Source organism: Scatophagus argus, chromosome 20, assembly GCF_020382885.2.
Source record: "Scatophagus argus isolate fScaArg1 chromosome 20, fScaArg1.pri, whole genome shotgun sequence".
NCBI classification, from domain to species: Eukaryota; Metazoa; Chordata; class Actinopteri; family Scatophagidae; genus Scatophagus; species Scatophagus argus.
In genome coordinates, this window is record NC_058512.1 from 11,659,951 (window position 1) to 11,732,039 (window position 72,089).

Consider the following 72,089-nt stretch of genomic DNA (forward strand, 5'->3'; position numbering starts at 1 on the left):
TACCTTTACGAACATTTAATCCCTTATGAGCTTATAATAGTCTACTAACAATTACTGTGCGCTAGTTTATCAGTACACTGAGTCACAAGTGCCATCTCAGCCACAACAGCAGACACCCAAAGGATAACGGGCAATCAAAAGTAATGTGTGTGGTTTATCAGCAGTGCTGCTGTGGCACTTACCAGTTAATCGAAGTAAAGGTTCGGGAGCAGTAAACATAATTTCTTCCATCATATCATCTGCCTGGCACACACGCACACACACACACACACACACACACACACACACACACACACACACACACACACACACACACACACACACACACAAACCAAACCAAAAGGTAAAAAAGGAGAAAAGGAGTAAGGGCCACAAGTAAATCATAATTGCAACTTTATTGACAGTTTGGATTACAAAGTTGTTCTGCATTAAATTTATTACAGTACAAATCAGGAACAGAAATAGAAGGCCACACACTAGAGCTGAAGGAGAAAAAAATCAAAAAAATTAAAATGGCTTCTCAAGAAGAAGCATGAGGGACTGGAGACCAAAAAAAAAAAAAAAACATTGGGGGAGAGGGAAAACAACAGCAGAATAGTAGCCGAGGATGGAGAGAACTGAAATTATCAAACACAATCCTTCATAGAAGGAGAGAATACAGACCTTCAGTATCTTCAGGTAATTCTGCAAAGAATAACTGTCACATCATGGGAGGAGGGGAGGAGAGTAGAGTGTTGTAAAGCAGGATAACCAAAACATTTCATCTACTGACATGATCTCCCAACTGACGAGGGGTCTTCTCAGGTCAGGTGTGAAACCAGTTATTTCAGCTCAGTGACTGCCGTTATTTAGGTCTTAACAATGCTGCAGAAGACATAATGTGGCCAAACTGAATCTGCCAACGCTCAAATCAAGACAAAATAATAAATCGAAGGTTAATGCGTGGAGATGAAACAGACCCAGAAATAAATCTCCAGGAATAAATCTCTAGGAATTGGGGGGTTGAAAGGTTTTGGAGGTGGCAAGCATAGCTCGCACTTTGGCCATCAGATCCTGAAAACAGAAAGAAAGACAAAGGGAGAAAGAGAGATAAGTTTAATGTACTACGTATCTGCACACATATATTTGGACAAATAAAAATGAACTTGAAAGACGCTGCCAAGAATGTGGGCGAGTTGTTAAACACCTGTGGGAATGGTAACACCACTGAATGGGGTGTAAGAGCAACTACATACACAGTGAGGTCTTGAAGAGTATTTACATCAGAGTGGGTGTGCTGGCTCTAAAGCCTGCACCAACTGATTATCAAGTTATTGCCAATAAACTTCTTCATTCTTTGTTTTGGTTTGACTTAAATCCATCTATTCATTCCACTCCAACATCAATAAAGAGCTGCTTTCAAGAAATCCAAACGAAAATCAGCAACTGAGCTGTGGACCAACACAGCACACTGAAAGTACTGAAGCAAAAAACACAGAAAATCTTATTTCGAAGCAAGTGACAAATCATATTACAACTCCTATATTAATATACATTACTTAATTATTACTGTCAATAAACTACTTCCTGCAGTGAAAAAGCGCTGCTTGTAATGTTGCTCCCATTGGTTATCAGCTCCCCAGTGTGCAGCTTTCAGAAGTGTTTAACTCATTGTTATGTTTGCCTCTGCCTGTATGGCTGTGCCCCCCCTCCCTCCCCTCAAAGAACAAGTGTGGCAGACAGAGACCCAGATGCTTCGCCCAAGAGTTCACATCTCCACCACCTCATGTTTAAGGTCCTGCCCTCAATCCATCAGGAATTCCTCAATGCATATTTAAACATAAGGTGTACTTTAAGCAGTTAGAATTGACCCCCACCTCAAAACCACACATCTACAGGCACCTATCTGCTCAGTGGCAAACAGTAAATGCATTATTTCAGTACATCCATCACAGTAAACCCAAAATTACTGGCTCATGGTTGTTTGCAAATCAAATTACAGTTTACATCCAGCTCTGTCCAGACTTATATATAAGCTTGTGGTGGACTACAATGATTCACATATGGATGTTGTTGCAAAGAAGCTAAAAATTCTAAAATGTGGATGATTCAGTATTTGACCAAATGTGAAATATGGTCACAGTATGCCCTTAGTTTTATGGTGCTGAATAATAATCACTATAACATGTTTTGTGACATCACAGAGACCTTTTGACCACTAAAATCTAACTGGTTCATCCACCGGTTAGAGTCGTCGTTGGTGGCCAATCTGAAGGAATCTGAAGTGCTCCTGGGATATTGCGTTCATGACGATGCCCCTGAAAACATAATGCCCCTGGCCATGGCCATCGCCAGCACGAGGGCTTAAAAAAAACACTATAATTTTCAGAAAGCTGCATTTGCAAAAAATGAGCATAGAGCCACACAGGGAACTATACAGTGAAATGCAGGAAATGCATGAAATTGAGATCTGCCAGACTGCAAAATAGCATTTGTTCCCTCTTCAGGTAAAAATGGAAATTTTGCTGACCAGGGGGCAAATGCTTGTATTGCTGAATAGGAAGTGTTAATTTGCATCCCAAGAGTGACTCATACACGCATGGACAAATACCCACCCTTGAGCTCTCCTGACAGATGAGACAAATTAACAGCTGTAATCACAGAGGGAAGGAGCTGTCACATCAAATCACTCAAAAGGCTGTTTCTCTCTAAACCCTGGTGTATCGGAATACACACAGACACACAAACACAACCACACACAAAGGAAGCATTCACAGGATTTGACAAACAAACAATGCGCCAACTTATTATCAGCTGAGTAGAAAGTTAGTCAGACTACTGTTGAATGCTTGTTGTCTGCAAGTGGCAAATTAAAGTGTGGGGGGAAAAAATTGTACTGCATGAACAAACCATCCCAAGTTACAACTGGCTACATAGTACTGCAAAGAAGCCCCCCCCCCACAAACACAGCAGCAATAAACAATACACAGGATGTTAACCTAAATATTCCTTATATGATTTGATGTTTTATAAAACATACAGCAAATGAAAAGACTGCATCTGAAAACACTTTAATGATCCCAACCCACTACTGGCTGTGAAACAATGTACTCCACACCGATCTGTTATCGCAACACAGTCAGTCAGCAGCGGGATATTAAAATCTGATGAGGTATATTTTACCCTTGGAGGTCCTGTAATTGGACGTTCTCTTATTATGTCATTAATTCAAGGGGAGATTTAAATTATCAGCCCTGTCTTGGAAGTAAACACACTGTGCAGACCGAGTGCTGGATGTAAAAGGCCTGTGGTAACAGGCAACAGACGGCCAACCTGATTATTCTCTGCAGCTTTTAGCCTTTTGCAGCCTTAAGTCTGCAATCGCGTCACTTAAAGAATGCTGATTTTTACAATTACATATATATTGTATTTTCTTTAATATGGCTTTCCCACATAAAAAAAGATTTAAACAAGTCTATAAAGGGCTGGAAGCGCAGATTTATTGGAATGGTAAGAGTAGTTAACACATGTTGATAGCCAGCCAAGTTTGTGACGCAACAGATCTAGCTCGCCAGGTATATATTTGAATGTCAAATCTTTGGGAAGTGCAAAGACATCTCCCCTTTTCAAAAGAGAAAGGTGAAAACACCTCTTTGGAGATGAACATTGGACATAGACAGAGAAACATTTCAGTGGAGATGATTTGATACTATAGCATTCACAGGGAAGGATGCAGTGTGTAATGTCACTTCACCTATATATCCTTGAGTGAATTTACATGCGCAGCAGTAACCTGGTTACTTTAAATCAGAGTATACATGCTACAGACGTGTAAGCAGATTTGTCCCTTACCCCTGAGATGAATCTGCTTACGAACACAGGAAGAAAATAAAGAACTATAAGTGACTGTAAACAAATAGTCACGCATCAACGCATATGAGAGCTGCTTTACATCAACAGTCAAAGAAAATGAATGTGCCGTTATGTTACATTACATGAAAAGATGTTTATATTACTGCAACAATTTCACAACAAAGTTCCATGATTTTTCCAGAACTTGGAAGAATTGTAATAATTCCATTCCTTTTCCAAACCTGGAAAACAAGATTTGGAAAATTCCAAGCTTTTCATGACTGTGGGAGCAGTAAAAAAGAGAAAGAGAAGATAAGGAGACAGACAACAGGAGAGCAACGACAAACAGGAGGAAAAGGAGAGACAGGATGAGGCGAATAGCAACCAGGCACCCTCAGGGAAGAAGAGACCATTAGGCAGATGAGGATGTGCTGAATTATTCAAGATGTGTTTGTAAAACATCACAGATGGGGTCTAAGCAGTTAGTGGTTGTGAATCTGCGCATGTTGCAACAGCAGCGAGTTTTCATTTGCCATCTTATGCTGGCATGTTGAGATGAAGGCAGGAGAAGAAACTGTGACACAATGAGAAAAAGATAAAATGTTGAGAAAGAAGAGATATGAAATGTGTGGTTTTGTATCTGTGGCGCATCTGGTGAATAAACACCTGACACACACTCTGTCACTCTATCCGACCCACCCACACCCACACACATGGCCCATGGCGAGAAGGACTACATTCCAAATTCTGCCTAAGTTGTATGAATGTCCACAGAATAGCTGGTGTTGCATCTCCATTCGCACTCTATTGGCCTCAGTTAGAGGGAATCCCAAAGCTCCTTACATTCTGCACTGCAGCCTCTCTGAGTTCAGCGCAACTGGTTTTCTTGTAGCATAACTGTTCCTGTGCTGTGTTTTATACTTTTAGTGTTACATATTTTATTTACAAAATGTTACTGAAGCTACAGTTCACATTTACTGTCAGCACCGACCCAAGGGGCCCTATTCTCCATGATTAATACATTTAGTTGCACACTGGTTGCGTGAGAATCAATACATCAAAATATTTCAACACTTCATGCAACGCAATGACAAGCAGAAATGAAATTACTGATATTTCAGGATCTAATCAAATCTAGGCTAACATAAGCTGAAAATGCAAAAGAAGTGCATGAAATTTAAATAATGAGAAGATTCCAGAAATGTCTTTAAACTTGGAACTGATTTAAGGCTTTTAACAAATCAAGGGAATTGACTTTGAAGTTTTGTCTTGAGGGATATTTCTCCATGTTTCCACAGCAGTCAAAGTATCACAATTTTGCATGAAAGGTCTGGAGAAGAGAGGCGAGACAAGAAGACTTCAGCAAACTGCAGAGACAACCATGTGAGTGTTTTGTCTCAACGCTAACTGATTGAGATGAACATTGGCTTGCTGCTCACATCAATATTGATAGCACTTTGGGGCCTTTTTGCTCAAGAGTACAGAGACACAAACGTCCCACCCGGCGACGTAAAGAGAAATAATTCTACGACTTCTTTTAAAGAAAAAACGAGTCTGCTATTATCTGTCCTGCTTATAGCATTTGGACAATCACACAACACATTTGTCTTCCGGTGCTGATACGTGTGCATGCATCTGATTGAGGTGAATTTCTGAAGGCGGCGTGGCAGCAGCAGTAATTTGAACATTTTAATTTTAAACAGGGAGAAGAGCAGGGAGAATGCACACCAGGGTCAGAGTTTATTGCCGAGGTGGTTGTGAGGGTACACTGTCAGTGATGCGTGTAACACTTATTCAGACAAGGCATCCATTTTATCAAGAGCTCTCACATTCAAATGAGCAACAAAACATTCCACAGTTTAAGTAAACACAGTGCATTCATTAGCTACATTTAATATGTACGCAGAACCCAGTCCTTCAGCTATAGTATAGTTTCTGTGCACTCCTGGTTCCAAAAAAACTCAACAGCAACAAAATATCCTCCTTTTGTTTATGTTCTGGACTGACATCATGCTGCTGCCCTTTTCTGCACATGTGCGGTAAATTTAAGTCAAAGAATCATAAACTGTATCAACAACAAGCACGGTCATGCCATGTTCAGCACCTGAGTCCTCCGGCAACACATCTGTCTTTTTCTGTATTTGCAGCATGTTTGACTTCTGTGTGCTGTGTTTTTCGAGTTGTTTATTTTTCTGTATTTGGTTGGGTTATGGGTATTCACAGCATGTTTCTGTATTTGGTCTTGTTGCATGTGTTTTCAGAACGTAACGTTGGACATTTTCAGAATCTGTCTCTAATGGTTCTTGTTAGACACCTTGGTTCCAATTAAGGGAAATCTTACTGCTACAGGATATAATGATTTTTTTTTTTTTTTTTTTTTTTTTTTAGACAAAAGCGTATGACCAATTTTTTGACTAACAGTTTGGAAAAGACCCAGCCTAATAATGTTTAAACATAATGTCCCCATGCACATGGCAAGGCCTATAAAGAAATGATTTTGGTGTGGAAGAAGCAGACTGGCCCGCAAAAAACCCTGTCCTCAAGTCTGTTCCAACACCTTTAGAATGAATTTTGGAAAGCTGACCGCAAGCCAGGCTTTGTCACCAAACATAAGTAGCAGCCCTCTCTCATGCTCTTGCAGTTCAATGGGATCAAGTCCCTACAGCCAGGCTCCAAAATCTTGTGGAAGCCTTCCCAGAAGAGTGGGGGCTGATGGTTGATGCTCACAGTTTATAGCACTGTTTGGTGCTCATACACTGCTTGTCATGTAGTGGTTTTGTCATTCACAAAACGACTGGATGAGCTACTAGTGTAACAGAAATTCTTGCTGGTGGTGTCCTGTGTAGAAAACCGCAGGACACCAGTTGTGTTCTAAGTCAGTGCCGACAAAAGTCCAGCTGTGTCAGAAACACTTTTATGCAAGCGTTACATTGAATTACTGTTACATCCATCCGTGTGCAACCCACCAGTGCAAAACACAAAGCACCGTCACTCTGAGCAAGTGGCTGCATGCAGAGCCTAGTGTGTGATTGCTGTGTTTAAGACCCAACAGGAGGCCGCGACCACTGCCAGCTCCTTACAACAGCGGAACTGATCCAGTGAAAAACACATCACCACATGCTCTTCTGCAATCTGCAATGACTGAGCTCATGGTCACCTTGGTGGCAGCGGACACTTGTGAACACAAAATTGACCATCTCAGTATGACCAGTTTCTAAGATAATCAGGTGATAATTTTCTCAAGGTTCCTCACTACAAGTGACTCCTTTCAGATATTTTCCACATTGTCGTTGATTATTATAAAAATATTAATAATCACTGTTTTGAGGTTGGATTGGAAAAAAAAATAACCTACTCACAGCCAGCAGCAAAAATACAATACAAAATATTGAAACCTTTGTACAGCTGGTGTCTCACAGAAGGTTTCTGTGAAGAGGAGAGCTTGACTGAGACATTTCAACTTTGGGAAGAACATCTGATTTAATAGGCGCTTTCCACTCATCAGCTAATATTTAACCTCTCTTCCCAAATTATTGGCTATGCCCCCAAAAGGTATGCTTAGTATGCTAAAGTTATAGCATATGGCTACTGGTGGCTTAGAGATATAAAAAAAACAGCTTAAGGAAGCCACTCAGCAGATTGGGCTGCAAACTTCATGGGATAAAGTGAATCTTATTACCTCTCAATCTCGACAACATGTGGTATGAGCTATATTATATTAAGCAGAATATCTTGATAGAATAACAAATGACTTCAACGTAACATTTACCAAGATGGTGCAAGTCAGAAAATAGAGTATATTTTTGCCTGTGAAAATGAACAGCACTTTCCATCTTTCGTCTTTGCACAACGGAAACACAGAACACTCAGTACTCTCAGCATATGATAGGCTGTAGAGTTCAGTAGAGGACAAATTTTGGGATAAAAGCAAAGAACAATACCTGAGTTATTTTGGACTGAACCGAAGATACTATGGATGAGGACACCGCCTTCTCTTTCTCCAGAGAACCACCCCTGTAGAGAGAAGTGATGGAGAGAGGGAGACAAAAAAAAAAGTCAGGATGAGGGGAGCAAGAAGGAGAAAGCCAATCATGTTAACAGGAGAAGCTATACAATATTCATGATATCTTTTTAAATGTTCAAAGTTGGACAGGCATTGAGAGCTGTATAACGGAGAGAAGAGGAAACACACAGATAGGTACGAGAGGGATGGCATGTTATGTACAAAAACTAACCACCACATCAACAATGTCAAACGCATCCAAGTATATAATCGAGCAGACAAACAGCAAAAGCTAGAAAGTCACAGGCCTCAAACTCAACTTCATGGCTCTGTCCAAAGCTTTTAATCTCTCTACCGCCTAACACTTCATAATTCATCAAGGGATTTTTTAAAATAGATAAAAATCATGCGAGTCAAGTCGATTGAACACAACAGGTGACAAGAAACTCCAAAGAAACAGACTGCTGCTGTGTTTTCTGGCTTCCGTCCACTGAAAAAGTGGGACAATGTGCAATATGTGTATCTGGGTATGTTACTAAAGCTTGTGTACTGACCCCCTACATATTTAACTGTTACGGCATGCTTCTCTGGTTCCATCCCTTGCAGGAAGTAAACTACAAAGCTCAAACACACAGAAAGCAGCTCTATTCATCCACAGTTCCTTGGAATGGTTCTGCTCTCTAATAATTGCCTCTCTGAAAAGACAGACCAATTACCACATCAGCAGACGAAAAGAAAAAAAGAATTAAAGACATTAAAGCATTCTTGCCTTATCAAAGGGCATCGCCTGGCTGATACGCAGGTGAGCTTGGATGTTGATGGATAAAAACAATACTTTTAAAAGTATGAAATAGGTTTTTATAAAATATCCGAACTCGAAGCGACGTGCCCCTGAACAAACAAGATTTTGTTTCTTTTTCTCTCTCGTACAAGCAAAAAATGTTTACACAATATGTAATCATTGAAAATGTTTTTGTAGAAAATATGAGACATTTAAAACTTACACTGTTCCACAACTCAAAGATTCACAAACACAAGTTTTATTGCTAAACGCTTTGCTGAATCATTTGGACTGAAAGAAACTGGTATCGATTTACCAGCTATATAGAATGGCTCCTGCAAATCTAACAGCTTATATTTGGAAAATTTCAAAGAGAATTGTGAATAAACAGAGGCGGGATTCAGCACATCATTTATCTGTGATAAGCAGGTTTCATTTTTTAACATCTGCAGTATTAAACTCAAATTGCAGATTTTTTTCCACATTGTGTGCTTTTATTCATGAGCCTTCCAGAGTTATTGCTCTCTTGCAGACAGTAATGTGTGATAACTGATGGGAATCTGACAACTATGGTTCTTCTAAGTCCAAGCATAGAAAAGAGCAAAATTTTCCAAATATAAAAAGGCAAGGCTCAGGCATACCATTGCATTTGGACTGAAGTGTTTCTGTTTTTGTGGTCACGCAGTGTATGTACATGATTTACAAAAGCTAACATGATATGAAGTGGAAAAATGAGATCAGGAGCATGAGGTTATAAATATGTGTGTTTAATTAGGTGCAGTAAATAGCATTTACTGAGGACATTCTAAATGACTGGCATGGATCAAAAAAAGAATCACAACAACGTTCTACCAGGTCCAACGCACACAGGAATCCAAACTTCCAGTGCTAGTGAAATGACTAGTGATGCTGAGATGGCTCTTCTTATTTTCCAATTTCAGGCTCGCAGGAACAGCCTTGAGAAGCCATTGCCCCCTCATAAGCTTGCCTTGTAATGTTTATGGGTTTATGGGTAGAAAAATTCATGGCTTTGGTTAAGAGATAATTTGATGATAATCTGATCTTGAATTTTCTGGAGAGGCGGCACTCAAAAATTGCTGGATTTTCTTTGAGACTTGACCATTTTACAACAGATGCCTTGTCATGAATTACAATGCAAATAAAAAAAAAAAGACGACTCTTAAGATCTCATGATTTAGGACAAAGGAGCACAAAACTTCAAAATAAGGTCTAATTATTATTATTTTTTTTCTTTCCAAATGTCTGCTGTCCAAATGGACATCACCTCCCCCTGCTGGTTTTTAATTGGTTTGGTCACTGTGCTCCACTAATGCAAAAAGTTTGTGTCCCGAGGCACAGCGGTGAAATTCAAAACCCAGTCATTTATACAGCAAACCGAGATGTCCCTGTGCGCTCAGCATATGTCGACCAAACTAAACGAGATTTCAGAGGATATGACTAATATTCACACTACGTGTACAATGGCACCTCATTATGTGAACGCAAATCGTCAATCTGCCTCTACTCTGAAATTCTAGGATATTAAAAGCTTCCCTCATCCCTTAAGGGAAGGGAAAGCTAATGGTTTTATATACTGAACACAACTGATAGACATCAATTTGCTTTTTTTATGAATGAGGAATGAATCCACTGTGTATTTTATTTTTATATATGCTGTGACAATTGCATTGGCTATAACCTGTCTGTCCCGTGAGAGAGAGAAGTGATTTAAAAAAGTCTACACTTTCACTGTCTCTTCTGACAGCACTGAAGAGCTGCATGATGATGAATATAGTTGCTGCATTGTATTTAAAGCTCTTACTACAACGGTGTGCTCCCAACTCAGTTGTGCTCGTTTATGATGATTACACATAGATGAAAGTTAGAATGGCAACAGTCACTGTTTGTTTTTTTTGAGTACTTAAGCTAATGTAAGTTCCATGATATAGTTGAAAAAGCTGTCTCTGCTTCTCTGGATGACTTTTTTTTTTTTTTTTTTTTTTTTTTAGATATATCAGAATCAGAATTCCTTTATTTATCCCTGAAGGGAAATTCTTTTTCGTACAGACATTGCACTTGCAGGATTATATATTATATTGTATTCTATAGTATATAGTACATGCTTTGTTGTTCATATTTCCACTTGAAGGATTTTAGGATGTGTTTGATGAACATAACATTATCTTGACCAAAAAACTTTGGCTGGAAACCCAATAAAGAGCAGAACAAAGTGGCAACATAACTTAGACTATAGGTAGCTCCCACACAGTGAAGAAACTCTGCGCAGTGAATTATCAATGTGACCATTATGAATGAGTGACCCCACAATACTGGGTAAGACTGCATCAAATTAGTACTGCGGGTAACCTGTATGATACAGACTTCATTTTGAATGATATTTTTTCATTCTGAGTATTGCTCTTAGTACAGCCCGATGCACACCACTTCACCATAAGGAGAGATATAAAGTTTGGCAGGACTGCCGTGCCTAGTTAGGGCTGCTAAACTATGATAGGACAATTGTTGTTCAGGTGAAAGGGTTTGAACAAAGTCAGTGCTTTAGACTCCATCACAAAAGTAATAGTAAAAACATGCTTCAAGCAAAGAGTGTTTGTAGTGCTTGTCAAAAGGCTTCAAAGACAGGAAATTAATTGAAAATCATCTTCAGTTTGGCCTTCGACAGGATGTATCAGCACAGTTTTGACAGCTTGCTATAATAACCAACTGCTGAGGTGCTGAACTATTTGATTTGCCTGTTTATTTATGATTCTGTTTGTTTCATGAGAAGACAGAAACTTCTCATGCCTCAAGGCAACAATTTATTGGTCTAAATGAAGCCCACTTTAAAGGAAAAGGAGTGTAAATTGTAAAAATCTTCACAGTTGTCAGCATTAAACTGAAGTCCTCCCAAAAACCTTTGGTTCCTTTTGTGAACAGACTTTCAGTTACACCTGGGAAAGCAATCTAAACGCTTAGCTGGATGACTGACAGGCTTGTAGAGGCTTACCTGCTGTGGGTCAGGCTGGAGGCGGGGCTAGCTGATGGGGACAAAACCCTGCTGGGTGAGGAATATGGGGAGAGAGAGGAACCCACAGTTAGCATCTGTCCTGAGGATGACAAGGAGCTCCTCCTTTTTTCAGAAGGGGACCTGGTAGACAAAAGCAAGTGGAGAACTGCAGGAGCTGAAACATTTCAGATTCAGGCACTAACATCACAGAATACACAATGTATCAAGGGCGGAGAATACTTTCTGAAGGTGGTGCTTGTGTATTCAGCAAAGTCTTACTTGAAATTCATGCAAGTACACACCGACCAGCAGTTTCAGTCGGTGGTTATCTGAGGATTAAGTGTTGTTACGCTAGCTACAGAGACACATCTAAAACGTTGCTCAGTGTATATAGTAGTAAATATATATATACACACACACACACGTCAGTTTGTCACATTAAAGTTCTGCATTGCGACAACCAAATGAATTTACCAAACATTTCAGATTGAGCAAATTATTGTGGCAGTGTTATTGCCCCTCTCTGCTTTGACAGGTATAAAAATCAATGTTTTCAGTATCCAAATAAACCCAGCTGTGTGGAGACCCATGACTCTTCCTCTCACCACAGGCTGATGACACCTGCTATTGAGTTTACCTGGATCTCGAATGCCCCCTGGGCAGACTGGAGCTGCTGCTGGCATGATGGCGCTCTCGCTCTCTTTCCTCACGTCTCCTTTCTGACGAGGGTCCCGTCCTGTCCCTTCTCCCTGGGGAGTGTGAGCGGGATCTGGCCAGACAGGATGACAAAGAAAGTGTAAGATGGAGAAGGCAATAAATTACGGAAGATGGAGCGTGGTAGATGAGGTGATGCATTTGAGATGAAGAACAAGAACAGAAGACGGCGAAATGGGTGTGATAAGACAATGACACAGGTAATGTGCATGAGAAAGAAAGAAAGTCAATCAGAATGGTTTTCCAGGGAATTTAAAAACAAGAAAGTGGATATGAGCAACGTTTGTACTGATTCTATTAGTATATCTGAAGGCCTTAATGTGGCACAATTTACATAATTTAGTTCAGGACCACAGCACAAACACATAGCATCATTCTGTGAGTTATTTTAATTAACATTACATTCCGTGGACTTTAAATGAGTAAACATTGATTTTCTAAATTACCCTGAAAAGAAAACAGAATTAAAAACTTATAGATAATGTAAGAAATTAATTCACTTCTTAGATTTCTTTCCATAAAGGTGCAGGACTACATTGGTGGTCTCCCGTTGGTGAGACAGCACAGACCAGCAGAGTTAATGTCAGCCTGCTCTGGAGTGGCAAAACAAAGCCGTCTGGTCAATATCGTTCACTTAACCCTGACATATAAACAACACAAACAAAGCAGTCCAATCTACCTTTCATCACTTCCTCTCAACCCTTTAACTTTAAGGTGAATTCTCTCTTCAGATGTTCTTCCTCACACATTCTCTTATTCCTCCATCTTATCCCTCTCATTCCTTCCATCCTTTCCTGTCATTCTTCCTCTTTTACCCCTGCAACTGTTTCATTAAACCACTCTTCCTCACTCCTCTTTCAAGAAGAGTGGGAAAAAAAAACAGTAGACAAGAAAGTGTTATTTTCTGATGATATTTTTCTTCATATGGGTGATGTGTGTGCAGTTAAGGTTTAACTGAAGTGGAATATAAAACATAAGTAACAGAAGTAATTTCTATATTGTTAGCAGAGATATTAAAGCCACAGTCATGATGACTTAGATATGTAATGATGTGAAATATTGGAAATTTGAAACACAATTATGTCAGGTTATTGAGTCAATCCCCCAAAATAATGTTGCTTAAATAATTACCACCAGAACAATGTGTTCTTCTGAAGATGACTGTTTCTTTACTCACATCTGTGAAGTTTCACCTAAACACCAGATCATTACTGAAATACAAGAACACTAAAGAACATGGACTGCATGTGTTGGTCTTTGTCATGTTAAAAATAAGGTGAATCTGTTCACAGAAGCCAGTTTAGTTCAAATCTGTAATGTTCTACAAAAGTAGAATACATGAGAAGTGCTTCCTCTGATGTACTCCGTTTGCAGCGACCAACAGCTGAGGCCAGTAAAACCCTGAACTGGAGGGCAGAGCACTGCAAGGACAAAACACTCATTTTCCCTCACTAAAACAGAAAACATGAAATATTTTAGCAAGAAAAATATGGAAATCATAAATTGAGCTGCATCACAAATCAATGTGTAATCAACTCACAGCACCTCAAATCAAACTGAAGAAGCTGAAAGATAAAACTGAATTGAGATTCCCAGCGCTACCACCGACAGTTGAGAGTGACGGCTGTGTCCAAGGTGTCTTACCGGGACCTGCGGGCTCTCCTGTAGGCACTGGGAAGGGAGTGTCTGCTCTTCGACTTCGACTTTGACCTTGATCTGGATCTTGACCTCCGCTTGTGTTTTTTCTTTTTTTTGTCTTTGTCCCTCCCTTTGTTCCTGTCTCTCTCTCCACCTCGATCTCTATCTCTGTCTCTATCTCTATCTCTATCTTTGTGTCGCTCTCTATCTCTGGCTCCTCCTCTGGAGGTGGTGTAGGAGGACGAGGAGGACGGGGCCTCCCGGCTGCGATGGGCTCCTTGTTTCTCCACAGTGGATCTTTGTTCCTGAGGATATGCAGGTGGTGCAGAAGACACTTGAGGAGGTGCAGGATCAGACAGAACAGAGAAAGCTTCTTGCATCTAGAGACAAAAGAGGACAGAATAGGACAGAAAGCAAAAAATATCAATGAAGGCATTGGTCTGACACATTTGGATCTTCTCTATTTAATTGATTTGAGATAAAAGGAAAACAAACAATCTATTGTCAGTCTAACAGTCAGTCGCCCTCTTTTTAAGGGCATGCAATGAATTCCCAAATGGCTGATACCTCTGTACATCTGTGAACAGTCAATACAGGGCCTCATCCACTTACACATGCACAAGGCTGGTTTGTTCACAGAGATTAGAAATCATTTATACAACATCCAGTCTTGTCAATGAGTAATACAACTTGGATGGTAATGAAGAATTAGAAAAAATAACATCGAGTTCAACTAATGTGAGTCGTAGGACAACCAGTCAATACTTTTTCTCAGCTCTCCTGTAGAGAATATAACACTTGCTTTATCAGCTCATCATTTGATTTTTGGTCATTCAGGTTCTTCTTCTAATTCAGTATTTGCAATGTAGGTAAATATTTGTCACATATTTAGGTTAGAAAAATTATACATCAGGAGATTTTAAAAAAAAAAAGGAAAAAGAAAAGTACTATAAGTAACCGTATGTGCATTAAGAAGGGGGATGGGATCATAACCAGCTAGCTTAACCAGCTGATTAAATGCTATGGGCTAAACAACACATTGCAGTCATCTGGTTACACACTGAGTTGCAACTGTCATCTACAAAGCTCCTCTAATTACTCTAACATAGGCCTGACTGCTCATATTAAATTGGCCTAGAGCTGGATTCACACTGAAAGAAGGTTTCAGTCCATCAGTGGATTAAACATGACAATAAATCTTCCAAGGTTGGACTTTATCTTCGAGGGTTAGGTCTTAGATTGCTCCAAGGGTCACCCGCATTACACATATATCTATTCCTGGTACTAATAAGGACATTTGGAGATCAATTGGAATAATTTATATGCTAACATTAACTTAAATGATATGACCGCCCAAAAGATAAGTAATGAATATGGAAGACAGAAAGGAAATTAATGTGTGGTGTGAATCTCCAGTTCAATCACTCTACAGCTTATCCATCTGTTAAAATTTAAAATGAATGGAGCACAAAAAAGAGAGAGAGAGGGGAGGGGCAGAAATAAACAGTGGGGAAGGATGATGATGAAAGAAGGAGGCAAGTAAGGCAAAGGCAGCATGGGCAGGACAGAAAAACAAGAAAGTGTTCATGATATAAGACAATCAATAAGTATCTAAAAACAGGCCTGGAAGTGGAGAGAGGAAGAATATTTATTACTCCTTCCTGTTTGCAGATTATCTGGTGTCTGGGCTAAAAGAGAGATAATGAAATAATAGAGGCTAAGTTTGGCTTAAAATTAGGACTGACACTGGGAAGCTTATCCCAACACTAGGCCAAGAAAATGTCTGCCCTCTCACACCTGCTCTGGCAAGATACAGAAATGTGGACAGGAAGAAAAGAAAAAGTTGGACTGCAGGGAAGAGGAGATGGAAAACTGAGCAGAAGAGATGAGAGGAAGGACACACATTCTGCCAATATATCAAACAGACCAGGACTGATTAGTGAGAAGGCTCCTTTGAGTCTTGGTGACTTTCTTTATACTGAAACAACCTTACATATAATCAGTTTGAAAAATAAACCATTTATTTGGTTAAAAGATAAAGCTTAAAATACCAACAACTGTGTCATGTAGCAAATAACTACTCTTAAAAATATACTACAACTACTAGTCTCATACTATCTTTGGACAGAGTAGAATTTCAACAAGGCTCAAGTCTGTGCTGAGTGCTGTCAGGTTAAAATAAAATCTACAGCAGCACATGAAACATTCAGAGAGAGATTAAACACATATATTGGATTGATTATAATCACTGTGATAAACGTAACAATTATTATCTCTCATCCTCAAAGATAATAAAATCAATTTAATTAGCTGTGAAACACTGTGAATTAGACAGCTTTACACAGTTAATGAGATTCTTCTTATGTCAGATTAGTCTAACAACAAACAAAACAGCTCATATAGTCACAATAATAATCAGAGTATATTCTGTTTCCATACATTGAGATTAAATAAGAATTTAAAAAAAGTCCTAATTTAACTTACATTATAAATTAGGCTAGGCAGCAGAAATAAGGAAATTAAAGAGAAAATATATCAGGAGTTTGACTGTGAGAAGCAGGCAGGCCCCCCTCATGCTCACAATGGCCATTAGCTAAAGCTACGACTGCAAAATCAGTTTGAAAATCCAACACTGATGGCAGCCTGTGAGAGAACCGAGAACAATCCGCTTCATATCATTACTCTCCAGTTCATCGCTGTTCTCAGCAGTGCCGCTGCTTCCCCTCCTGAGCTTTAGGGCTTTCTGTAACTGTCCTGTCATGTCTAAATGAACTTGCAAGACACATTCACATTAGTCACCCAATCTGACTGACAGAACAACGTTGCTTTAATGGAGAGATGAGGCCAGCAATGTTCTTCCTTAATGTTAGAGTGAATCTTCAACTCCATTTCGATCTTCAATTTGACATTGCCTTCACTCTAACATATTTCCGTGGGGGGAACACATCGTACACAAGTTCTGTATACAAAAGTTCTGCAACATTACTGTCATGTTTAGAAATACATTTTAATCTTCACTGTTGCTACCCGATCGGTACATCCTGCTTAATCCGTGTTGCGTACAAGCAATTGTGCACACACATTTGACATGAGAAGGAGTTGAGATGGCTCACTCACTTGCTACTTCCAACATCTGATCTGATCTGATCAAATGAAAGGTCATTTGTTCAAAATTACAGTTTTTACAATTAAAGTTTCTTTTTGACATGGTATGTTCAATGTCGACCAACCAATGTTGATTATACTGAAATCAAGCATACAGTACTCTATAGACTGAGCACCAAACAGTGCTGAGATAACAACCTCTAACTAGGCATACATTCAACTACAACATCCATTTAGTCATTAGTAAGCCAATGACCTGAATGTTGGTAGTTCCTTCAGGATATGTACACTCAGATGGCCACTGCAGAAGTCACAGAACATCTGGAGAAGAGTGATGGACCTGGCGCAATAGTGACAGGAGCACACCCACTGCCACCTGGCCCAATAGGCAATAGGCCAGTTTACCACGCATCAGTCGGGCTCACATGAGGAGCTGACATACAACATCCATCAAATAGACAGGCAATCTACACATCAAATGACCACCACTGAGTCTTATTTACACTATAAAGTATTCTTGCCTTTTGAGACCATGTTTAATATGACAGACAAAAGGCATTTATAATTTGCATTATCGCACCACTCATATGAAACTTAACGAAAGAGAATTTTAAAAAAGAGATAGTGTGCATCATCTCTGGGGCACCAAACAGAGAAAAAAGTTGGTGGATAGAAGAAAGACAGCTTTCTATTATTCAGTTTTCATCTTTCCACAAGGCTTGATTTTTCACCTCTGTCTCTTCTGTAGAGATACTCAAAATTTGCAAATTATCTTGCAGCCATCGTTGCGTATTGTCAGATGCCCTTCCAATAATGCAAAACAACAAACAGGTGCAAACAAGAGTTCTGAGCACATGCTGCTTTAATTATGATAATATATAATTTTATGGTATATTTACATTTGCTGAAGTTATCTTGCCACCTGGCAAGATAATACAGTATTACACAGTATTTTCTACTTGACTACCACAATAGATAGTTACTGTAATGTTATTCTTGTCATTTAACAGTTAATTATACTTTTTTTTTTACCTTTGTTTTGTTTTTTAGACCTTGGGAAAGACTCAAGCCTTTGCCTCCAGGTCTTCGGTCTGTCTTTGTTTAAAACAGTACATTATAAGAAATTGTAATTTAGAAATGACTGAATTGCTGTCAAAAGCCAAGCTTAAGGCTGGTTATACATGGAGAGCAGTCTAAGCTCAGCTTGCTGCTAAGTTAACCACAGACTCAGTTCAACAATAACAGCTGAATGACAATGTGCTATATCTGATGTTTTCAGGAGACCTTTAAATCTCTGCCGTTAATATTCACGCACTATGACCGATGTACATCAATATTGCCTCAGCAATCACGTATTCATCTCTTAATTTAATATTGCACGGGTACTTAAACTGAAAACTGCTATCAATTCAGTCACACACATAATTATGTCATCTCTTATCTACATGTTTAAAATCTTCCTAGGACATGAAGATCAGGACTGTTAACTTCAAATTACACTTCAGAAAAACTTGCACTTATTATTTAGAATCAGTTGCTTGGGATTTAGTTATGATTTGAACACAACTTCTAGTTAAAAATAAATAGGAGCGTAAACACATAAAAAATACAGAACCACCTTTATCAACCATTCACACACCTCAATCTGTGCAGATGAGTCCAGCTCAGCTCTCTTGGCCTCAGGCTCCCCAGCAAAGGGGCTGCGGAGGGTCTGTAGGAAGAGTGCTGCCTTCCTCTTCCTCTCAGCCTGTAGCTGTTTCTCCTTGGACTCCTTAGATGCCTGGGCCAGCTTCTCTCTGGCTGCAGCTGCGAGACGATCCTCCAGTTTCTGCTTGGCTAAGGGCAGGGAGATGAGAGGGTAAAAACAGAGGTGGTTGGATGAAGATGAAAAAAAAAACTGTGTTGGTTGTGAATTTGTTGTTTTCACAGAAGCTACATACAGTATACCTCTACAAAAATGGGAGGAGAAAGATGATGAGGGAGGAGAAGATGATTGAAAACATGGAGGAAAGCAGGGGAAGGAGTACTTATACTGTATGTCTATATACTATACTATACCATATGAAAAAACTTTCAGAAAGAGGTGAAAGACAAGAAAAGAAAGGATGTTATGAGTTATTTTCCATTCATATTGTCGTATCTAACTAAGGTGATATCTGGCAACTTCTCTGAATTTCCAAATGCTGTGGACTGACAAAGTTCCTGCTCTAAATGATAAGGCCTGACTAAGCCTCAGGTGATAATTTCGTGCAATTCAAGGTTTGTACAGAAAAAGCCAAGTAAGAAGGAAAATGTGGGTGGAGAAGAGGAGGCAGACATCTGAGTCAAATTGGGGGTGGAAAATGAGATGAAGTGACAGAGACGGGTAGGGGATAGATAGGTAAGGAGAGCAAAAGAATGAGATGGGGCACAGAGAGCAACTGGATGAGTGAGACGAAACAAACAAGACAAGACAGTGAAGTATAAAGCAAATGCTTCTGGAAAACATGTTTAAGTTATGCAACCGCTGGGGCTACTGTTTTCTCTTCAGGATTAAAAATAGGCTGGCTGCTGAGGCAAATCATATTTGAGTGTAGTGTGAACAATAGCCAAGTGGAGCACAATCCATCTGTACCCCAGTCAGTGACACAATACAGAGCGCAGGACAGGCTGAGTGCAACACCTATTTTTATGTGATATATCGCCATATATTTACCACCTCTGTCAACAATTAAGTCCACAAAGGAAAACTTTATCAGCCTCTGTTAAGATAACGAAGATAAATTCTCAAGTCGGTTCACCTCACTTCAATCATTTTCATAGCAAGAAAACAGGATTGTCAAGCACACAGAGTGTCCAACGCATGACTTGTCAAAAATGCTGCATGCACCCAAAAAAAGGAACACTTTACATTATAGTATACTCCTACTTCACTGAATGCACACCTGTGTGGACTACTGTACTAATACGATGCCAAGTATTTTAAACCATTTAACTTTAAAAAAAAAAAAAAATGTTATGCAACCCCTTTAGCAACAGTAGATTTTGAAGGTTAAAGCAATTGATTTTAGCTTTCTTGTACCAAAAAGTTTCATTTTTATTTGCAATATTACAAATTTATATTATAAAAGATCAATACTTGGCATCTGTCTGTCGATACAATATTCCCAAGAAAATGATCACAATATTACACTGTATTGATTTTTTTTCCTCCCCACCCCTAATTTACTAATTTAAAATATACTGGTATTTTAAGTCTTCTACCACCATGATTAAACATACATATCCACTGGGAAACGTTTGCAGCAGCGCAAAGGACTCATGTACTTACCACTTAAAACCGCATTTAGTCTGTGTGGCTGTTTTCCAGCGCATCAATACAGATTAGCGTTCTGCTGTCTGCTACCGATTCTCCTGCTATCTGATCAAGTTAGGCCTGCTGACTGACAGCCACTTTGCCACACAGCAAAGCCAATTCAGTCAGCTATTTATTAGGCTTTTCCAGGTTCTTTCTCTGGCCATCCGTCAGCTGAGAGAGAGAACATTACACTCTGAGACTGTCTCACTGAACCTGTACGGGACCTGCCAGCCCCCTCAATGCTGAAAAGTAGCACAATTGTACTGAGTGTCCATCTGTCCTGCTTTTCTGGCTCTATTTTGAAACTGTCTTTGTGGTCTAAGGGAGATATTTCACTCTGTCCTTTAAGATCTCATGAAACACTGAAATCAACCTACACTCTACAACAACAGCCGACCAGAGGAATGGCAACCCCAGTCGTGTGTCTCAACCATGAAGCATTACGCTATTGCATCAGAATACAGTATGGTAAGTTTTGTAGGAATTTTTCCTTATCTCAAGGAAAAACAAGGAAACAGACCTTTAGTAAGTAAAGCTATTACAGGTCATTCTATGGTCTATACTTCTGAATACACCATCTTAATCACCACTCAGTCCTTAGAGAGGCTTTTTTCAGAGCCACAACACAACCTACAACTTAATTGCACCAAATATTTGTGTACCACTACTTCTGTGTGTACAACTTCCGCCCAGTTTATTTGCTTATTGTAACCTTGAAATTAAAATTGGTAACTTTCTTTTCTCTTTCCCTGAGTTAGACTTGTTTAATTATACATAAATGGTGTAGGTCCAAAAAATCCATACCAGAGCAACCAGAGTCTACAACCTCTTGCAGGGCGAAGAAAGATTTTTGTGAGTGTATGCATTCTGGAGGAGATGAATATGCCTGTTTAACTGTATGTGCTTCCCTTTGTGCAAAGTCTCAGACATATTACTCCATCTTAGGAAAGACTAGTAATGTAATGAAAGGGCCTGACTGAACAAAAGAGAGAGGGACGGAAATAGAGAGAATACATCTCTATCAGACCTTTGGAGAGATCTATAACTGTTGTTTGCTATACTACACTGTTTGTCTCTTACTGCAGGCTACACCCTATTGAGAGAATGTATAAACAAGATTCAGTGGAGTTATCCATCAACTCTCTTCCTCTTTTGTTTTCCCTATAATTCCAAACCTTGCAGAAAGTACCAGGATGGGCTGTGAAAAGAGAAATCTTGTAAGCAACCATATAGCACACTTGCACTTTAAATGGCCATGGAGCTGAGAAAAAGGAGCTTTGTCATAACCATCATCAGATGCTTTATAAACATGCTGTCTATTGCAGAATTAGGCAGACAACGGTCTGAATTACCCGTTTCTGACACACAGAAACAGGTAAGAGCTCTAACAAAACATGTTTTCAACTTGAATGTAATTATTACACACCTAAAATAAAGATTCATAGTGATGTCTATATTAGGGCTGCCAAATAAATGAGTGTAAAGAAGTACAGTGCCGCGAGCAATGCAGGATACACACTTCTTTATATATATTTTACTGAGAACATTTTTAATAATGCTACCTTGTTTTGCCTCCAACTCCTCCAAAGTGAGGGAGGGTTTCTTCTCTTCTGGTGCACTGATAGGAGGAAGCTCCCTGTCAGCCATATCATCCCCGCCCATCACAGCTTCCAGTCTGTGCTCTTCCAGCATCTTCAAAATACATGTGTGATTATTTATTGTTAATTTCAATGCACTAAAATATATATTTTCAAGGATCATTCATAGCAAATCAGCTCAGATCTACTTGTATTGAATAGAACAAGGTGAACCACACCTTCTCCTCATCTGAATCATCATCATCGTCCAATCGAACTCTGTTCTTTTCCAGCGGCAGCATGTCATTTTCCTTTGCTTTGATGGCAAAACAGATGGGGGCAAAAGAGGCTGTAATGGCACAGAAAGATGTTAAGAAAAATTTGATTTTGACAGATCACTAAGCATTGTAAGAGTACATGTTCATAACAGGTACACAAGTGCAGTCTGGACAAAAGAAAAGTGATGGACAGACAGAGAGGGAGAATGAGATGAAGAAGCAGCAGGGGAAAAAGGGAAAACAAAGAAAATCAAGAAAACAAGAAACAGACATGCACACACAGACAGGCAAACAAACAGGACAGGAGCCAGTATAGAAAGCAGAAAGGGAAACGGTTGAGAAGGAGAGAAATATCCCCAAAGCAAATGTTTAGATATTTAGCAACAATGGTGCCACACTGATTTCTATTTTGCAAACCAAATGTGTCAGCTCTTGTAGAGACTAAAGAGTAGATAGTGAGCCTCATTCCCTACAGAAATAACCTTAATTTCTATAGGACCTTGGCTGGGGAGTTTGCTTGTGCACTACTTGGACTAGTTATTAGTTTTCCCTGACTTGTTGCCTCCCAATACTTTGTGCAATTCCATGCCTTAATTTGCATATATGTGCATGTTTATGGGTCCTGCCAACGTTGTGGTAGCAGACTCTTTCATCTCTGCATAGGCATTTCCGGTCTGATATCATCAAATGAAACTGTTAGCATAAATACCAACAGACTCACAGGCAGCTGTTCATACAAACAGAAGAGACACATACACACAGACACACACACACTGCAGTACATATGGGCATGCATACTTATGTAGACTTTGCATCTCAATTAGTTAACCAATAAACTAAAGAAGAGAAAAGTAGTACAATGTTTTGTGTGTTTTTTGTGTGTGTTAGTGTCCTACCTTTTGTGAGCTTGGACTCTTTGACTGACGTGTCTGATTGAAGATTATCATCATCTACTGTCTCCTTCTGGATGAGGGAAAAGAGATTACACAGAAAAAATATACACTGTTAACTTATCTGAAGCAATTTCCTACATTCAGTGTACACTGTTAGAAAGTAAACAAATAACAAGTTGTGGGGGGAATACAATTTCTACATCAAATCCAAACTTGTATTTTCTTTTTACATTTCTTAACACCTATTTCAATAGAGACAAGAAATTTTTCAATCAGAGGGGTTGGTTGTCTGCATTTCTGTTTTTTTGTCAAAAAAAAAAAAATAATAATAGAAGAATTCCATGATGTGAATGCTTCTTTATATATATTTTTTCTTTGAGTATTTGTATATTACTGCCTCAACAGTTTTCATTGAAACTGTCATATTTCACTGGTGTAATTACTCATTAGCATGGTTGCATCCACAGTTAAGTTTTACACCCCTGACATCTTCCTACTGTGTGGCAGTAAACGTTGTGGCGCAGAATCTGTCATCTAATGAATATCCTACAACACTTTTACATTTCTGCAGAGGAAGCCTGTGAAGGTGCTGCACAGAACAGAAAAGGTTTAGATTCGAGCCAATCATAAAAGATGAAAAATAAGATTCTACACAGAACTACTGTAACTGCACAGTAATGGAAAGTAAGGAATAAAAATGAAAATGGAAGTTATTATTTCAGATTTTGAGACTACTGTTGCCCCTATTTTGCCCCTCCTAATGTGTATTTCAGATCTGCTGTGCAACACAGGACTGACGGGCCTCTCCTTCATCAACATCAAGTCCTCTAACACACCATTCAATACAGGTAAAAAAAAATCTAGCAAACCATTCACGATATTTTAAGCAAAAGAAAAATTTAAGTAAAATGAAATAAAATAAATGATAAATAAATGTTTTTTTTCTCAAAGTCCAGAATCTACAGATATTTAAGCATTTTTCAATTTATAAGCTGGACACAAAATGTCCAGCTTCAAAAAAAAAAAAAAAAAAAACCTGAAAAATGCCCATGACAAATGACATATTCAAACTGCTTCTTTTGTCCAACCAACAGTTCAAAGCTCAAAGACAACAAAAAGCAACAAAATCATTAAATTTAAGAAGCGGGAAACAAGAAAGAGTTTGATGTTTGTGCTTAAAAAATGACTGAAATTGTCAGCTCTGTCTCCTACTTCACTATAGTCCAAGTCAATTCTAAGTGTATGTGCACTGGAGGCTTCAAATTTGCACATCACACCTGTGCTCGCTCAATATCGGACCAGGATTGGCTTCCAAGCTATTTGTGATGTCATAAATTATGCTTGTAGGCCCACCTCTTAAAATCAAATGATTTATTCAAAACATTCAGTGAGAGTGAGTAAGACTCATGACTGAGGGAAGACTTGAATTTATAAATATATTCATCTTTCAGTGTGAAGTACTTGGGTGCAAAATCAGTAGCCAATTTGTATTTTTCAACCATTTCATGTGGGACAAGAATTTTCTCACTTCTCATTTTAACTCATTGAAATGGGACATTTCTATATTTTAAACCGTGAAAACCAACTTTTGGGTGCACAGGACATAATGTCTATGTGAATCTCTTTCAAATATAACGCAAACCTGTCAGCTCCTTTCAAACATGTCTATTTCCTCGGAAAATCTCTAAAATCCTATAACCTTAAGCCTTAGTGTCAAGAAATGTCATTATGGAAATCATCTCACTGAATGGTCCATATCTGATCAGGAACAACTCACGTAAGTATTAGTTGTCTGATTTAACTTAATTTCCTGTCTTTTTTCTGCTGTTTCCCAATTCAGCAGTATATTTAGTTGCTAAATGGCTTTCAGAAAACTTTAAATGGCTCTCTACTATCCAACTGTATAGTCTGTCACTCCTCATATCAACAAAGTACCATCACAAAAAAGACCTCATAGCTGCCTTGTGTGCACAGGACAGATAAGAAGAAACACTCTGTAGTAATACCTGTGGAGCAATGGCCCTTAGATGCTTTTCCCAAATATAAACTCAGAATGGTATGAAAGGGAAAAGTGGCGATGCTACAAGAGGATAAAAAACTAACCTCATGAGGTACATTTTACCATGTCTAAAGAATGCTTCAAAAAGCAGCTTCCTACTATTCAGCTGTAATTGAACAGTGCTTTCAACAGTGAAAGCACTTTACCGTAGCCCCAGAGAATATAACTCCTAAAAAAAAAAAAAAAAAAAATCAAAGCTCATAGGGGAAGAAGCAGGAGGAAGCTAACTCCAAACATTTCTGGGAAGACCGCGGTTGGAAGCTCATCATGCTCACATACACCTTTAGAATCTTTTGATAGCTTGACTCACAAGTGCTGCTGTAACACTCAGACACATGACAGTTCAGGAGGCATTCATCTTTCACTCTTTCAAAACCCACACTGGTTAGACGTCACGATCTCACTGGTCAGATTTAACCGGGATTTAAAACGAAAGCCGCTTGCTGAAAATGAAAAATGTCTATGACAAATAACTGACCCAAGAGCAGCTCTACATTTTCACGTGACCTGCATTTGACCCATCCCTGACTGACTTCTACTGTTGTAGAAGTTCAAAATTAGTTCTAAAATGACTCGGCTCCCATCACTTGGAAATTCCACAATATTCAACGATGAAAAACTCAATCAATTCACTTCGTAAGACAAACTGGCAGATTATAGCAATACATTCAGCCAAAAATAGAGCATCTGGGATAATCTGACAGCAGACAAATTCAATTGTCTTGTGGAGACTTCACATAGTCTGACTTTACATAAAAATTAGTTATTATTGACTGACTGAAATCCAAACCTTTTTTCGGGCTTTCATTCAGATCTTAGCCAGACACACTGTCCAAGCCACATGGGTGCTTCTGAATGCTAACAAAACAATAGATGGTAAAAGTTTCGAAAATGACAATATGTTCCCAGAAGACGAGCGGGGCTTTAGTTGTCTATTAGAAGCCAGGACACATTGATAGCATCATTCTAACTATGAAAATTATGTGTTTGATACCTGAAGCTGAGAATTTGGGAGGAGTATCACATTAAAGATCAACACCAAAGCTTTCAAGAAAGAAAGCAGACAGACTGTTTACAAAAAGTTCCTTTTCAGATTTATTCATCCTCCCCAAACGTGACCCATTTGGAAGATGTTAAAAATGTTATTGATACTTATGCAAATGTACAGCAGCCCCACATCCTCCTGCTGTCTGCTTTGACTGATTTTAGCCCTTTCTCACTTTTTTCATTAACTGTGAAACAATAAATAACAGCACTGAATGAAAGTGATATCAGCATCCCATTATCCGCAGCACCATTTACAAACACAAGACAGAGGTTTCTTGATTGAAAAGCTGAGCAGCTGCTTGTTGGAGCTGTCATAATGGGCCACACTCCTCTGCACTCTGACAAGCTAATTGATTTCATTTGTCAGAAGACAAATTGCTCCTTACAAAACTTTTCACTCACTTTTAGCTCTCTTCTTTCTCACTCTGATACAAACCAGACTTGACAAACCTTGAATATATATATAATTATACAAATGCATAAATACACATGTACATATACAGGAAACATTTATTCCTCTATCTACACATCCAGCCATATAATTTCCTTGTCTGCAAGGGATAATGGCTTCATCCTGTGAACTCACAAACACTCCTACAGATGACTGAACATCAGAGCTCTGCTATGAGACTTGAAAAACACTTGAGCTGACAAACGCAGCCTGGCTAATCTTGTTAAAAAAAGGTAGAATTTGCCCTCAGAAAGTGAACCATTAAAATGGTGTAATTACTCTTAATTGCATGCTGAAAACATGAGGCTTATTTGCATGAACTATGCTGGAGAACTTTACAATATATAATTAATGTTGTATTTGTGCAGTATGTAAGACTTAATAACAAAGAAAGTATGTGATGTAGCCCTAGTCCTACCTATCCATTCATAAGCTTAATTAAATAAATGAACAAAATTATTTTACATGTAAATAACTGTCAAAAAACAACTGTAAACTACAAATTAGTGAGCATAAGTTCAAAAACTGAGAGGAAATCATAATAATCATAATAATAATAATAATAAGTGGCTAATCACTACACCGTATAACATTTAAGATGTGCCACTGGGGTGCCAGACCAGCCAGAAGAGCTGGTAAGATTACTACATGTGAGTTGGCAAACTGACTAATTGGGTGGGACACCTCATTAAGGTCCTGATAAATCCCAATGAACTGGTTGCACCGCAGACATTTTGACTTGTCGCATGAAAAACACTGGTGGACTTCATAATACTAACGATGGCCCTGTTCCATTAAGTGTCTAATTAACAGTGACAGTGAACCAGCATATACAAAAGCATGATCTGTTCTAAATGGAATACCGTTATCATTAACACATCTATGTCATGTCTTCAATGCAACCAGTACACTAGATGCAGATGTACAGACAGTGATAGAATCTAAGTATAAAAGCTCTGCAGCACAGACAAGGCTGGAAAAGAACACAAATGATGAATGGAAAGTCAGTCAAAAGCAATCAATCAATCAATCACTTTCATTCAGTAATTAGATTTTGACAGTGATGCTGCAAGCTGACTTCTTTGAAGATAGTGAAACTTGATTGCATAAAATTCTCAAAAGAAGGGAGACTGCAAGGGGAGCAGCTGCAATTGCCTAACAGGTGGAATTTTGAGCCTTGAAGGTATAAAACAAGACTGGATGGCTTGTTAAGAAAGAGGGTCTTTAAGAGCGCTCGATCTACCTTTAGACAACAATCTGTCAATTAATCTCTTACCTTTTCTCGGGATCACTCTCATATTTCATTTCAATATTTTGGATCAGGGTACCTCTAATTTTAGCATGGGAGGTCATAGCTTATCAGCAACAAAAAGCAGCTAATTTCAAGGTTGAGTGTAAGTGCATAAAATGCTAAGAGAACCTTTTCCCCTATCTTCACCTTTGCTGTAAATGCTGCTAAACAAAATTACATGCAGGAGTGTAGTACAGTGAGGTTGGTGACAGGAGACAAATATGAGAGCAGTGTTTCTCCTAGGGATGAAGGTCACTTGTCAGGGTGAAGCATTAACATGGCAATTAATGAGCTTTAATATATAAGAATTAAGGGTAACTTTAATATTGCATATTGTATTAGGGTTAGTTTTGTATTTTGATGCTTCCTCCCGCCCCAATATTAATAACCAAAAATTTCTACATGCTTGTTGATCCAACTACTTTGTGCACACAGAACTTGCTATTAATCAATTTCATGGTTTTAGTATGTAATTACAGAATCATTATTATTATTATTACTTTTACTTGACTGATACAAGCATCATTACACTGACCTTTCTTTATGAAAATGTACTTAATCGGCTTCGGAAAATTCATCTTCACCAGTTTCCATGACAACAATGTTGTTATTTATGATTCCGTTGCAACTGTGATAATACTGTGACAGTACCATTAGGACTCATTCAGGACTGACTAACTAGGATGAGGTAGTTGCACTTGTCAGCTGTATTAAACACATTCAAGTGCCAAAATTATACGTTTTACCCAAAAAAGTACACAAACGTTAAGTTAAAAAATTATTGGAGGAGGGTCCATGTGATTCTTTTGCACACAGACACACACTCACACAGAACCCTCATTAAATATATGGTTTTTGTACTGTTACTGTAAATTGAGCATATGTTAAAAAAGATCAGAAATTTATCATAATCTGTTTTACACAACTTTTTTAAAATAGAGTGTTGAACATACAGTGTATGAAGCTCATAATACCTGTGCCAAGCATTTTCCTTCCTTCTGCATGAAGTAATTCTTCTTAAACTCATAATAGGTGTTGTACTGATGCCAAGACTGAAGAAATTCAAACCTACAGCAGACAGGGGGAAGAACATGCACTGTATAAGATGAAGTGAGCACTCATAAAAGACGAGCCAAAGGATGATGAAGAGGATTTACAGTATCTAAAAGAAAGTTACTGATAAAAGTCCCTAAAATCAAGACCTGACCAGGCCAACAGATTTATTCCTGGTAAGATCACTGACCTTGGATCATTCTTGGCACGGACACTGGCCTCGAACTTAAGACCATTTCTTGCAACATACTCGGCCAGCTTGTCTATAACTGGCTGGATGTCAGGTGGTGGGGGAATGATAGCTGGTGCTTGAGTGGAGACTTGAGCTTCCGGTTTTGAACTGTTGTGGCAGAAAATCAAAGATGTCATGCTGAGAGAAATTCTTTGGCTATTCAAACAGGTGTGTAGTCATATTACTTGAATTACCAAAAGCACAAAAAAAAAAATCAACAACTTCTTAAATGCAACAAAAAACAGCAATAAGAAAATGGTATTTTACGGAGTTGTCCATTAGTTCCTACCTGGTTTCTGGTACAACAGCCGGAGCAGCAGAGCTGGTGATCTGAGCAGGGGCTGTAGCTGGTGGAACCATGATGGGAGTTTCAGAAGGGGTAGATGCAGTTCCCAGATTAGACAAAGCTCCAGAAGATGTAGCGGGGGCCATGACAGTGGAGGGCATATTGTTATAGTAGGAGCTGGCGTCTATCCCTGGGGGAGGCGGAGCCAAGCAGAACGTTCCATCAGGAAGCATGTAGTACCCGTAGTACATTGCTGCTGCATTTGCTGTAAAGCAATGAGAAGGAAATTCTTACATGCCATTCCTCCCTGTGATGCTTCAGTTGTGCCAGATGAAGGACACACAAGTGGACATAAACTGCACAGCACAAGGGCATCCATTTCCACAGCCTTGAGATAGCTACTGTTGTCAGTTGTTGATGCAACTCTATGGCAAGCTTAAAGACCACAGTTTCTGTGCTGTAATGATTTACAGTGCTCTTGTGTCAATCTCTGGTTAAGATCAAAAGTATGAAGTATAGAGAAACAGCTGTTTTGTTTTCATCTGAAACTACGGTCTGGTCATAGCAGTTAAAGGATGATTTAACAAAAACATCGAGATTAAATGGATCAATAAAGGATTATCTTATCTTATTTGCTAATTCAATTTCAGAGTTTTGTCATGGCCATCTATCCATTTCAATCTTGGCAAAAAGCAAAACTGTGAAAACCAGACTTCTTTAGATTTGTGCTTAATCATTGTGTTGAAAGGCAGGAAAAATAAAAATGCTGGACAAAGATATAATGATTTCTCTTTATGGCTTTCCCAGGTGTTTCTTGAGGAATTAAGCTAAACCCGGGGTTTGTTTCATTTTGTTTAAATAAAAATTTGAGCTATTTGTGGGATTTTTACATACACTTCAATTTCTATGTGAATAAATGAAATCTGAATTACACTGAGCTAATTAAGCACTACGAATAAGAGTCCGTCTAGACTTATAAATACTTAAAACTGAGTCAATGTTAAGAGTGTAGGCAAAGTGTAAGGAGCTGCATTCAAATTGGTCACATCTTTTGGTCATATCCCGTATCAGTAAGTTTGTATTACCAATATCCTTTACTGAAAAAAGAGAGGAGAAGAAGATGGGAGCAAAGCAGGAACAGGGACAAAAATAAACAGTCGGTGTCAAAGTGGAGCCAGTGTGATTTTAACACATTAGTCACTGAACTGGTTGATTTTACTGATACATCCAATTTTTTCTTGACAGGAAAATAGAAAAAAAGGTTTGAAACTTGACATATTTTGCCACTGAGATCAAGACTTAAGATGTGCAAGTGGAAGGAGGAACTAGAAATTTAGTTGAAAGGTTGGTCGGATAGACAGACGGTCAGATGCAGCTGGTCTTATTGTTAGGTCTCGTAATACTCATTGCACATTCTCAGGGAAGCAATCCAGTACAAAAGAGGCAATGAAGCAACTTATTTTCCATGCCTTGTATTAACATCAGAAGAGGCTTAACAAAGCAGTTCAAAAGAAAAGAGAAGGCCTTGCATAGCAACATGTATGGGCAAATTAACAACCCTCGTTTTGTCCAACTATGCATATCATCAGCATTATGCAGCTAGGTCATCCATAACCAATTTACTAACATCAACTGCCTCAGTTATGCAGCATGGATCAGGTCAAAGGACACTCTCCACAACTGTCTCAGGGATGAATAAATTGCAGTAATGGACAAGTAAACACTGATGGGTCAGCAAGGGCCAATGACCATGGGTTTATTTAAGCAACTGTTTCAAACGAGGATGAAGTCATATATGAAAAAATGACTTCAGCGGCAGTGCGAGGGTGGATGTGACTCATCATTGATGGATACACATATGACATTTTTATAAGACATTTTTTGAATTTAATGGAAGAGCTCTTGCTTTGTTTCATTCATTCTAAAATCATCATTCTTACTAAGTAAATAAATGGTATCTAAATGTTATACACTTTCTGTATGGTAATGATGAAGGGATTAACGGTAACCTCAGTACTCTTAGTCATATGTCATTTACCACAGCAGCTTAAAATAACACAACTGATCAAATTCTGTGTCAAAAAGTTCATTGTTGCCATGAAGGAGTAACTGTCGATCAAGTGCTTATTGAAGTTAACTATTACATATAATTACAGCTTAAGTATTGTGATTTTTACATAAAACTTATCTTAACTTATATGTGGGATATTTTAAACACGGTAAAGCAGCTAAAAATAGGCAACTGACTCCTGTCTCATTGTCAGTAGATGAGCTTGCCTTCTGTATTTTTCTTTTCAAAGTTTCTTGTAGCTTTCAACTTTCAAAGTTACAAAAGGAATCGTACACAGAAGCAGACTATATATCTCACAAGACTACATCCAGAAGATGTAGAAATTAGTTTCAAAAAAGAAAAAAACAAATTCTCAAGCAGCCACATATTTTGAACAATGTTCGAGTGCTGCTTGAAGGATAAATATCTCTGACTACTGTAGTGTCATTTCCCACTAATTACAAAAGCCAGATGTTAGTGGGTGTTAGTGGGGAATTTTTGTCCAATGTGAGAGCTAAGCAAGACTGAGGAAAAAGTGAGACATCTAAAGCTCCCAGGTGTAGGACTAAAAAATATATTCTTTTTTTTTTTTTTTACATGAGATGCATTGTGTGTTGCTCATGTTATCACACCTTCACTGTCAGGTCTAATTGAGCAGGTCTGGTTGGGCTCAGAACAACTCTGGCTCAATAATACTTTGCTGAAAGGCACTGAAAACGCCTGGACATCAATTATAAACTACGGTCTGCATTAAAGAGTGAGTTGCTGTATTGAACATGAGCAGTGGCAGAACACTATGAGCAGAAAACGGTCTACAAGGAGAAAGTGAGATGCCAGTATTCCTTTTTTTTTTTTAAGAAAGAGCAATCCTAAGTGGCTGATGGAAAAATGGTAGGAAATGAAAAAGTAAAGAGTGAACACAATAAAGAAGATGAGGTGTAACTTTTGTTGAACACTAAAACAGTCTTTATAAATTTCATATATGACAGCTTTTTTTTTCCCTCAGAGGAAAAAAAGAAATCCATACTCACGGTCAGTAGTGTACTGTGCTGGAGTACTGGACGCAGCTGAGTTCAGCACTTCCTCTTGTTTGGTTGCCACCGCTGCAGTGCCATTTCTTTCCTGTTTGGCTTTTCGTACAAGTGCTGCCAGAGGATGGTCTGGGTCTATCACTTTTAGAGGCTGCAGAAGAAAAAGACCTGTTTGGCAAAAGCAGTCTATCATACTATTATGTTAGTTTTGTTCTCTGAAAATAAAAACCATGAAATGCAGTACAGTATTTAATTGTTACACTGCAACTAATATTATGCAGTAATCTTCCTTGGTGCAATATAAGAAATATACAGAACTTAAGAGTTAATCCCATAAAATATTAAATACGAATTATTAGGAGGAACTTTGAGCAGCTGATTTAAAAAAGAAATCCCTCTTGATGGGAGACAGCTGTTAGACAGCTTGTTACTAAAAGAAGCTCATTAGGTTTCCTTAAAAAGACATTTGTGCACACTTGCTGCAATGTCAAATACTAATGGCTGCTCTGACAAGGCACATGGAAAGCACTAACAATCAGGGAAACAGATTATAGTTATTAAAGGATGTGATAAGAGAGAGAGTAGAATGTAAATGAAGTTCACATAGCAGGCAGTGGTCGCCTACCAGTTACAACTGCAGCATATTTTACAACTCCTTTAGATGAGCAGCCTTTGGTCACTGTCCAATGAAAACTCTTCTCTTGCTTCTTCAGTTACATAAATCATTTAAAAAACATGAAAAGATCCTGTTTCCACAGGGCAGCGTGGCAAACCAAAGTAGTAACTGTATCAAACAGGTAAAGCTGCAAACTGAGTGGTCTACACTATGTTTATATTACCTTCACCAGCTCCTCCAGGCGAGAGCATTTTTTAGGGGCAAACAGGCTGGGGTGGAGGTAACTGCCATCTCCGTCCTCATCTGAATCATCAGAGTGGGAGTCTACAGTAGGAAAGCCAAAGAAAGTACTGAATATATGTATAAACAAACATTTTAATCAATGCAGAATTACTAATTACCAGATTCTTATGTTCTGTTTGATTACTCATGTATTACAGTGCTGATATTTCTGCATTGATTAATGTACAGTGCAAATTTAATGGCCGTGAGAGGACATACCGCCTTCGGACTGACTGCTTTTCATAACTCACCCTGAGACTGCTCTTGCTGGTTGGTGGACACAAGGTTGTATCGACCTTCCTTCATGGCCCGCAGGATGTGTTTGTAATAAGGGTTCAAGTAATGGTCAAAACGAAGAAAGTCAAACTGGGAGTTACCAGCCTGCTTAGCTTTCAAGACTATTTCAAACTGAGCCCCTTGTTGACATACAAAGTTGGCTGTCCTCTCAATGATGTTATGGGTTTTGACGGTTGCCGGCTGCAAAAAAAAAAAGGGAGGAATAGTACATATGTTTAAACTGAATGTACATAATGAAGGTTTCTCAAAAACAAGCTGTAAATGGACAATAATAAAACAAAATACATACATTTTTTATCGAAACACTCTTGAAACTCAAGCCAAAATCTTGAAGATTAATAACAGTTAAACATGAGTGAACCCAAATGTTGCGCATAGCATTAAGAATTTTATGAACATCTCCCTCATACCAAGGACACAAGCCATTTTGTCTCTAAAGCATACTCATGCCAGGAACTCTCATGTTCATTGTGATGACATTAATTCTTGAAATACACATGGGGTGGAAATCAGTGGAACAAGAAATGGTCTATTATTCATTCATTATTGTTCCCCTTGTGTGCTTTCAATGATTAATCACTGTCATTACCTAGAGAGTACTGAGAAGTGCAGCAATCTCCAAAAGAGCACACATAACTCATCGAGATGAAAGTCATAATAAATACTCCCTTTCAAGATTCTGGCCAACAACATGCCAACGTCCAACGCTAACAGACCATTACTGTGTTTCAAGCTACCAAGGACTTCCTGACACACAAGGGCCTTTAGCACTCCGATTTAAGAACTTATCCATTAGATAAAAAGGGGATGTGTAATACTTATTTCATTTTGATACACAAAAAGCATCTGCAGCCATACCTATGACTTAGCAGCAGCGTTGCCACACCACACACTGGAAGCATCACGTACACCTTAACTGCATACTAACTAAGTGTGATGTGGGTTCCAATCTGATCTGGGACCTGTGATGCTTATTTTCACTCTCTTTTCATATCTCTTATTTCTGCTGTGACGACTGTCAGCTATCAATTAAGGGGAAAGGTTAATGCAATAATCCTAGTTTAACAACAAATTAGAATTACCACCTAGTGGTTGTATGCTTCTGCATTCCAGTAACAAAATGTCACCACTTCATCATTTCATCCCTGTCGTCGTAAGCGTATCCTTGAGTCCAAATGGACATTTGTGCCACTTGTAATGAACTTGCACTGACATTGCACTCACAAGGAAGGTCATATAGGTATGAGGGTACAGACAGAGGGATGAACAACCCAAAAACATAATGCCTCCAGCCACAGTTATCACCAATGACAAGGTATAAAAACATATTAATAACAAACTGCAATAAGCTGCATTATATCCTGCTAAGTCAGCAATCTGAGAGGCATCACAACATCCTGGGTAGATTCTGGCCTAACATCTTTGATGCAAGTCATTTCCCTGCTCTCTCCCTGTGCTGCCTGTCATTCTCTGTCAAATTAAAGGAAAAAAAAATCCAATAAAAATAGTCATTAAAATATGAATGAGAAGTACACTACAGTGACATGTACTCAGGGAGTCACTGATATGTATCTAGGGAGTAAACTCTAATATTTTATGCATATCATATACTGCAGCCATGTTGTACTCTGTACGTATGTACAAGGGTGTTTTGATTCCCAGCAGAATATATATACATACTGAATATAAAAAACCCATGCCAACATTAAAGTTTGTCTTTCTTCTCATGCATAAAAAAGTAGCTGATAGGCGGTGCTGGGGGGTGTTGAGGGTTATGGCTGCAGACTAACCTGGTCCTCAGGGTGTTCTTGACTAACACAGAAACACCACACAAAACAAAGCAATAGCAGCGTGTTTTTAATTCATTCAGCCTATTTCGTGCCTGATGCCAATGTGAAGCATTGCCTATATGTACAGAAGCCTATTTTTATATACAATCAATATGTGCTGTAGCAGAGATGTGCTAATATAATTAAAACAATGCACTTTTATGGCATTTTAACTCTAAAGGGAAATAATTAGAGATGCTATTCCACACAGCACATGCTTGAATGGCTGGCAATTAACTAGACTTTCATCTAGTGACATAATGTAATAATCTATCACAAGCTCAAACGATCACAGATTGTGTGCAGTATATAAAGTACTGAATATATTCAGCTTCTCTGAATGATAAAAGTTGCAATCAACCACACACCTATTTTGTTACATCAGACAAAATCAAAATCATCTCTTCAATTAATCAGAAAACAAAGACTTTTGACACAACGCAATATTGTTGTTCAAGCATTTAAACTAATCAGCTCTTGCCTCAAAGGGAAAGCATGTGCTGGCTATCTTGCACCGGAGGTTTTGCAATCAGTGGAGAGTAACCCACATATTATATTATATTATATTACCTACACACAGAGAGAGATATATAAATATAAATATATATATGAGTTTATACTTTGTGTACAAGAGCGGAGCCAAGCACTATAATTAAGACTCACCAGTTCCACATCAGGAGGGATAGTGAGTCCTGGGGGAGCAACGAATGGTTCCTCGCTCTCCTCTGGCTCAGTCTCTTCTATGCATGTGAAGGGATTTTGGGACAAAAACACAGAGATTAACTCCTGTTACTCATTTTTAACAAAAAGTAAATACAACCTGCAGGATATATACACATTTGAGAAGTAAAACTGAGTGAAGCACATGCCCTCAACTATTCAATCTACAATATGAAAATATCATCTGCACTTGATGGAAATGTGCAGGCCAAGGGGAAGCTAGACTAACATTTTTAAAATTGTACTGTAGAGAGGTGCATAGTAATGAGTTTACATCCCCCTAAATTTATGACATAGCATTTAAGTGTGCCATCTGCAGTTTTTAAATCAGATTGTGGCATGAAAACCACACAGTGTCCATGTGTTCACTCCATCTGATTCCAATTTAGTGATCACATAATGGCCTTCTAAACAGTGTTTGAAAGAAGATATACTCTTATTCACTACTTCAGTTAACAGGTTCATAGCCAACTAACTAACTTTGAATTTGAATGCTACTAATTCTACAGTGGCATATTATGTAAAACTCAACAATTGTCAAATACCAAATTGGATGTACTCCTACTCATGCTGTGTCCAAGTAGTAGTATTTTATATTCAAAGCTACAGTCACATATTGACTCAGCAGCTCCATATAGGGAGACTAGAAGGCAGTCATCCTATTCAGGTGAATGGGATGTCCAACAGTCCCAAATGTGGAATTCTGGTATTTCAGTGAAGGTTAAATGTGTAATTTTAAATAAATTCAGCTCAGCTAGTAGGTATATTGTGCATTTAAATGAAGTTCCTTATTTTGACAGAATATGAAATTACTGGGTGCACTGCCAAAATGACTGGGTAACAATTAGTGTGGGATTTTACAAAAAGGTTAACAATAAGACCCACATTTTAGACAGACAACTGATAACAAATTATACTGCTATTAACCTTCTGGCTTGTTTGGCTTTCCCTCAGACGATAATAATCGGGAAAATGATTTGATTAATATTGTGATTATGTGTCTCTGTATCTGTCAGCCTAAACACTCTCTCTTAGAGAGTATATTTGCTGAAGGTTTCTTTTTTTTTCTTTTTTGTGATTTTGCATTTGTGCTAACATCAAAGGCTTTACCAACGGGAAGGGGTAAAAACAGACTAATCTAAAACTGTAGCAGGGTTTCAACTGAAATCAGCTCAGAATGTTAATGGTCATTGTGACATGACTCTGACTCACTTATTCCCAAAAGACAAATTCTTTGGGATTCTGGTCTTTTGGTAGATGGATTCATACCTTGGACTCAGCTTTACTGATATATCCAGTATGGCCACTGGCTTGGACAAGACGCTTTCAGTTATCTCTGCATCAAATATTTAAAGTTGCACAAGTGTTTGTGTGTGTGTGTATCAGACGTGGATGGATGACAACCAAAGTTGGTGTTCACAAGTGATAAGCAGTTTTAATGTCTAATCTCGTTATGGCTAAATTTTGAAACTTATTCTACCACTGTGGGACTTCAAACATGGAGATGTTAGTATAATTTGCGTGATATTAATTAAATTAAACTGCAAATATGTTTTGACACTTTTCTTGAGCAACTTCAGAAACCCTGTGGAGGGTGTGTATCTTCAGTTGGTAGCATAATTACATTGCGTTCCTTCACAACAAACTGTGTGAGTGTGAATATATGTTAGTTTATGGCAATAACCAACCAACTGCATATGTATCGAAGAGTGACTAACTCTCTCCCTTGATTCCTAAACAAGTTTGTGAGTGATCTGAGTTCTCACCAGTTTCCTTGTTAGCATCCTCCTCTTCTGTGGGCTGAGAGGGGTCATAATAGTCAGCACTGTATTTGAAGGCCACAGCATTGTAGGAACCTTCATCAGCCAGAGCCTCACTCAGACGTTTGTATTCCTCTTCTGTTGGGGGAACAAAAACACACACATACATACACAACACAACAATTTTTATTACAATATTAAATATCATTTCAACTCAGACTGCAAAATCAAACTATTATTTTCTATTATGATAAGAATATTTAATTAACCGGTTAGATGTGTCTGAGACCAAACCAAGAAAGTAAACAGAAGTCATGAATAAAATCGAAAGTGTCTGAAAGTATTGGGTGCAAGGGAGTGGTTTGCCACTTTGAATAATTCAGCTTAGCTGCCAGCAACTGATGATTTCACTAAGTCTATAAACTTGCAGAATAGACCTTCTAGTTGGGTGCACTGAGACCACTTCCACTAAAGGGTCTCTGTGCAACTCTTTTGGTCATTTGGTAAAAATTGTTACCAACATACCAAAGTGTGATTCAATAGAATCAATAGACATCCTTAGTCCACTTTTGACTGACCTTCTGCATTCCATAAAGGGAAAATTCTATCGTGGTTGCTTGTGTTAGGACGACACAATATCACACACTGATGACTTTAAGAACTCAGGATAAAAAAAAATAGGATAAGGAAATAGGATAAAGAAAAAGAATGGTGTTTCTGCCCTCCAAATTAAGCTATTTGGTTACTGAAAACAAAACACTGGTATTGTATTAGTATTCATATGGTGAGTTTTACATTCATACTCTAAAAATAACTGATGATGGTGATTATATAATAACAATTCTAACGTAATTTCTATGTTAAGTAATTGAGGCCATAAATATTACAGAGTGCACGTGACAGTGAGATTCTTCTCTAAATTATGGCATGGCTAGGAACAAGCACACTGATCAATAGAAAAGAGAGAAAGAGAACCTGCTGGTTGCTCGACAAATAGACAAGGTTACGTGGCCCCAGACACTAACTATTTTCTATTGAAATTCATGGCTAACTGTATCTTTAATAAAGAAGCAAGGGCAAAATTCCCACTAAAACTATCAATATTTCCAATGCCTTTCTGCTGTCCCTACAGTGGACAGATGGGTAATAGCCTGAGTGAATGGGGTCAGGCCTCCAAATTCAAGGGCAAACCAGCCTGAGGGATGAACCTTCCACAGTTAGTGTGTGTGTGTGTGACACAAATCATTAGCTGACTCATTCTGTCCCATCAGTTTGGGCATAAGACACCATATTTCACTTAATACTGTGTCTTATTAATTCAATTACATTCATTAAGTCTGTCTTTCAGAAGGGTGCTTTGTCATCAAAACAGCCTGTTCGATGATAATGTAAAAGGTCTAAGATGCAAATATCCTAAAGTCGAAAGTGATCTCCATAGAAATGGCAGCTCTAGAGCTCAGAGTCAAAGCCAATAATTTTTTATGAGAAAGAAAGCTGAATGTAGCCACTCTGTTAAATTACAGCCTGGAAAATCAAGATTTTGATAAGAAGGCTAGATTAAAGTACAAAGCAAATGTACGCAGCCTGTACAGACAGGCTTTTCCTGTTACTCCTTTAAAAGTTAATCTAAGTGTTGACAGAGTTAAATAGTTACTGGACACTGGAGGAAGAGTGAAAATTTAAACTCTGAAACAATAACACAACATTGCCTTCAGGAACTCAAGTAATTAGTGTAATGAGACATTACTAATATAGGCCGTAATAAACTGCGTCACAGTTTTGGGAGCTTTGGATTTGAGAGTTGCCATGCTGCTGTGACACACTGATGGTGTTTGTGTTTCATTACAGCTTGCTCTGCAACCTTGACTACCACAAATGTATTATGCCTAAGTGACAGCTGCCTGCGAGGATCAGTACCTGCCAGTAAAATACAAGGGACTGGTGCCGCCGATGGGAAATAATAGCTGTCATTTTAAGGTGTCATAACATTATGCCAGCAGGTAAGAAGCAACATACTCTTATGTTTACTGTCATATGCCACTGAAACAAGATATGCTGCAGCATTTCAGCAAATCTTACGACGTAAATCTCATCCTGATATCAAAAACAGATTTTTCCTCTTACCTTCTTTCCAGAAATCATGACCCAGTTACTCAAGATAATCTAAGAGTCTAACTACCTCTGTGAATAATCTTGATGTCTTAACATTTCGATTATTTTGGTGTGACCAAAACACCTTACTCACCTTGTCTTGCCTCCTCTTCCAGCAGGTCAGTGTGCAGAGCCAGGTATCGTTCCTCATCGCATAGCGCCTCAATCCTGTCCTCTTCCTCCGACAGCTGGTAGGATGTATTCCATGACCCGCTGTCATACTCTGAAAGGTCATGTAAGTGACCACGCCCATCGTATCTGTTGGATGATAAAGAGGATTAGAGAGAAGGAAGCGGACGGACTTTAACACACTTTCATACCTACTTACCAAGTGAAGGGGACCTAAAACCCAAATTTACAATAACAAAAACGCTCTACCCCTGTAAGCCTGCCAAGAGGGAGTAGACGTGTAAAATACTACAAACTGACAAAATTTCTCAAAATTCTCAAAACACAGTAATACCCTAATTAAGTCCGTAGGCTTAATTGTGGACAGTGCTCTTAAGATACATAGCAAGATTTCTGCTGATATTTCCTCTCCTCTTACAAACCAACAGCCCTACATGAAAAAAAAAGAAAAAAAAGAAAAACAAACAAAGCAACTCGCCTCTTACCTTACAGGGTTCAATCCCCCCCCTGTAACACTCATCATTACGTCTAAATCTGCAAAGAAAGTTACATTCACACAAACCCGAGCACATAAATACCTATCCGTAAGAACCCAAATGGACGACATTTTCCAGGGTTCGTCCCTCTACGCCACCTCTCAGTTGCATTCTTCTTCATGAAGACAAAGAAATGGGGAGCTGTGGTTGGCATTCGGGGTTTGGCAGGACCCCTTAGCCTACCTTGCTGGGGGAAAAACTGGGTTATGTGATAAAGACACACATACAAAGGCTGTACAAATGAAACACAAGCAGAGCTACTGCAGATCAAGGTGATTCAAAAAAATGAATATGTTTTAACATGTTCTGATGGAAAGAAAACATTACTCCAACACAGTTTTGTTGTAAGTTGTTCAGCCACACTGTTTCACGTTGACATTGTATATTTTGAATCACCTTAATTACAGTGACTTGAGCCTTAGTTAGAATTTGCTCTGGCCTTGTGGATATTGCACAGCATAATGAAGTCATCTGCTCCGTGTACACATTGTAATTATGGCAAAACTGAATTTGACAACTAAAGAAAGCATGAAACATCTTATGTGTCATACTCCATTTTGACTGCCATTTTATTCATTTTTGAAGTAAAAATTTCCAGAGGAAATTCTCCCAACATGCTAAGATGCAAAGCCCACTTGAAAGCTAACCTATGCAGTCTTATAAAAGGATATTAAGTTTAGATATCTTTGTGTTTGTCAATAAAATACAAATCATGCCAGATGAATAGGTACACAGCATAAACTAATGCAGTCAAACAAAACGGGATTGCCATAAATCCTATATTCTTGTAGGTTACAATGTTTCTTTTTGCTTAAACTACATTTAAGTGGTTTAAAAATAAATGTTTCCCTCCACTTTGGGATCACCTTTGAATTAGACTGCAGTCGCTTTAGCTGTGCCTGATAAACTGGCAACTGAGTGCACACTTAGCATCATGGCTAAAGACTAGCAAGGAGTTGCATCTTTGCATGTTATTGTAGAAACTTCAGATACCATATGTTCTCAGTTCAGGACATCCATAACCAAGTTAGCAGGAAAGAAATAATACATTCTTCGTCAGTTTCAGGTATTTCCAAGCTTGTGCAAGACAAATTCCAAGTGGTCCCTTGAATTTTGAAACAGGCTAACGAACAGGGTAGATGGTTAGCATAATGTTTCAGTCTAAGTTTGTTCAACCGACCTATCAATCATGATGCTCTTGTCCCCCATCCATGGGATAAGATGTTTTCCCTGTTCGTGGTAAAGAGCCTTTTCGTCGTCTGCAAACAGTTTGCAGGCATAGCCGAACACCAAGAGATCGGCGTATTTGTCACTGTCACTCACATCCTTCTTCACCGGTTTGTTGTTGTGGTCTTTCTTTGCCCCTCCGCGACGATACATCTCCCAATTATCCGTGAAAAATAATTGATATGTAAAAGAGAATATTAATGGCGATAGAGTGGTGGTTTTCTGAGAGCCAAATGGCTAGCATGTGGTCCAAACGTTAACACAAGCCGAGTTAATAATGGCCCAAAACAAAATTCTGCGTGCCTTCAGTCGCCATATTGGAAAGCAAGTAAATGCAGCTGCGTATCCGGTCCGCACTTACAAAGATTTCGTGTCGCTATTAAAACGTTGTTGTGTGAATATTATCATCTCATAATTCTCATATGTTTACATGTTTTCAGCTGGATTTGTAACTAAAAGTAAGAACCATGTATATGAGTCATATTTTTGCCAGTGCTCTGGTTTTTACATCTGTCGAATGTGCTGGTTATGAATGGGTCTAACTGTTACTTCAACCAACTGAACTTTTGAGTCATAAACACTAGGCTACATCCGCTCATGACTGTGAGAAGGAGAGTGTTGGGTCAAAGGCAGTCCTATTAAAACCAAAAATGCATTAATGAAAAGTAATTACTTAGTATACATATTGTTTTTCATCTTTTAGCCAGTCACAGATAAGTTTGCCTAGTCTTTATCACTGCTGACCATATTCCAGTTCCTTACTTATTTTCGAATGTTGAATATGAATCTTCCAAAGAGGACAGGTAACAGTTTATGGAGAAGGCTATTGTTTAATGTCAGAACTGCAGGTCAGGTGGGCAAGACATTTCAATGTAAGGGTCAAGATAGAATTCACTGGTCTGGTACTTTAGTATAGCATTGAAAAGCAGCAATGGTAGATGTGGGAAAGGAACAGGTATAGATTTAAACAGTAATTTAGTTGCATCCCTGATTGCAGTAAACCATCAAGTTTCCAGTTCTATTTTTAGACAGGTAAACTAAGATCAGTGGTGGAAAAAATTTATAAGCCTTCCTAGTTTAGTTTATGTCCATTTCAAGCATGCCTCTCTACCAACAATTTCTTCCCCAGATCTGACAGGACAGATAGCGGAACTGAAACAATTGCTGTCTATTGTTTCCTCTAATGAATAATATACGGCCAAAATATTTGGGAATGAACAATTTTTAACTGTTTATTTATTCTTTTAATATTTTTTATCAGCAACAGCTCCTACCTACGTACAGTATTCTACACAGCCAAAGGTGATGTGAGGGAGGAGAGATTAGAATAAGTGCTCATATGAATAACAATCACACTTATTATTAGAAGCGAGGAGAACATACTATGCATTTCACATACATTTACAAACACCAATCATCATTAATGAGTGAAAGTAAATGATTATGATCATTAAAATGTAAATTTCTTCCTGTGATATTTAAAGCCTGTTACTATACAAAAATTACTTTTTGTGTGTCCTGGAATGGAATTTTTATAGCTTAGTAAGAATCAAATGATCAAAGATTCATTACAGGCACAGAGTAAATGGTCTACTTTAAGACAAAAAAAAAAAAAAAAATCACCAGTTTTTAATTGACTATTGATTTGCCTCACTCTCCATTCTGGTCTGTTGTCTAAGTGACTGTGAAGGTGACTGAGGATCAGTTGTCTGAAAATAGTGGCAATTCAGCTAAATAACCACAGTATACAGCAGGATACTAAGTGTGTTGTTGTTGTTGTTAAAGTGAAGCAATGGTTACACTTACATAAAAATCTAACTTGTTGTAATGCTTTAAAAAAGCACACCAACAACAACAAAAACCCTCTAGTTCTCCTGAGTTGTGCCCTTTCCTGGCTTATGCCAGCACCTCCCATCACATTTTCACAGTCAGTGTGTGTTTGAATAATGAAAAATGGGAAGGTAGTTAAATTTATTTTCAAATTATCTAGAAAATAACACTTCAGCACATAAAAAAGTGATACCATTGATGATATCACCAAAATTATGAGCATTGTAGTGTTTAAAAGGAATCCATGTTTCTACATAAACTGGAGTGTTGCCCTCTTTATTCCAACAGAGATACATTAGCTCAGGAATTCTTTGGACTTAATCTGTTAGAAATTGATAACAATCACATGTATCTTACATTTATGTGGCATCAGATTATGTGATGGATGATTAATGGTAAGATTATAGTGCATTTTATGACGAGTACATTCATGTGTATAAGAAACAATCAGGTTAATATACTATAAATTGGGTTTTATACATGCAAAGGAACAAAAGTTCCATTTCATGTCAAAGTATGCATTGCAGGAATCTCAGCGGTTCATTAAGTCGACTGAAGTACCCGCAGCTGAGTTGATATTCTACAGTCCCATGAAGGAGATAGAGCACATTCATTTTGCAGCCTTTGCCATAAAGCTTTTATTTCATTCCCCTCTATTATTTAAAACCCCTTTTTGTTAAAATTTGTCCATAGGTTTGGAAGAACACGCTCATGAAAGCAGAGAGCGAAACAAGTAGGATAGACAGCATTAAAATATTCAGACAAAGGTTTGTAGTCCCGCAGAGCACAGTTCAAGCTCAAGTTCAAGTATATTGTCCTACACTTGATAACAATGCAAAGCATCATTAACAGTAATGACCTTCTCAGTCTCAGAGAAAACTTAACTTTACATATTTAAATTAGGGCATTTTAAAGAATTACAATAAAAACATTATTAAGTATAAAAACTAGAAGATGATGGTGAAAACTTGACATAGGCATCATAAATAGTCATGTTACTGCAGTGTGGTCTCACAATGAAGGGTAGGACATGTATGCAATGCAGTGCTGGTATTGCTAAAAATGTGTAGTCATGGGCACGGTAAACAGTAGTTTTACAATTGTTTATGCCACTGTCTTACTGTAATATGTGTGTATGATGTGGGTCCAGTTCAGCAGACTCATTACAATGTGTAATACATTACAACAGAGTACAACAGTACCTCTGAACCAGTTGTGTGTCATGTTTAAGTACATATTGGATCTTGGTGAACTGTGTTTTTTATGGTAGTAAATATTCTCACTGACACATATAAAGGAGCCATTTGGAGACTTGTGCAGTGGTAGACATCTTAAGCCCCATATTTTATGTGGAAAATATATGCTTTCCTCCCTCTTTCTTTGTGCTTGTATCACTGTGTGTGAACAACTCTATGGTTAGAGTTGAATACTTTTTTTTCTTTTTAGCAAAATTTTGTTGCAGTGGTGCATATCACATCGCCTCCATTCCTCCAAAGTTCTCCTGTCTACTACTTTTCTAATTCAAAATAAATTAAAACAAACATACTATTCTGACTGTGAGTCTTGCACTGAATTTTCAATGATTCATTACATTACACTGAGTGCTTTGAAGGTAGGGAGACACTATTTAAGGTTTAATTTTTTACATTAATTTATTTATTTATCAGGAACAGTGCACATTAATGAACACTGTTGTAAGTGCACCATGAGTGCACTAAGACTATTTTCATCCATAGTCTCTGGACATTGTCACCCTAAAATAGAGTATGATGTTAAAATTTAAAAGGATATTTAAATAGTTTATAAACATGAAGAGCAATAATAAAATTAGATTGCTATAGTCACTACAAATATGAGATAGTATATTGTATTAAACATGCACTGCATATTAACATGCAATGCATAAATTTGAGATTCCAAATCATGACAAAATGTGCACCAACCAAGAGAGAATTTTTTGTTATATTATTAGACGCACTGACATAAAAAGGTAAATGTGAATCCCCATGCAATGAAAGCGAGCCACAGTGACAGAATGACCGGCGATAGCAAAATGGCATCAGCCTTTATCCGAAGTGATTTAGAAGCTGCCTGTAATTCACACGGGCGCACACACATGCACGGACACACAAACTGGCAACAAAATACCACGTATGCACCTGCGAAATGCTAACATGCTGATATATTTCCATAGGTTGAGGTTAAATGGTGCTTCATCTTTGCAATTCAGTGCATAAGTCACATGGCATCTGAAAGGGGGGGTGTAAAAGGAAAAAAGGATTTAACAATTCTCTTTACAGGTTTTTATATTCCTCAAATTATCCTGTCAAAAGATCACTGCTTGCACCATTTTTTTTTTTAAATATTCTGCCACCTGTATTCAGACTTTTTGCTGAAAAGAAAAACATGGGTCAGACATAGATCCATTACTTTGACTAAAATTTGACTGTTCTCTCACAATAATATTAGTGATCATCTCAAATAGGTCTTTCTGAATAACCTGAGTTGTGGATTTAGACAAAATGTTTGATTATTAATAGTGTTTAAGAATAATCTAAACAATGGTATTAATATCTCCAGAGCCACATTTTAATCATCTCTCTTCAAGCATTAGATTTTAGAAACAACAAGAAGTAACTCTGAATGCTATTCACCATTCTTTGATCTTGCTGAATAGTTCTCTGAGAGGATTAAACTGTCATATTAGATAGATTTACCTCTGTGGAGAATATAAATCTTCCTATTCCCCCCAGTGAGATGCATAACCTTTTGCATCCAGTGACTGTGTGGCAGCCTGAATGAAAAATGCAAATTTTCCCACATTTAGATACTTTGTTTTTTTTTCCTTGTAATGCTTGGCACAACATGTCAAAATTTAGGACAGAAAAATCTTAAGCCTTGCATAAAAGGTTGCATATGAAAATTGAAACTATGTGCATCCAGCAGCATATTGAACAAATTCTTATGAATAGGCAAGGATCATTTTAGTGATACGGCGACTGGCAAAAGCTCAGTCAGCTCCTCTGTCTTGTCTTGTCAGGCACTATTGTTAGCTGTGACCCTTTGACTTCTTCTCACCTGCTTCATGCTGTATTGCACTCCAGAAGAGAACAGACATGTCTCATGCGTTCTCCATGTCAAGGTTCACGCAGTCAATCCAGGTGATCTCTGCCGTGAGTGACGGGTTGGACAAGACACGAGCCAGGGAAGACAAATGTCTTGATTCTGCTGCTGTCGCTTTTATTTATGAGCAAGACGAGTCAAGTTGGATTGTACTGCAAAGGCAAGTGGATTTATTAGGATTAGTCAGAGGCTTAATGGGACCCCTGAGCTCTTATCATTATTTCACACGAAGCAAACCCTTCCAGGTGGGGTTAAACAAAGTATGAAATTATTTATGGCCCTATCAAATGAGGCCATGCTAATCCATCAGAATTTTTGTTAGAATTGTGCAAGTGAGATATTTTAAGCTTGGCACCTTTAAAGCTGTTTATCTGCTTTGTTCACAATATCAGAGTGATTAATTCCGTGATTAAGTCTTACCTCAGACAGATTTTTTTTAGCTTTTATGATCCACCAAGGTGCTGTCATCAAGGTGTTTATGTCTTGAAGTGATTCAGAGTGCACACAAACTCACAAAGAAATTCAAGCAAGTATGCGTGTGTGCAGACACAAACTCACACCTAATGAGAAGATGAAGAACACAGAAAGATGAGAAGACTGTCAGGAGGATGAATCACTATCTCGTAACTTAGCTGTGAACTGTTTTTGTGTATGTATGTGTGTTACACAGTAAATACACACATATTCAGCCAAATCATTCATTTCAGCCAAATTGCATGCAGTCTGGCTGCAGCATTGAAATTGTCCATGAGTTTCTAGTGATGAAAAATGGGTACATGGATGTAAATTACAAGAAGACAATCTAAGGATTTGCTAATTTAATATCTGTTCTGTTCTGTTGTGGTCAGGTTCATGTGGCTCGAAGGGAAAATGTGATATTGAATGACACAGCAGTCAAATTACATGCAGGTCAGGTGTTACTTTGATTGATGCAGCTACAGGTCAACCTTATCAGTTATAAACTGACATGTTTCTGTCTTTATCTGATTTTTTATTCTAGACTAAAAGTCTTATAGTCAGACTTTTCCTACACAGGATCATTTTTCTTTTCCTATAACTTTCTGCGCCTTTGTCTGTTTCGTCTACATCTTTCATTTTTAACTTTCTAACACCTAAAGCAGGGCTGTTTATTCATTTTTGTGAAAAAAAGACGATGAATTGATAATTTCACAGAAAACTCTGGATCCTAATTGGGTTCTCAGACCTGCTCCTCCCATTAAAGAAACAGGCAATTGCTCAGACCCCGAGGCTCAGAATACTCTTGGGTACCAGCTGTTTTAAGTTTGCCAACCAATATTTTGCACTTACAATTAACTTATGGAAAGCAGTAGCAAATTTCTGAGGACTTTAAAGCAATGCAAATGATTTTTTTGTCACACAAAGTCACATGAGCTCAATTAAGTGAATTTCGCTCTAAAATCAAAAAGAGTTATCATTTCCTTTAGGATGTATTGGTTTTGAATACCTGGCTGTAAATCAGAATTATCAAGCCTCACCTGATCTCCACAGTCAAAGTCAATCAGATACATCAACTTAATCCACCTAAATCACACCCGACAGCAGATCTTAAACATGAACTTTAAAGTTTTATTTTGGGATTGCTCAAGACTTATTATTTTATTAAATATTTAAAGGTAACATTTCAATAATCAATAGAAGCTTTCTTTCAGTAAATTGACCTTTTCCTGTGGCCTTTTCCCATGAATAAATGAAATGCTGTGTGACAGCAGCTCTCAGCAGGATTAAATTAGCGTGGAGTAAAGCCCATTTTATCCTGACCACTGTCTCAGAATATATAGATACTTTCAAGAAACCCAGACTTGGCATTTCACTTGCTGTGCTGCAGGTTGACAATATTTAATCGCAGGAAAAATCTGTGACCGAATAGGAGACTGAACACCTCAGCTGCCACTGATCACAGAGCAGTCACTGGAGTAACATTCGCTCCATTTTGAAGTTGAACATAAGTACTTTTTAGTCGGTCATGGTTCTAAAGATGGCAATGTCTACCAGTCATTCAGTCAGTCCACCACTTTGGTCCAGACTGAAACATCTCAATTAGTATTGGATGGTCTCCATGACATTTGATGCACACATTCATGGTTCCTAAAGAATGAAGCCTAATAACCTCTTTTTCCTCCAGTCAGGAGGACAGAACTTTTGTTTGGCTAATACTTTGGACCAAAAACAAATGCAAAACTAATGACATCATGACTTTATTTCCTATGTAATAAGGAAATGTTATCATGTTAACATTAAACTAGGATGGTGAAAGTAGTAAACCAGAATGTTGTTGTTGCTGTTGTTTTAAGTTAACAAATTTTACCAGATTTTTAAACCCAGTATGAAAAGCATATGTATTAAAGTTGATTGCCCTATGGATAGGACAAATATGTTATGTTCAAGTGAGTTGCTCTACAGGGCTGCATTCAAATGCTGATTTTTTTTTCCTTTGCTTCCTTTTAGATGTGAATGAATAACTCTGGGGGAAATCACTAAACTGTGAGCCTTTCCTGTGAGCTGTTTAGTCACCACAGCCCATTCAGTGCTGTGGTGACTGCATTGCACAGTTCTCATTCTTCCATCTTGGTCTGTGTCTAATGGAATAGCAGAATGACAGTCTCTGACAGAGAGAGCACTTGAGGGAAGAAGGGTGGCCTATTTCAAATACTGCACATGTGACCTGTAACCATGACTATGACTATTTCACATGTGAACTCCAAACATGTATTTTTGTCCTTGTGTCAGGTGTGTGCTGCACAAGATTATTGCACAGGAGAAAATGTTGATAATCCAGAGGTTCCAGACCTCTGAATTGTCTTAATTCGGACAATTCATAGGTGTGGAACCAGTTAATGATTGCACTAGTAAACACTAGCAAATGTGTTTCACTTGGCCCATGACAATGACGGCTTGTTATTGGACTGAAGCAGCCAGAGAAGGTAACAGAAACTGGTACTGACAAAATGAGCACACCAGAACACACAAAGACAGGAGGAAACAGCCTCTTCATGAGCAACTCTAGATAGCCACCTGTTGAAAGTGTCATGCAAGATGATTTATGGTCTTGCATTCACACTCTATTACACTGTTTGTATAATGCAGCTAGCATATGGTGTCTCTGCACAGCTGCTGCTGTAGGGAATAGCTACTTAGCTGAAGAATTAATTCACCACTGTGGTTCAACTCACTGTGACATGCCTGAGAGCTTGTTCTGTACCTGAGTGTAAAAGACATTAATGGGAAATTCCTGAATGACTGCAATGTATTTGTCCAAACTGATCACATATGAACTGCAGTGAAGTCCCCATTTATGGTTGGACATGTTCGTTGACCCTGAAGGAAACACACCTGTGCTTTGGTTAGAACTGTTAGAACTTCACACTTTTAAATCTGCTTGAAAAGTAAATAAGCATAAACCACAAACACTGCAACTCAAAAATCTTAGCTTACTTAGCTTACTTAACTTAGTTCAACTTATTTCATTACATTTAGTGGAACTGCATTTGCTTGTTTGTTTGTTTCGCTGTTTTGTGAACATGGTTAGTGTAATACAGTACATTTTCAGTTATGAAAAGTATTAAATCTCCATATCCATTCATTTGCCATCCTCTTGTTTCTTCTACTTTTCCTTACCTAGAAGTCTGTGAGAAGATGATCACTGATGTGCTTTGATGCAGAATGCTGCAAGGTATCATATGGACAGACCAGTAACAAGGGTATGATTTCACCACACCACCAGGGATGGAAATGGTTGAAGGGTGGAGAGGAGAGGAGAAAAACAACAGTTTGTGGGATCTTACTTCCAGAGTCCCGGGGCTCCGTCTGGACCCACAGGCAACAGAAACAGCATCTGCTCAGGGCTACAGGATATGGAAGGAACAGCTAGATATTCCTGCATCATCTATTTCCTACAGTAGGGATTATGAAAGACTATTTGCTGTAATGCTCGGAAAAGTACCTTGCCAGTTAGCGATGAATTGGCATTCTGGACTCTCCAGTGACTTAGTAAAATATCTTATTACTGTTTGCCCACATGAAGGTTTCAATATTCAATTTATACATTTGTTTTAGTTTCGCTGATAAACTGTTGATAGGTGAAATATGAGCATATAATGAGTGAGCAAAACAGTGGAAATACTGTAATCACTACTGCCAACAGGGAGTCAATCAGTCAACAAATTCTGAGCTAAGCGTAAGCATCAATAGTCCAATTAATCACCTGGAATAAAGTAATGTCTGAGTTTTCTGTTTTTCATTTGTCAGAATGACAGAGAGATAAACAAGACCAATGGAGATGATTAAGCGCACAGTATCTGACACCTAATAAGTCTGAGATCTGATAGATGACCATAGAGAGAGGGCAGAAAGAAAAACTGTTTGCCAGCCATGTTTTGTGACCTGCTAACGAAGGTTTCCTGGTATATTACTCAGCTGCTAGACTAGTCATAATGTAATGTAGTAGTCATAATGCATGTATGTTGAGATTATATGGTAACATGTCATCCTTCTTCATTCTCATCTCATTTCCCCTGTTGCTTTTCACTGTCAGTTCTCTAACATCATAACATACTGCATGGCAGACATGAGACATGTGTCTCTCGTGCTGTGTTTGTGGTACTTGTTGTCCTGTTTTGCTATTTTGCTGTATTTTTACCATCTACCCTGCAGTTAGACATGGCAGCAGCCCCCCCACAGAGGCTGATTCGTGAGTCAGTTTGTTCCTTCTGTTGTCAGTAGTGCATTTGTGGCAGGCACAAGTCTCATTATTGGAGATGGTGAGCAGAGTTTTAATTTGTTTTGATGGTGTAATTAAGTTTCATGAATAGCTCCATTTTGTAAAACATTATGGAAATATAACATACCAAATTTCTATTTGTTTAGAAGAAAAACAAAAGAAAAGGAAAAAGAAATGCTGCCAATGGAATCTCCAAACTTTAGAAAATACATGAAACACATCTGCACAGCCTATGCCTACACTATGCTGATTAGAATTAGGGTCAGCGTGTTTTGATCAGTAAATATGTATTATTAAGTTGAAAATCAATCAATATAAATACAATACATAATAGTAAGCATGAACAATTCCTTATTTTTTCTTTCCACACACACATTTACAGATGTTTGGACTTCACCTCAGCCACACCAGACACAAAATGACATTCCTTGGTGTATTGACAGTGTGCTCACATGTGTTTGGTGATGGTCACAGCTGACAATTCAATCTTTCCATTCCTTCTCACTCTGACATGGTGTTATCTCAACAATGTGTCACAACTCTTCACGTTTGCCTTCTTCTCAGGCTATATTTCTTTGTCACCTGTCATTTCCTTCTCTACGACCCTTTCTGTGTTTCCCCCTGTGTCTTCACCCTCTCTCCATCATCTTCTTCTGTAAATATACTTAGTTGCTCACAAGTTAATCCCAGAGATTCTTCAGTATTGATATTCATGCTTGTTTGCAGTGTGAAAAATTTACAACCAATCTTCATTAAAAGATTAGTCCACAGCCCAGAGTAAGACTTATTTAGCTGTTGTTCTTAAACTGGTCATCCATTTTTCGCTGTGTAAGACACATGAGAAAGAGTATCAAAGTGAAGTGTTGGTTACTGATTCCACACAAAGCTCTCATCTTCTTGCTCATTTGGCTGATTGTCATGCTCTCACCGACTGCTACAGTGTGCTATCTCAGGATATCCGGACTCCACTGTGTTGAACTTCACAAGAGCCATGAGATTTGGCTCCTGCAAGGAGAGGTCAATAAGCCTTCAGGGGGCAATTAGGGAACTGAGCTCCGGTATGTCTAGTTGCATGATTCCTTAAAGTGGAACAATTGAACAGGATTTCCTTTTCAATACTTTGGCAAAGCTTGTACCATGCCGCTCCATTATTTCTGTTTCTTCCAACAGATCCCCCCCAGATCCTACACACTGGACCTTTAAATTGTGTTTACATGATAACTGTGTCACTAGATATGACTCACTTATGATCACAGCATGAGCAACTTTCATAAAATGCAAATGTACACCTGAGCTTGTGTAAGTGCTTTAAAGACAAAAACCGTAAGAGCACACTTACCAGCATATGTGTGCTTGTATTCTGTTATTCTTGTTTCCATGGTAGCAGCTTCATTTCCTGACATTTCAATCGTTCTGTTCTCAGTCTACCAAGTACTTATTTATGATTTTGAGCATTTAAAGAGTATAAGCACATGCATTAAAAAACAATCCCTCTGAGGTTCCTTGCAGCTAATAAGCCTCATGTTAAACTTCTCTTTTGCCTGAGATAGTCCTACTGTAGATTTAACATTTTGATGCTCGGATGATACATCAAGCTATGATTTGTGTGTAAGTGAAAATTTCAAAGACACCCTGTTACACAGAAGGAATTATGGCCAGAAGGCTGTGCTGCCTGTTGAGTATAAAAAACCTGCCCTTGATCTGTCAACTGCAGCAGTACAGGTTCCATTTTGCTCTTTTGCTTGGCTGCATACTGTAACTCAATAGTTCCTGTAAACAAGCATAAAGCAGGCTCAAGGCAGTACAAGAAAAATAAAACACACAGGACCCTCCTGGCACCCTGCTGATTGAGGGGCATGATGGGTCAACAGATCATCAACATATGGCCCTGTCAAAACCAAAATCTCTCTAATGACAACAGCACCAAGCAAGTTGTGATACATCATAATTTTATTCTTGCATAAACTTAACTGTGAAAACAAAATATGTTGATTTTTGATTCTTGCAATTCTAGCAATAGATATCTCAGTGTGTCACAAATACAAAATGGAAACTTGTGAGCAAAAACTGAACTGCAAAAATAAATGGCACCTGCAGGCTGTTATTGATTGTGTGAACGCTCATCTGTGGTAAAAGAAAAAAATGGAAGAAAGAAAAAATGGAAAGAAATAGAAAGAGGCCCAGGGAAATGTGTGCAGCCTGAGTTTTCTGTTTGCACAGAGAGAAGAGTTGGGGAAGTATTAAGCTGTGATGATGTGTTGCTCTGTAGTTTCTAGCTCTTCTGTCTTCCTTGTAAGTCCAAGCTGATTATTGCTGCTTGTCAGTGCTGTAACACGTCTTTACACATCTGACAGTACAAGAACAATGCACATTTTTTGCTGGCATAATCAAACATTTATAAAAGGATGCTTGAGACGGTTCAAAAACTGGGTCAGGCTCTCTCAGATGCGATGCTTCATTGTCTGTTGTATCACAATGAGTTAATTGTCACTGGCTGATAGCCGCACTTGTTTCTGCATGGCTCACTGATGTCAGTCTAAAGTAAATATTAGGGTACCAAACTGAATCAACAAAATCCCAATACAATGTCAGCAAACACTCAACACTAAAAGGCTTCACAAAGATCATTTTTATTGCAGAGTTATTGCAATATAATAAGTGTGTCTAATAAAGTAAAGTAAATGGTTAAAAAAAGTTTTATATATATAAATAAATATAACAAATATAACATCTTATATACAGTATATATATATCTTTTAAATTCTCTTAGATTAGCACACAGCCTCAGCAGTGTGAACAGCTGGGCCCAGGTAAGTGATGAATATTTTATATGATTGTTGGATTTAACAGACTTTTTTAGTATTTATTGGACTAAAAAAACTAAGAAGAAAAAAAATTGTTTCAGAACTCCTTATACATAAGTCTCTCACAAAGGTTGATTGATAAACCTTAACTTGCCCATTTTACAGAATTAAAGACAGGAGGCAAGTGAATCTCATCAACTGCAATTTTCTGGTTTTCCAATGAGGAGTTGGTTGTGAGGGCTTATATCTGCTGTTTGAAAGGAGACATTATGAAAAGGAATCCAGGTGTCATTTCAATGTCCAAATGAAAGCCATATGATGAGTTCATAAGAGTTCAAAGGAAGCAGTTGATGAGCTTGTCATTTTCTAATCTGTCATTTGATTTTTCAAGGTGCCAACCTTTGAATAAATCTACCTCCCTGCTTATATCATAGCTGAACTTGGAGCTCATCTAAAGAGTCAGGTCCTTGATTTCAATAGAACTTCTTAAGAGCTGCTGCCTTGCTCTGTTGCACAGGAAAAGCCCCCTTCATTTGGAAACAAATTTACTCAGCCATGCCTTTCTCAAATGGGTGCTCACAGACACATTTCTAAATATTCATGTCACCATCATCCTGATACAAACCAAGACTGTTAACACTATGCTCTGTGCAACTTCTAAACCCCTTAACACCTTCTGCATAACCCCTAAATCCCATAGCCCCTGTCAATCTATACTTGGTGGTAAAATGTAAACAGCTATTCCCCATCACTATAATTGGAAAAGGAGGGAAAAGGAGAGGCATAAGTGAGAGGCGTAGCTGGAGAGCAGCATCCCCCTGGGCTCACCTCAGGAAGCCAGAAGACAAAATAAGCATATTATTTAATAGTACATGGTATGAAAGCAGACCTCCTTCAGCAATGAGAGCTGGTGAAAAACTAAGCGAGGGGGCTCAGGCTCACAGACTCTGAGGTTTTCCCAAAGGTGAAAAAACCATTTGTAGATGGTTAAATGTAATGTGTCTTTGACAGGTTATTGTTGTCAGAAGTAAAAAGTAGCAGTAGTAAAACTGTAAAATAATTTACTTGTGAAGCTAGGAAAAGTTTGGGATGTACAGAATATTTAATGCTTGAATAAATCTTTAACCCTTGTTTTATAAAAATAAATAAATAAATATATACAAGTGTAACAATACAAGAAGTAGCATCGGCTCTTCCATCTTCATCTCCATCTCCATCACAGCTGAACAAACTGCAGTTATTTCCTGCTGCAGACCATAAACACTGAAGTAATATGGCTAAATAATCTTAATGCTACTGCCTGGAACTCATGATATGCAGAGCTTGAAGCTCTGCATTGCAATGAAGTCTCACAGGAAGAGTTAATTTCAAATGATGCACATGTAAATCCATGCTTACCTCTGAAGTTCCTGAAGGATTACATTCAGTCCACACCAGCCACATGTTTTCATTACAGTTTTTATCAGTGCAGCTGTCATATATATGAAGCTTTACACATGTGGATGAGACCATATGCTCACATTTGGCTACATGAAAATAATTTGCAACAAAAGCAGCATAAGATCAATTACGTTTTCGTTAAGTACTTATTACCTGAATAGCTTCATTACTTCATTCATGCATCACAGTCACTGGCTCATTCACCACCTTTTTGGCTACCAGCTGACTGACAATATCCAGTCATTTTCCTGCAGGTGTTGACACACTATTACTCAGCTGGTGCATTTTGTTAAATAATATTTGATCTCTTATAAATGGTTGAATTAAGTGTATAAATATGAACTAAGACCCTGGCAGATTCATCATGTGATTGTGCAGTGTTTAATCCAACATGGCGGCCTGTGTACCCTTGTAGAATGGGAATGCTGGTGTTTACACTTTTGTATGTTAACATGGAACCCAGAGCGAGGTGGGAATTGTTCCCCTCAGGCTCTGACTGGAGATGGGCATAGTCATAGTGTAAGAGACTTCACCAATAGGTACTGGAGTTAATAGAGGAGGAGAAGCCTTTGACAGCACTTCCATTTCAATTCATATTGAAATTGTTGTGCTGAATGTGCTATTCAGTATTGCTTGAACTGCAAGTCCTTTGTTGTGTTGTCATAAGCTGTTTCATATGGGGCAGGATGCTTGTACACACGTTGGCATGTAAGTACAGGATGTTTGTTGGCACATAAAGTGCTTTTGAAAAAAGACTAGGACATATGGCGGTCTGAATCTTTTATGTTTAGGTTTTCAACAAACAGTACCTGCAATAGCTGAGGGAAAAAAGAGTTTCACATCAAATCCCACTGATATTAGTGATCCAATTATGATGTCATCTCTCCTTTTTCATAGTAGATTTCTTCTACCGTATATTCAAGTGTTAAGGTATTTGATTTTTTACAGTTTGGACGCCTTTCTCTATCAATTTATGCGATACACGCTCCAGATAAACAGGATCATTTGATGCTAATTGCATACAATGTCAGCTTGTTGGTATGGATTTTACTGTTGTTCTCCAACTGAATGCATAGTTAGAAATGCTTGACTAAAAGAGAGAATTCAAGTTGTCATCTGTCAAAGTGCTGCAAGTCAGTGGTATGTTGGATCCAGAAGAATTGATGTCCTTTCCTCCCACAGGGGAAGTAAGTGTATTAGCTTGAAAATTCTAACAGCATCAGCATTCAAACATGGTTTACTTGCTTTCTGAAGGATTTCAAAAATGGCTCCAGTGCCCACTCTGGGCAATGAAAGTCAATACTTGTAGGAGCCCGAATAGTTTTATATTTTTATTTATTTATTTTGGTTTTAAAATGAGACAACATGTGTTTCATTCCAATTTCAGCACACCGCAAACTTTTTCATGCAAGGGAAGAAAGAAATCTGGCGTTACAGCACTATTTTGCATGTTAAATGCATACTATAGTTTACACAACCAAGACACAGTCATGTTTTCATGAATTTAAATGTGTGAGTCATTGTTTTCCTCATCCCTGCCACCTTCATGTCCCCAGCCACTAAAGTTGTTTGCTTGTCTTGTAAATATTGTCAGCCTTTCAACAGTCACGAACCCACGGTCATGAAGGTACAATTACCTGATCAATTTTTTTTTCTTAAAAAATAAATCATTGTTAGTTATTTGCTAGAATTAAACCTTGATGAAAAAGCCTGACTGGAACTAACAAGAACAGTCTGATAATTGATCTTTGCACTGTAGAAGACACTGCTATTAAAAAGCAAACAAATAACAACTACCTCCATGAAATCAATCTGCTTTCGAATATTAATACTGTAAACTACAGAAAGTATGTAATACATAGAAGTAAAGTGAATGCAATGGCTGTGTGTGGATAAACATATTTATAGCACAATCATGGTCAGAGGCCAGGAACTGTTGATGAAGCTGTGTAAGATTTTGCATATATCTACACCTGGAGCAGCAAAAGGTGATCATCCTTATGTAGCTGTTATTCGTTTTTGTTCGTTTGTTTTTGGGCTCCTCATGATTTCATTATGAATGACAATTCAGCTAAAGCAATTTCAGGATCATGGAGGTGGGCATAAAATCTGACAGCACACAGAAACAGACAATTAACTGCATATATACAACTAAATCCACAGACAACCTGGCACCTACAGCTTGCAATGTTTTTCACACATGACACAAAAGCACTGGACAGAATGAAAGCACACTTACAATTTTGCAATGCCTTTGCACTAGTCTTTTCCAGCTTTGTGCAGCTCCTCTATTGTCTTTGTTCAATACAGTGTGTTAGTGTACATCAACACGGTAAATCAAATATATTAAGTATACATAAAAGCAGTCTATGCTTAGTTTTGTCAATGTTACACAACATCTACTTAAAATTATTACGCCATGTAGAATTGGATTTCAAAAAAGCTTTTATTCTGTGGGGACCATGAATTGGTATGCCATGTTTTTACAGTCTGGTCAGTAGATGTCATATACGTTGCTCTGGAACAAGGTGTGGATTGGGAAGATAAAAGAGAAAGGGAGTTGACATGCTTGGCTAAAATGGAGAGGAAAGGACTGTTGTCTCCTGTGCTCAGTCTTTTTGGAGTACCTGTGCAGTGTCTGAGATGTTGTGTCACTCTTTTTCTGATAGTTGGTTTGGTAAAACCATGATTGCATCTTCATGTTTTTTTTGTTTTTTTTCCTATCAGGTTCTTTCAATGTTTAATTTAGTTATTTTCTGTGTTTTTCTAATTTTTTTCATAAAGAACACATCTTTGACTAAAAAGATATTACAGATCCTATTTTTCCTATTTTGCCTAGGTCACACAGCTTCAATTTTATATACAGTCATTAGATAAAAACATTCAACAAAGAAACAAAATGTGCAAGACACAACTACAGTATTTACAACACTCCTGCCAGGTAAAGTCTTACAAGAAAAAAAAAATTAGAGAAAGAGATAAAGAAAAAGTGACCTACTTTGGGTGTGATGCATCATAGCATGAAATAAAGTTTGTGTAACAGTCAGTCAGTAATCAATAAAATAGGGCATACACAAAAGGCTGATCACAGTTCCTTCAAGTCCAGCAAGCAGTGCTGACAGGACTGAAAGCTGATGAAAGGACGCCATTGTCACTGCACTATAGCAACTCCTAATGGTTGGTAACGGAGCCTTTGTGAAGCACGGTGGCATCTGTGGAGGTCAGTGTGACTTTTACTACTCAGGTGTAAAATGATTAATGGCATTGCTCCAGTTTACATTCCAGACCTCTTAATCCAGACTCTGTGAAATGTTCTCCTTAGGGTGGCCTGACAAAAGGGGCGAAATGCATGTAAAAGTGAAAGCAGCTGGAGACTCTGTAGCAACAAAATGGACTACATTTTTAAAAACTTGACTCTTGACTAAACCTGGAGTAGGTTACATTCCAGATGTAATGTAAAGCTCTGACAAAATGTTTCCTTGGCATGAAACGTGAGCAGGTGAATGTAGGGAGGAAAGGGAAGCATTCCTGCCAATGGTGAAGTATTTTGGGAGTCATGTTTGTGAATAGCACAAAAAATGTACAACAATTACTTAAATTGAGGATGATTCCATTGTTGGTACTTAAATAATTGTGAATGTACCTCTCATTCTACATAATATCTTAGCAAACAGACCTATGTGAGGTCTGGAGATAAGTGGTGACTTCTTCCTTAAGTAACATGCAGGCTCTAAACATCTCAAATCACCGTTGATTGTTGAGTGCTCATTTTCCAAACTCAGACAAATGAAACACTATTTTAGCTGTGCAGTGGGACAAGAAATACTGAATGAATTAGTCATATTATTTATTAGGTATGAAAAAGCAAAAATGTGGTACCATGAGTCACTGATGGCTCACTGTATGTTTTGTAGCAATAGACCTGTGTGCATTATAACTGCTCATACATCTATCCTTTCATGCTTTGGTAATGCGCTGTTTTATTTATACACGTTACACCATGACCAAAACCCGTGTACAAAATCTTTTAAAATTATTGCTGGCAGATTTTGTTTGTTTTGGGATCTTTTTGGATTTATTCCAGCAGGGCTATCCTGACGAAGATGGCTGCATTTCAAATGATTTTTGCTGCAGTTATTGACCAACTGACATGATGACATGCAGAGCAGCTAAACACTTCTTCCCTATGTCCTCACTGTAGGGTTTTACTGTCTCCAGACTCCAGTACAACACATCACCACAGGATTCTGTTGGCTTCCAGGAAGACCGGGAAGGCAAAGCTGAACTGTACAACAAAAAAAAAGCCCAAGAAAAACAATGGCAAAAAACATAGGTTTGAACAAAAACAGCCAAGGAGATCACCTGCAAACACGACAAAATAATTAGCTTGGGCTAATTTATAAATTACCTTTGGCTGGCATGTAGCTATTGGGCTTACCATCAAGCAAACCATAAAAGTGTTAAAATCCCTTCTACAACTGAAGTGTAAAATGATTCAGCACTTCAGAGGACTGATCTTGGAATGTGTAATACATGGTGATATTCTGTGCCAGCAAAAGTCTGGCACAGCTTTGCTGGTTATTTCTGAATAGAGGGACATGAAGCAACAGTTAATTCCCAAGGTATGTTTTAATTCTGAAAATCAAGCAAAAGCGCTTGTTAATATTAACAGGTTAGCTCTACACATGCGACCTCTAGTTCTTCTGCAGGAATTTCTTTAATAAATAGAAATTAAAATATGCACCATGGAGAATTTAATTAAGAAAAAAAAAAATCACCATAAATAGAATGAAGAGACAACAACAAAAATGTGGCAGATCATTGCTAATAGTTATAAAATAAGCTGAAATGAGCATGATTCAATGCTCAATGGAGCAGATTTGAGCAGAATAGGATGTATAAAGTTCAGACACACCTGAAGCTAAATCAGTGAGCATCAAGGATTAGCATCAATGTGATGTATTTTGCTTATTTTAGTCTGTCTGGCTGTCTTTAAAGTAGCTGGCCTTTATGCCGAGAGACAAGTACAGAGATCTAAAGAAGTCTGGTCCAGCGATGAAAAGGGCATGAATAACTAAACACCTAATAAGTTATTTCTTAGCTGACAGAAATATGAGTTGCAAGTTTTAGATGGCTTTCAAGACTACCCAGAGTATGAGGGTGAAGCATTATTTCTAAAATTATGACCAGCATTTGTGCCATCCACCATTTAATTTTTTCATTTCTGCTCAAAATTTCTGATGTGTGTCCAACAAGTTAGAATTGATAGGATTTAAATCAAAAAGCTGGGTGTCATCAGCATAAGTGTGGAAAAAGACAGTATCATTCTGAACTGTAAGTTCTAGAAGGAGGAAATAAAGACAAAATAATTAGGGAACCTTAGATGGGGCCTTGGGGATTACCACAAATCAGAAATGTTGAACATGGGACATCATACAATCTGAAAACTATTTATCTGCACAAAAGAATAAAACACCATACAGTGTTCCCAAAGATAGTGATAATCAAACAAATATAGCCCTAGGACAAAAACAGCCATTTTTGGACAAGAATGCAAGGTTGGACTTAATACTCTGCACTGAACTGTTATAGCTGAAAAGAATTCAAGACCTTCTACAACATGAGCCCTTTTCACATGACTAAATTGTCAGTAGAATTTTACAGACCAAACACTGCAACTGAGACACAAAGGAGCTCGATATTAGCCAGGGTTCAGATAGCAAGACTTATTAGAATGACTTCATACTCATACTTTGTGTGATGATTTTTTCATCATCATTTTTTCAAGTTTGTCAACTTAGAAAAGTCTTTTACATTCCCTTTTGTACAGCTACTGATAGCATCCCTGTCTGTCTTTATTTTATAGGTCTGAGTAGACTATCTTTTCTTTTTGTTTTTGTATTGGGAGGGTGCCAGGAAGGCAGTGCTTCTTTGAAGCCTAGTCTTTTGAGCTACAGTCAGGACTATGGAGCAGCTAAGTGTCACGATTGGTCGGCGTCGCTGACGCAGAAATTAGCTGAACCCCGATGCAGTCAAAAAGGAGGCGGCAGGCAGGCGTGGTGGAGGTCCAAAAACACTTGTCTTTTATTAAAAAAAACACACTTACTGTGGAAAAAACATGGCATGGCAAGGCAAAAACAACAAAACGTTCCTGGCATGGCATGGGGAAGAAATGCAGACGCTCAGACAAAGGTGACTGGGAAGACAAGGACTAAATAGACAAGACAACGAGACACAGGTGACACACATCAGGAGGGAGAAAGCAATCAGGAAAACTAAAAGCAAAGCTACATGAAAACAGGGCACACAGGGGAAGAGACACTTTCAAAATAAAACAGGACATGACAAAAACCTTGAACATAATACATGGAAGCACAAGACAAACATGGAACATGACACATGGACAGAAATCAAAAGACAAAGCATAACCAAAAAACACCAGGCATGACACTAAGTAAGTTAAGTAATAACTGTAATTTAGTTCCAGTTAAAATGTAAATCATTGAGCTGATGTCTTAGTAACTTTTAACATAGTCAACACATCTGTCAACATAGATTTGGTTAACATTTCATATGACATTGTTTCAATTAAAAATCAAATGACTCCAAATATAGGAGAAAAGTCACTGGAGATAGGTAAGTTGACACTTGACAGTATACACCTGAACTAAATTTAAAAATTGCTCATGACGAGTAACTCATCATAAAAAGGCAAGTAAAAAGTGTTATACATTTAAAAAAGTACTGTCATTTGTGTGTTTACCCCGTCACGTCATGAACCTGATACTGCTGCACTCAAATGTCTCTGACAGAAACTGCTTTAAATTTGTTATGTATTATTAATAAATATGTGTTGCTGTCTAACAAAATGTTTTAATTTGTGTGTAATTAAATTACTAAGTAATTAAAACATCACACCAACTGGACCAAAGCACATGAAATGAAGTGGATTTATCTTTCGTTCTAACTGGCCTATCACCTTCATTTTTTTTTCAAGGTCTCTGTCCTCTGAAGATTTTTACTAATAAACACTTGAAAAAGCAATAAAGCTGGGAACAGGAAGAGGATGAAAAGCAGGGAAAGCAGGATTGTGCTAAGTCTCTAAGGGAGCCACGAAGGCAGTGCGATAAACAGGAAGAAGGAAGATGAAACAATGAGCACAACAGGAAGACTGGAAAAAGTGTTTTGACCATACAGTTATGTTGCTGTCATAATGTGATGTTGTAAACACATGCCCCAATCATCAGCTTCTAAAAAGTCCTCACTCAATATAGAGAAAAAGTTTAGTATACATTTTTAAACTTTAAAAGTGCAGTTTTATTATCTTTATGTTTAAGAGACCTCATCATGTTCATAAGTATCTATGTATGTACTTTTAAGCGTGTGTACCAAGAAGCCATTTCAGTTTGGTATTCGCAAGGACTTAGGAACCAATGGTCTTTGCTGCTGGTCATTTATCATTCTGGTTGTTATCTTTTATTGCTATTGTTCCAATCTCATTCTTTCTCTCTCCCTCTCTCTTCACATGTGATACTTTCTTGGACCTCTTAATCAGGTTAGCAGTCACAGCTGTTTATGCCCCTGGGAGGACAAAGTCTTGTTGACTGTCAGGATACATTGTTCCACCAGTGAAGAAGAGGAGATGAAGAGATTAGAGATTGCACTCACAGCGATCCCAAGACCTCTGAATAGACAGATAGATAAAGGGGAGAAGGGGAGATGCAGAAAGACAGTGAGGTGTGAATGAGAGAGATGTGTATCAAAGTCTGGTTGATCATCTGCCATTACCCATGATCTCAGGCCAACACTCCCCTAATCACACTCGCTGATCTTGGTTGTGTTGTTTTAGAGCCTTTAATTTTTTAGAACTGCTCTGTGGTCCCTTAAGTGGATCATTAATGTTTTATTCTTGATAAATAACATTCGCATATTGGTGGTGAAATGGATTGAACATTCTATATGATTCCTTTGTCATTCCAGCTACTTCCTCTTTTGGTTTCTTCTGTCCAAATACATTGACATTTCTGGGGTTTTTGATTGATAGTCTGTAGTTAATAAGTCTTTCAGCACTGTGAGGATGCACAGATCGTTGGTGATACAGAAAATTCTCTGTTGCTGTGTCTCAGTATTTGTAGCACTTGTCACAACATCTGGGCCTTGTCTTATTTTTGCAATACCTGATTTCATCCAACCAAACAGCGTCAATCATAGTAAACTGGTCTCATGAAGGTAGTAATCAATTTGCTGTCACCCTGGCTTTTCCAATTTAGCTATGAGCACAATGGGATGGAATCTGTGAGAAATTGACTATCACATGCCACATAGATCCACGATGGAGATAACACTTACAAAATAAGGTTCTTGTGGCAACAATTTGGAGTTAGAGTCCCAAATATTGCACTGTCAAATGAGTGTGAGGCGTGAATGATTTTCAAATATTTGATCCAAGTTTCTACATACAAGCCAAAATCTGTTGTGAAGAATCATATTTTAGGTGCTTAATGAGGAATTTATTGGGAATATTTCACAGGCAAAATTAAAGAAATGAAAATTATAAAACAGCAACGTTACATTTCTCTTGTTGACACAAACAATGACCTTGACAATAACTGTTTCATTCTCAGCAGCAAGTTTGTCAGTGTGACCTTTCTGAAACTTCATGTTTGAATGTAATCATATCACAACAAAGTGGTAGGTATATTAATAATGAGGAAATACATTTTACATGCTGGGAAATAAATAGTGCAGTGAAATAGGATTTGAATTCATGAAAAGCACTGTAAAGATTCTCATACAGTAACTGCAGCAAAACAGAGCGAAGAATTCAGAGGCTGTGAGCCCTCATGACAATAGTATTACTGAATATACTTGCCATTGTTTACATCAAATATGAACATTCACTGTTGACTATGAACTTTCAGTTTTGGGGCAAATGGATGTGGACCACAAACACAGTCAAATTCCCTCTTGTCCTTCCTGCTTATTACGACTCATCCACTTTCTGTGTTTGGTCTCAGCAGACTAAACCTTCATTCAGATACCTCCTATTTTTCAAAGCCATATTGAGTTGTTGCAGTTTCTTTTGTCAGGAAATGGTAACAATAATAAAAAGTGATTTGAGCAAAGCTCATAATGTTTTAACAAAAGCCTTTCCCTGCTGCACTGAGAGCATTCATCTCATTATTGCTTCAATCTCACACAATCATCTGTCACCATAAAAAAAAAACAAAACAAAAAAAACGTGCATATTGTGAGTGGCTATTTTGATTTGAGTGTTTCCATTTTTCAGGTCTGAGATATGCAATTTTGGTGTGAAGGGAATATGAATGAATGGTCAAAATGACAGGGAAAATATGAATTTTCCTATTCAACTGGCTCTATATAGGCATAGCTCATAAAAGGCCTCAGTTTATGGCAAGTAAACATGCATTGTGTGAAGGGAGGTTGGAAACACCCCTTAATATATCTCCTCACTCAGTGCTATCGCTCAGTGCTACATTGTGTTTGTCCTTGGATCAAAGGTGAGAAAAAGGTTTTCAGTTCTGGCCACAGGGTACAGGAAAAGAGTGTCAACTAAATGGCATCTTGAACACAGTCATCTCTATCCGTACAGTTCATTTGCCACTGGAACTCAGCTTCATTCCCGCTGAAAAGTGAGAGGCAATTATTCATCCTAATTTAATGGAATTCCACTACAGCAGATTCCAATTTGTATTGAAATTGCACCTGAGCAGAGAGTGTGGAGAAAAGTTTAATAAAGCCTTGCAATGTACCTTCACTGATATGACTGTGTAATGACAGAATGGTGTGTATTTAATCACAGGCATCGTGAGAATAAGCGGAGGAGAGAGGTATAAAGGCAGGACTGAGGAGGAAATTAAATTCAGATGCAATGACTTTTGCTGAGTTGAATATTTATTCTGCAATGCTTATTATTATTTGTTTGATAATAGGTTTTGGAATGTTCATTTAAGCTAGGTGATCATGTTTTGCTTTTTTTTCTTTTTCAAATATGAAATGGGTCATTGATTTGGAGATGTGATCCTGCTCTGGCACTGGAGCTGTTTGTTATTTGATCGTATTTTGCATGACTGCAATTATCACAAGTAAATCTTTAAAGAGCTGAGTAAGTGTGGTACGTAGTGGCCTGAAGGCTCTGCTGAATATATTTATAAAGGGACTGGGGTGCTTGATTTGCTGAAAAGTAAACATTTTAAATCATTGTGCTTTTCTTGTTTTTCCTTTACTCCCCCGAGAAAAAAATCAGTGGAGATGTATTTGAAACTAAAGAAAGATGTCAACCAGTACGTGAATTATTTATTAACAATGAACTAAACTGAGTGCTGATGAGAATTCAATTACATCTAAAGTGTGTGTGTGTGTGTGTGTGTGTGTGGGGGGGGGGGGGGGGGGTCACAGTTTGAGAGAGGAAACAAAGAGTATAAATAAATATGAGAGAAACAAAGTGGGTGGGAAGACAGAGACAAGAGCAACAAGAGGAAAGTGAGTTGAGATGAGGTTTCAATATTAAACAAACCTGTGTGAGCCTTGATTGTGTTGGGTTTTCCATTTGCACAGACAAAAACACCTGAATAATTAATAAGACTATAAATGTGGTTTACAATTCATATTCTCACTCATGTTTTAGATGTTACATTCTAAGAGTGTTAAAGGTGCATTATCACCGACTCCTTTGTCTCAGACCTTTCTGAAGAACTAAAATGACCCTTTTTGCTCAGATTTAACAAATAATAATGATTTTTTTAATCAGTTTTCTTGGTGAGACTGATGAATTTCACTGGATTATTTGATTTAGTGCACTGCAGAAATCAGAAATATCCAAATCACAAATTCACAAGAGGTTGGTGTATGTGTGTCTCTGTGATTTGCTTGCAAGTGTGTGTTTTCATGTTTGTTATGTGTGTCTGGGGTTTAGTGCCTCACTGTAGAATTGGCCATTTTCTGTTGATTATGCTGCTTCATTCACAGAGGGACTGAGTGACAGGACTAGCTGGGAACCAGTGACACTGTGTGTGAGAAATGATTGTAGTAGGCTATTACCGCCCAAGAACTTCTCATCTCCAGCAGTCTGCCTCTGGGATTTTCATCCTCACTGGAGAGAATACAAAACAGACAGATTGAGAGAGAGAGAGAGAGAGATGGAGAGAGAAATTGACTGGCAAACAGGGGTGAAAAAGGAGGAAATCAGAAGTGATCAAAATGCCTCCAGAGAGATTAAATTATTTAAAGTTAGAAGGATCAGATCCTTTACATATGTTTTTAAGGCAGAATCTGTGATCCAAATGTAAATGAAAAAGTAAATTTCAAACCACAAGACTGGAGTCTGCTGTCACTTCCAACTCATGTGTGAGATAGTGGCTTCATGTCCGAATGCAGCATCTCGATTTGTCTCATCTTTAGTAACTTTACCATTGCTTTCTGAAATTATTTTCTAAATGTTGAACAATTAGTTTGTTACTATCAAGCTGTTTTCCCCATGTTCCCCCTGTAGCCCAGATATACACTACACTTTACAGCAAATATGGCCATATCTTGATCAAAAGTTTAGCATTGCTCGCAGCAGATTTGAATGTTGGCCAACAGTTGAACGATAAATCTTGACAACTACTGGCTAGATAGTCATGAAAGTTGATGGAACACCCACAGTCACCAAAAGATGATTAGATTGCATGCTTAGTTTGCATGCAGTGCCATGAGGCAAGATAAGCATACAACAGCCTACAGTCTGCTGAATGTTAGAATAAGAGTATAGTTGCTGTTTAGTCTGCACCAGTTACATGTACAGATCATTATCAGCTTTTTCCTTAGGGGAAGCAAAACCGAAAAGCTGTCTGTCTCGATGTAAAGCAGTTGATTTGCTTTTATTAAGGTAATGATTGAATTGTCCTTCATTCAACAACAACAATAGGGCAGCACATGAAATGTATTGTTATATTAAAAGCAACAGATTTAAAACAAGCAGCGCACTGCATGAACTTGAGATGTACCAGTGTTCAGTAACAGGACCTGTTCTCAGTAAAAGGACATGTACGCTCAGTGGTCAAATAGTCCTTATTCCTTTTTAAAATAATCATCCATGCTCATCAGATAATCCAGTGCAAGTTGATACTGTAGCTCACAGCATGATGAAGGTGCAAACACTTTTAAAGCATGTTCACCAAAGACAAAGTAGTTTCCAAGAAGTTATGCATAATTTGTCCATGTGACTGAAAGTTGCAGCTGGTAATAGTTTTGGGAGTCATTAAAATCAGACCATAAATCAGGAAGCAGTTTGTGTAGTATGGCTTTATGAAGAAAAATGCTCCAGTGATCCATTCTACAGTTGTTATGTAACCTAACTTTCACATACAAACTGCAATGATGCGTACAAAAACCCAAATCTCAGACAAATGCAGTATGGTGCACAGAATCTAACATTTTCAAGAAGATGCATGTATAAAATGTCACCGTGATGAATTGTTTATAAAACGTTTCTTGAATTAATCTTTTGCCTCCCAAATAGGCATTTATTTATATAATTTAATAGAGCAGAGTTTTTTCATAGGAGACTCAATCTGATGCTTAAAAGATAAAATAGCTTTCATCTGGGACAAAAAACAGGCATTTGTAAGCTGAGAGTCTTTCAACCACCTTATCATTAAAAGAAAGCAGAAGTGGCCAACTTACTGAAAAGAGAGATTTATTGGATATCTACCCTCTGCATTCTACAGCCAGGACATCTTAACGAGGACATAAACATCATAGTCCTCATAGACCTCTTATCAGTGGCTATGAAAGATAGTTTGTTGGGCCAATAAGACTGCATTAAGGTTTTGTTTTTGATGATATGTTTTTATAAAGTTAAGTCATAATTTTGCTCACATAGTAAATGTCTGAGCAGCTTGCTCCTGTGTGTATATACTGCTGATTAATTCACTTTGCTGAGGGACCCTGCTGAATCAACAGTTCTTCCCTAAACTCTCCATACTGTAGCTCTCATAGTTGACCACTTACAGAACCTATAAAGAACTGAATTCAACTATTTTAGAGGTATTAACTTGCCCCCGTTGAGGACACTGATATAATGAAAAAGAACGAAGAAAGACAGTAACAGCCTAACAACAGGGGCTGATTGCCTAACAATCAGAAATAAAATAAACAATTCTGCCGTACTGATCCTTAGGCTGTGATGTTAGGGCTTCCCAGACAACCTAAGAGTTGATGTGCATCATTTCACACTACAAAAGATTAAATTACTCGTCACTTTCATTCCTAATGTCCAGCATCTCTTAAGATTGAGTCATTATTACACTGAAGTTCAGTCTGGAGGAGTCTTTCCTTAGCTGTCATTTGAATAAAGGGTTATTCACATATAGAGATCAAATGCTCCTTTACATTTTGGAACATTTATGTGTGCGCAGAGTATTGTGGAACCATACTATCAAGGGCTATGTAATAAAAGGTTTATGGGTAAGCTGCACTTGCAAGTGGAAGGCTGAGAAATGGGAGAGGAAGGCAGAACATTGAGACAACCTGCCTGTGTTAGGTGAGGAACAAAGAATGAAGAAAAGTCTTAAGGTGTTTTGATTCCTCTGATGTTCAGTGTATGTCAGGTTAATGCGATGTTTGAGTTTTATCTGTGTAATTTTCCCTTTAAAAGTCATTACTAGTTTGTCAAACTGGAAGGGATGGAAAATGCACACCAAATAACCGTAACTTTTCCAGTTTAAAATGCAAATTGGCTGCTTTCTTCTCTCCACATTTCCTGTCAAAGCATAAAAAGCTTCTTCTGAAAATTATATCACAGCCACTTCTTTTTTACATCATTTTATTTTTGATGTGAAATTGAGAACAGATATTCATTGTCCGTTTTAGATAATTGGGCTAGCATTGCACTCAAAATTCATACAGAAAGAAATAATTAATCCCTTAGCATACTAAAATATTTTGTATACTGGATTGCAATGAACCAGTGTGCTCGATAGTCATAGTTGGTCCACTCTATCTCTGCCAATGGTGCTGTATCATCTGTTGGAGAAAACACTTCCTTGAAGTCCTTTTTTTTATTTGCACCACACATGGGTAGTGATTATTCATTCATTCAGCCAATCTGCCTGAAAAGTTTAGACTGCAGACTGTACCTTAAATTTAAAGAAGTGAAGCACAGGACTGCGATGTGCTCCCTTGCCTCGGTGAGGTAATTTTGGCTGCTTCCATTGGCCCAAGGTTCGAGACAGAGCAGACTTTGCGGACAGCCGACGGGTGGCAAACACTTTTTGATCTGCTAAGGCATTCTGAGCACAGTCAGTTCTCCCACAGACAACCTTGTGTGCCTCTTTGCCCTGTGGAGATATAGAGAAACAACTGGAAGTTTCTTTTACCATATACTCCATACTTTGTGGGGTTGTGCCCTTTGAAGCAAAACTCACCAATGCCTGTCAAATAAAAATGTTAATAAGGTGAGGAAGGAGGAAGATTGATGGAGTTGACTGAAGGTTACATCACCATTACATAGCTAGGCAACAGCCAGGGAAATTATCATGCCATAATAAACACTGACAAACTTCTGCACCCTAATCAGTCAGTATAGTCATTTAATCCAAGTCATACCCAAGCCTTATCCTCACAGCTCAAAGAGAGCGGATATTAAATATAATGAGGTATTGCTTTTATCCAAGATAAAAATGTACAGGAAGTTTTAGTTGGAAAGTAAACACTGAAGCATTGATGTATGAGGCTGCCTGACATCACTTGCTTGTCTGACATTTTGCAAGAGAGAGTCTCATAATGTCAGTGTCAGACTATAAGTTATAATAAACTTTGTAACTCTAACAAAGTCCCTCATATCATGCCATCTTTGCTCCTGAATGGAAATAAGGATGGCGTGCGTGTGCTAGCATTTGTGTGTGTGACAGTGGGAGACAGCAAACAATTTAGGAGTGCTTATGCTACTGCAGAGTTATAACTGATGTTAATTTTGATGAATTATGTGCACTGGGTCTTAAAGCAAGCCCAGTGCCTGACTCCCATGCTAACCAGCCTTCTAAATTCGCCTATAATTTACTTGGTTTGACAGCAGCAAAAGCTTCATAAGTCGCACTGGAGGAGGAGCTGTGGAAATCATCAAGGACACCTCCACAGGAAGAGGGAGGAGGATGTGATGAAGATGAAAGAGGAAAAGGGTGAGGCAGACTCGGAGTTTGAAGGAGGTGTCGATTTTACAAGTACACAGAACAAGGTCTACCGCAATAAATAAACATATTTTCAGACTTGCAATAAGACTGAAAGACCCGTAAGACGACCCCATAAATGTCAGCGATTGAAGCCTCTTGAAAAATATTAATCCTCAGTGCTTCCAAAAGCTTTTCAGCACACCAAAAAGAGCTATAGCGATTATAATTTTAGCAAACATGATTGTAGCAATGAAAGCAGGAAGTCTATTTACAGATTCATGGAGAAGATAAGTGTTTCTTATCTGCAGTGTCAATATTTTTAAAACACTCATACACAGAGATACAGACTTCAAGTACTGGATACTTGGAACGAGACAAGTATAAAGTATGTAGCACAGCAACAAGGAGGTACGGAGGAGGTTTATATTAGGGGAACTTTGTTGTTGAACTTTATTTTTAGTGTGAGTGAATGTTCTGATGGATTGTCAAATGTCACAGCTATGCATTTCTGTATGAGGTTCACAAGGAGGGCATAGTAATGAGTTTTCTCAGAGAAAAAATTTTATTTCCTCCACAAAATCTAAACTCTTTCCTCTGGATCAATGACTTCATGTGAGGATATCTAAGAGTGATCAGCTAAACACTTTGGACACATTTCCTTCTATGCATACCGCTGCAAAATGTTCATCCAGAGAGGAAAAAGCAGAATTTAGTCATGATTGATCCAAATGATCCCAACTAAAAAGTTTCTTTTCTAAAAATTAAGATTA

At 38.1% G+C, this 72,089-nt stretch overlaps 1 protein-coding gene across 4 annotated transcripts; it reads right to left on the reverse strand.

Annotated features, from left to right (window-relative positions):
- Nucleotides 1-376: 376 nt before the first annotated feature.
- Nucleotides 377-42,549, reverse strand: LOC124051537 (splicing factor SWAP). Of its 4 annotated transcripts, none has more exons than XM_046374998.1 (19): nucleotides 42,165-42,549; nucleotides 40,414-40,577; nucleotides 38,175-38,306; nucleotides 36,352-36,428; nucleotides 33,814-34,039; nucleotides 33,504-33,604; nucleotides 32,665-32,815; nucleotides 29,587-29,848; nucleotides 29,256-29,405; nucleotides 28,987-29,080; nucleotides 23,168-23,234; nucleotides 22,233-22,342; nucleotides 21,979-22,108; nucleotides 18,719-18,915; nucleotides 13,981-14,354; nucleotides 12,260-12,391; nucleotides 11,623-11,670; nucleotides 7,773-7,845; nucleotides 377-1,053 (listed from the first exon to the last, which is right to left on the reverse strand). In XM_046374998.1, exons 1-19 carry the CDS (start codon nucleotides 42,362-42,364, stop codon nucleotides 988-990), a joined length of 2,754 nt encoding a protein of 917 aa, XP_046230954.1. In that variant the 5' UTR covers nucleotides 42,365-42,549; the 3' UTR covers nucleotides 377-987. The 4 variants fall into 4 exon arrangements, with proteins under 4 accessions (XP_046230954.1, XP_046230953.1, XP_046230952.1 ...); XM_046374997.1 differs by having other exon boundaries at nucleotides 11,623-11,673; XM_046374996.1 differs by having other exon boundaries at nucleotides 11,623-11,763.
- Between the last annotated feature and the right edge of the window lie 29,540 nt (nucleotides 42,550-72,089).

Coding starts and splice junctions, on each gene's coding strand:
- LOC124051537 (XM_046374996.1), bottom strand. CDS start 42,364: ATGTATCGTCGCGGAGGGGCAAAGAAAGACCACAACAACAAACCGGTG. Junction 36,429..38,174: donor GGATGCTAACAAGGAAACTG/GTGAGAACTCAG, acceptor TCACATGCATAG/AAGAGACTGAGCCAGAGGAG. Junction 29,081..29,255: donor CGTGCCAAGAATGATCCAAG/GTCAGTGATCTT, acceptor TGTCTGCTGTAG/GTTTGAATTTCTTCAGTCTT.